The sequence below is a fragment of the Python bivittatus genome, unplaced genomic scaffold (genome assembly GCF_059951505.1).
Source record: "Python bivittatus isolate LINGU-HERP-01145 unplaced genomic scaffold, Pbiv_v1 ctg000700_np1212, whole genome shotgun sequence".
In the NCBI taxonomy this organism is placed as follows: Eukaryota; Metazoa; Chordata; class Lepidosauria; order Squamata; family Pythonidae; genus Python; species Python bivittatus.
This window is the reverse complement of record NW_028277098.1, coordinates 67,522,433-67,594,521: the sequence shown is the minus strand read 5'-3', so window position 1 is coordinate 67,594,521 and position 72,089 is coordinate 67,522,433. Positions and strand designations below refer to the sequence as shown.

General features: G+C 37.8%; 1 protein-coding gene across 3 annotated transcripts; it reads right to left on the bottom strand.

Annotated features, from left to right (window-relative positions):
• Positions 1-33,475: 33,475 nt before the first annotated feature.
• CTTNBP2NL (CTTNBP2 N-terminal like) lies at positions 33,476-60,391 on the bottom strand. Of its 3 annotated transcripts, none has more exons than XM_007431898.3 (5): positions 60,269-60,391; positions 53,395-53,502; positions 37,856-38,086; positions 36,711-36,818; positions 33,476-36,121 (listed from the first exon to the last, which is right to left on the bottom strand). In XM_007431898.3, exons 2-5 carry the CDS (start codon positions 53,491-53,493, stop codon positions 34,664-34,666), a joined length of 1,896 nt encoding a protein of 631 aa, XP_007431960.1. In that variant the 5' UTR covers positions 53,494-53,502; positions 60,269-60,391; the 3' UTR covers positions 33,476-34,663. The 3 variants fall into 3 exon arrangements, with proteins under 3 accessions (XP_007431960.1, XP_088009860.1, XP_088009861.1); XM_088153734.1 differs by lacking the exon at positions 60,269-60,391 and adding an exon at positions 59,986-60,079; XM_088153735.1 differs by lacking the exons at positions 53,395-53,502; positions 60,269-60,391 and adding an exon at positions 38,878-38,996.
• Positions 60,392-72,089: the final 11,698 nt, after the last annotated feature.

Below are 72,089 nucleotides of genomic sequence, written 5' to 3'. Positions count from 1 at the left end.
AACAGGGTAAATCAAACCAAACATGTCACCTTATGGCTTAGGGGAAAGCGTGAACTCAACCCTGTGTCATTGCTGGATAGTTTATGGTCCCTGCTTCTCTGACTGGTCTATTAGTATCAGGACTTTCACAGGAGAATGCTGAAGGGAATTTGAAATAAAGGGCTTTTAAAAAGACACTAAAACCAAAGCCAAACCAAAAAAAAAAAAGGAAAAAGAAGAAAAAAAAGGAGGAGGAAGAGGAGGAGCAGCAGCAGCAGCAGCAGCAGCAGCAGCAGCAGCAGCAGAAAATGGAAATAAGCTGTTACAAGTCAGCCAAGTCACTGGGGCCCTGAGAAAACACAATCCCACAAATGCCTCCTCGCCCCAATGGCAGTACAAATTAAATAATCCTAAATTAAATAGCTAACAGTTTGTTGCCTGTGGAGGCATTCCAAACCATCTATCTGCCTTATACTCTGCCTGAAGGTAGAGCAGGCCCTGGATAAGGAACAAGTGCCAAGAAATTGCTGGCCAGCTGTTGTATTATACATGTTGTTATCAGCTAAGAGGCACTGCAGAATGAAGAGGCAAGAAAGAAGCCCCTTTGAGAGCCCCCTCCTGTCAGCTGAACATCCCAAACCAAAAACCAAACAAAAATTTCACCGCCAGAGAGCTCTTTTCATCATGCAGAGGCACTTAGGAATATTCTAAACATTTGTGTCAGTTTATAAGGCTTGAGAGAGACGCTGAAGGCTCCCACCCTTTTCCTGAACAAAGTTTATTCTTCCCACCAGCCTGTTCTGAGAGACGGGATTTTGGCAATATGGAATAGCAGCATTTCATCAGAGCAATTTCACTGCACAGTGGGCTGTTCTTGTGTCATGACCAGATTGTGGAGTAATGGAACCTTGGAAGATTTTGTTCGGCTCTGTGAGTCACTTCAGAAAATTAAAAATCATATGGATAATTAGTTGTTTCCAGCAAGTTCAACCACTTGGCAACACAGTTTTAATCTGTTGGCTTGAGCTGAGCACCCACCATTGCCCTGCTTATTGAAAGCCAGTGTAACGTACTGAACAATAGAAGAGAATATATACAGCTCAGGGTTAAACTGTGGAGTCCTTGGTGCTCTCTGAGTGTGGTTGTTTGTTTACAGACATTTCATTACCCAACTAGGTAACATCATCAGTGCTTGTGAGTGTGGGGTTTGCTCCCTGTTTATATACAGTAGCTTGCCCTGCCAATGTTGGTGGGGGTGTGGTTTTCTCCTTGGTAGTTCCTTGATTGTTTTCTGCTTGATTGTTTTTCTGGGATTAATCCCTGCTTGTTTGGGTGTTGGTTGCTGGAGAATATGTGTTCTGATCTTGTTGTTTCCTTCTTAGCTTTTTTATTGTCTCTTTTGAATGATGTGTAAATGTGGTTTATCTCTATGTGTCTATTGATGGCTGATGTGTCTGAGTGCCAAACTTCCAGGAATTCTGTAGTGTTTTTGGATTTAGCTTGGTCTAGGATGCTCACAGTTTCCCAGTTGAAACTATGGTTGAGTCTGTCCTTGTGCTGTGAGACTAAGGAGTTTTCATCTTGTCTTCTGACTGTTAGTTGGTGTTCATGGATGTACTCTGCTAGTCTTCTGCCTGTCTGTCCTACATAGTGGCTATCTGAGTCCTTACACTGTATGTTGTAGATGGCTTCTGTTTTTTCTGGAGTCAACCAGAATGCATTGCAGCAACCCAGAACACCAGAAAAGGAAACATTCTGTCTATACAACATCTTCCAACAAAATGGATACCCACACAACTTTATCAAAAAGTGCCTGACCACTCAACCCACTACAGTACAACCAACACAAGCTACAAAAAGGGTAACACTCTCATACATCAAAAACATCTCAGAACCAGCCAACGGACTATTACAAGCACATGGCATCACTATAGCACACAAACCAACTAAAGCTCTCCAAAACAAATTAAGTAAACCAAAAGACCCAGTAGCCCAAGAAGAAAAAACAGGAGTTTTTTTAGTATCAAAGAGACAAATTAAAAGAAAAAAAAAACGGTTTTAAAAATCTGCCTACTCTGTTATGCAGCAGGGTCCATACAAATTAGGCAGCCACCGCAGCATTAGACTTGGGACAAAGGTGAAATTCTGATCCAGCGCTAATGTTTATTGTCAGACCTTTGGTCCGTAACTACATCAGCTGTATGGCAAGGAGGCACATTTTTTTTCAGCTTGATGGCTGCACCACACCTTGGGTGGAGTGTCAAAGGCCATTATATTACAAAATGGAGTAAGTCCACTACCCGTTTGGGAAGAGGATTCAGATGTTTTAAGAGAAAAAAATGGGTACAAGATAGGATGTAGATGTGATAATTCTGTTTTGTCAGATGTCTCATGTTCTGCTCAGCTGAAGGGAACGACTGCATCTCAGTGATTGAGAGGAATGGGAGGTCTGCCATCTAATCCAGCATTTCTCAACCTCAGCAACTTTAAGAGATGTGGACTTCAGCTCCCAGAATTCCCCAGCCAGCATGCTGGCTGGGGGAATTCTGGGAGTTGAAGTCCACACCTCTTAAAGTTGCTGAGGTTGAGAAACACTGATCTAATCCATTACATCTGATTAGCCTCTGCAAGCAGTCTCCAGCAGGGTTGCACAGCTTTGGGGCCCAGGGCCACTCACCTCTCCACTTGATTAGCATGTCAGGTAGTGGAGTCCCACAAAATATGTTAATATGGGAAAATGAAAATTAAACTAAATTGATTAAAGATTAATATTATTAGTTTTAATTAATGAACAGTTCCATTGCAACACATGCACATTTAATAAGCACACAAGGGAGATCCTCATTCCTTCAGATCTCAGCTGCTTCCCAGTCTAAAATGGTAAGAGATATGGTCAGCCAAAAATAAAGAAATCTTACAATTCTCTCAGATGAATACTCTTCTATTAAAGCACTCGTGCACATATACACAACTCTCATATAAAAGAGGAAACAGGACAAGGCAGAGAGAAGTAGCGGAAGGAACACTGAATATGATGAGGGTGGCAACAGAAACTAAAGGGAAGTAAGGGGTTGCCCTGGACCCCCAGGTGGACCATATGTGGTTCCTGAGCCACAGTTGTGCAGTTGTGATTTACACTCTGAATGAGAGAGGAGATGCTCCCTGACACTTTTGGCTGAGGATACCAAGGATTGAATTTGGGATATTGTATCTGCAATACAAGTATGCTGTGAATGAACTATGTCCCCTCCCCCATCAATAACCTTTACTATCAGAGTTGATGAGCGAGGTGGAAGCATAATCTCATCTAGTTCAAGGCACCTTGTCTTTTTATGCTCTTTCTTTCTGAGGATCCTATCAACTTCCTCCAGATACTTCTTGGTTTTCCCCTTCCTCTCAACCTATTCAGTCTTTCTTCCTATATTTGTTCATCACTGATTGAAAACAAATACAGTAATATCAGAAGGACAAATAGCATTGATGATCACCAGCTTTCAGGAGAAGCTGACACTGACAAAAGAGCAGAGGTCCAGCCTTCATTTTCATATACAGTAAGAGAGTGGGCAAATACACACTCTTATACACAGCCATTTTTACTTCTTTCAATAAACATTCAGTCCTTGCAGTGGACCACATGCTCCATACTATCTTTCTGCTGTCATTTGTACTTCTTAATTTTTTTCCATCCATTTTCCTATATTGAGTAAAGATTCTGCCAAAGCATAAGTCTGGGTGGTATGCAGCATAAGTTTAAAACAATAAAATACAAATTAAAACAATTAGAAATATGTATGTATAACTTGCAGTTGTTCAGTCCTGTGTGTGTGTGTGTGTGTGTGTGCACGTGCATGTGTGAGACACAACTATTTTGGTCTCTGATATATTATCTTTCAGATCTGTGTTTCTCACTGGATCGTCAATCTAGCATATGCTATAAATAATTTGGTTTCTTAGCCCAAAATACAGCATTTTCTTCAAACTAAAACACATGTTCATTTATGTCCCCAACTAACACACTTCTAATGTCACCACATACATTTCTGATACATTCATATATAAATACATTAAAAAAATCAAGGGAACATCATATATCCTTGCCTTACTTCTTGTGCAGTGTTGAACTAATCACTATATATAATATTTATTTTCACATATGCTTTATTTCCATTATATATCACTGTTATTGCATTCAGCAACCAACCTTCAACTTCAGAATTATACAAAACCTCATAAATCAAGCTATTTGCTTTTTTCATACCCTTTCTCTAAATCAAGAAACATGCAATAAACTTTTAACCTCACATTTGTACACTATATTGGCTGGCAAGATACTGTCTAGATTAGAGATCCTAGCTTGTATAGAATAGCATGAGCACACTTAGGGTAGAAACAGGCTTTGACTGGCCAAAATGTGCCAAAATGTATCTATATTGCCCTTTTTATTAGTAAAGCACAAGCATGACTATGGTTGATAAACTGGTCGAGACCTTCTTAATCTTACTAAAAAGCATTCTGCAATATAGAAAACTGGGAATTCCAAAAATAAGCCCCCAAATATGTTATTGTAAGGGAAATAACTGCCAACATTGCATCAAAAATTCATATGCCAGCAGAAATACTAATAAAAATGTGGCATGAATTTTTGCTTGAACTTAAAGAAAGCAGATGAGGTAAAACCAAGCTGGAATGTCAGAAATTGAGCAAACTATTTTGTTCATTCCTATGAAAATTATTTCTTCCTGAGAGGTAGTCTTGCTTCTGCCCTCAATCTAACTCATGCAAGATATACCCAGGTGAGTACTAAGTTAAAATAGCTGGGATATTTTTGTCTTCAGGACAAGCCAAAAGTGATGGAAGTACAAACTGATTAGGGAGTCTTTGTGTGTGAATGCCTTTCTTTTTAATTTTTCATTATCAAGAAGCAATACAGTATGACTTTCTTAATTTTGGGTCATCACCCCCATTTTTAAAGAAGATGCCTGAAAGTTCCTGGTCCTTTCATTTGCAGCTTTTGGCCTTCAAAAAGGACCGTTAAACATACAGAGAATTCTGGAAGTACAATATCATTGGGCTGGAGCATCATGACCGATAGGCCACCTGTGACACTCCCTTCATTTTCTGTTTCCTAGAGTGCCTCCAGATTTATAAACCACAGTACGTGACTGACAGCCCAAGGTTTCCCGCAGAGTGCATGGCCTGGGAATCAGCATATTTGGAACTGATTCAAGGAATTTGCAGCCTATCTTGTAGGAGCAGGTTTGAAAGGAGATGTTGCCAAATTTCATTAATCCGTAAAATTGTTCCTTGAGGGGAAAAAAAAGTTTGGGTGAGATGGTCTATCCACAGGTATTGGATCTTACTCAGATATTTATAACATTCATATGTTCAGGGTTGAAAACAGAGACATTTTTGCAAGTCCCTAAAATGGAGAGGGGAATTTCAAGTAAGAAAAGGAAAAAAAAAAAGAGTGGTGACCTTGAACAATTGAAAGCGATAAAAATGATCATTCCGTTGCTTTAAGATTTCCATAATTCATTGTGTTTAAGCACATAAAAATGTAGGCATTTGGCAATAAAATTTAGATCATTTGGACAATAGATCAAAATGCAGATGCTTTAAAAAAGTTATTTTTAAATAGTTCTGAAAAAAAAAAAAAGATGGAAATGCATTTTTTCTTGGTTTTTGTGACCAGAAAAATACTGGACTGGAAATCTCCAAAGTTTCTTTGTAATCCTCAGCATCTGTGTCCAACCCATTCACTCCTGCAGTTTGTCTTCCTTATTTATTTTTCTGTATGTTTACTTGGAAGTGCAGACTTTTCCCAATATACACATTTAACATTTCCTGCTGGGCAAAGGAGTGACTGAAAGTAGAAAATGCTGCCGAAGTCTCTGTTGGATTTCCATACAGAAAGAAGAAATATACACAGCCGTGTTCTACATTGATGACAGCTGCCAGTGCACATTTGCTCTTATTTAATTTTTCAAAGTGCCATGGCAGAAAATTGTGTAAAACTGCTATGAATATTTCATTGATTTTGATGGCTGGGGATGAAATCTTGATTGTCTCATGCAGAATGGAAACTCAGCAAAAAAAATAATTAGGACAAGAGTACCTTACACAAATAAATCTGCTTTATGTTAATTTCCACATTGACCCTAAAATCTCCTCCAGTTTGGAAGTAAGGGCTGTTCACACAATGCAGAGAAATGTTTGATCGAATTATTCAGAGTTCAAGCTAAACTTGCCTCTGTGACAGATGTATATGTGTGATACACTTGAACGATGCAGTTGTTTTCAAATATATATTTGCTTTGGGATTTTTATACCTACTGTCTCCTTTTCTTTCTCATCTTTGTCCATCCAGTGTGAATATGCGTCTCTGTCACTGTGTATTTTCCTGCTCCATCTCGCAGTATTGGCTGGAGGGTAGTGACAGTGAGATGCATAGCAACATGGTATTTCTTTGCTTGTCTGAGCATTCTTTGACTTTCTCTTGGCTCCTGGAGCAGTTTACAAAGATCAGATTAAGACAATATCTGCCCTCAGGTTTACAGTCTAGAAAGCATAACCCAAAATGAAAAAGGACTGGGAGGTAAGCGGAAAACAATTTTCTTTTTCAATAGCCAACTGGAATAGAAGCAGCTCCAGGAGAGGGTGATCTAAAAGTTGCTGACTTCTCAACTTTGCTGACAGAGTGGGCTTCCTTCTAGTTTCACCCTTAAATAATACGGTGGCTGTCGTCAGGTGATGAAGGCAGACATTTGATGCTTCTCAAGAAACCCGATGCTACCCCTTCTCCCTTCCCACTATAGCCTGATGAGATGTTGTTTTAAACATCAGGGAGTTCAGGCATTCTAGCCATCTCATGAGTTGACTTTTGTTGGCGGGGCAAGCTGACCCTAACTTTCAACTCAATTGTCCTTCCACATGGTGGAAGTGAAGAACCTGCTATATCTGTGTAGGCTGTGCACAATCTTAAAATTCGATACAATAAATATTTAAATGGTGACTTGGAGCCATGCAGACCATTCCTGTCCAATATCTGCAAGACACAGGCTGGAGCCAGTAAGTGTATTCCCATGTTCCCTTCCTCAGATGATGGTTTAACAGGCAAGGACTCTTTCAAAGAACAGAAAAGAATAGCAAGGAAGCCCAATGTATATATTACTGATACATACAGTAGGTTGCTCCCTGGGAAAAGCATGATTCCTGCTTGCCAACAATATTGCCTGTATGATGAGTGCAGTGGTATGAATTTACTAATGTGGGTGGATGGTGTCAAGGGTAGAGCAACATGGGCAATCTTGTACCTACTTCCCACAGAGTTGCCCTAAATACAAGAGTAGATAGAAATCTTCTGTTTCATTGAAATTCCACTTTGGGGTGTGTGTCTGTGTGTCTGTGTGTATGCATGCCAAGTCTGTGTAGTTCCCTGTGTACAGGTGGTCCCTGAGTTAAGAACGTCCAGTTTACAGATGACCCATAGTTAAGAACGTAGCCTATTGTAGCAAAATTTGAGTTAACTACACAATGGTTTGAGTTAATTACACAGTACTACTTATACAGTATTATACAATAATACTGTTCAGGCTTACATACAAATTCGGCTTAAGGATTGATCTTGGGAACAGAACTCATTCTTAAACTGGGGACTACCTGTATGTATATGTGTATGTGTGTATAAATGAATAAATAAATAAATATGCCTTTGAGTCAGTCTTGACTCCTGGGGACTGCTGGGACAAGTCCTTGCAGATTTTGGAAGTGGTTTGCCATTGCCTGCTTCCTAGGGCTGAGAGAGAGTGACTGGCCCAAGTTGGTTTTGCACTGAAGACAGGACTAGAACTCACAGTCTCTCTCTCTCTCTCTCTCTCTCTCTCTTTCTTTCTTTCCAATCAGAGTACATGAAATCTCATGGATTTCAGTGGAAACTATATTCTCTTTGGATTTTAACATTAGGAATATACACAGACATAAGCCTACCAATTTCTGATAAAGATTATTTTAATACTGACTTTTTCAATCTGGTTCCACTCAGATATGATGGGCCACAACTCTTATCATTTCCAGCATGTGCCATAAAGGCTGTGGTTGATGGGATTTGCAGTGACATATCTGAAAGGTGATGGTTTGGGGAAGGCTGTTTCATGAGTATCCCCATTAAAACACAGAATGGCCATTGTCAAGATATTAAAAGCATTTCTTGCATCTTCCATCATCCTGCAAATCTGCAAGGCCATATTTTGCAAACTGGATGGTGACTGCTCTTCATTTTTCTCTTCTTAGGAACAAGGCATAAGATTAAACTACACAAGGAAGAAGTACTGTATAAGTTCAAACGGCATATATTTTCCTTGATCAGCGACAGGACTGTTTCTTAGGTTACAGTAATGTAACTAAACCAAGCTTTGATGAACGTGAATTATCTATTTTACTGGATCTCAAATCATGTTTTTGAGGGTACCTAATCTTACAGATGATGAAGTTCCAGTTTACACAGCAAGAAACTTTGAAGATAACTTTACGATATATAGTTTTTTTAAAAAAAATACCTGTTTACCAAATTCACTCTTTATATTTTAAAAGTGTGTCTAAAATACAAGATGGAAAGCAGCCAAATCATGTGTGTGGAAAAAACAAAGATGACCAAAGTCCTTCCCCTTTTTCAACATGTGTTGCATGTGCAGTGATCGTTAAAAGGGAGGACCTCCATATGCCCCTGCCATGGTCACCTATTCTACTAACAAAATGCACCCATCATCACCACACACGGTCTACTCTGAGTAGAACCAGTTTCTGAAATCTGTACAAACTGAGTGCATTATTTAAATGAGGAGATGTTTATACAGATACTCCCCATGCCTTTACATTTTCCTACCGATCGAACTCAACATAAAAACCACTTGGGAGACAGTGGGGGAACTTTTCCACAACACTAGCAGTCATGATTACCTGAAATACCCTGGAGATTTGCTTGCAGTTGTGACTTGTGCTGATCTAAACACGTTGTAATGCAGAAACACACAGCTTTTTAACATGTTGAACTGATGCTTTTAAGAGTCCCTCATTCTTATTAGAAGACTTCTGGTGTAACTAGGGCACCAAACAAAAGCAATTGTAATGCTGTTGCTATGCTGCAACATTTTGTTGCAGGTCTATCATGTATAACTTGGCAGGGCTACAGAAGAAAACAAAAGGAGGCAACTGTCATACAAACACATGAATGCACAAATCTTGCTTTGCTTTTGGATTAACAGCCACCTGCTCATGTTATTTGCCTAACCTCTGAATAAAGCCCAGCAGCATAGTACAAGCAGTTTCATGTTTGCTGTCAAAACAATTACAATTGTACAAACAATGTCTCTGACCCATAGATACAGGTGAAATCCCACAATGATGTATCATACCCTGTAACTGCTCACACTGGAAAAGCAATTATGAGAGTCTTCTCTGTTTTGGATGTTAGAAACTTTGCCGGGATTGTGAAGGCAAGGATCCACGCCCAGGCTTTAACCACAGAGCTGAGAGAGATGAACTTCCCTAAGTACGCTTCAGCCATAGTTTGGTTTAACTCATTTCTTAAAGGGACCAGCAGAGACAGACTTGGTACGCTGCTGTTATCTGCTGTGATGTCCCATCTTGCTAGAAACATCTTGGGAGACATTTTTCTTTGGAAGTTCAGTTCATACCTTTAACTTTTTGACAATCCTCAGGGCTCTTCCTCATGGCCATGTTAAAGTATTCTCCTCTGTCCTTGTGGTGGCAGAAATGTATGTCAGCGTACTTAGTCCTGTCCTCACTGCTGAGCCCCTAGGAACAAGGCTGATGAGTGGGGCTGTCATCGCAGTTTATTGTGGGATAAATTAAGGAAGATGACTGGTGAATTCCCCTGACTTTCTTTGTCTCCTGCCAGCACCACTAGCTGGCAGAAAAAATATCCACCAATCACTCTCCTTAATACATGGGAAAGGGGCAAGGGAAGAGGTGTGTTTTGCAGATGGCTAGGCCAATGGGTTTAGTGATATCAGCTGAAGGTTAGGCTTCTTTTGGACATAGGTTTAGCACTATGAAAAAGGAAGGTCAAATGGGAAAAAGCTCTTCCACTTTACCCTGACCTCCCCAAATTCTCCTTCCCCCTTCAGGTCAGTGCCAGGCTTGCAGTGGTCCCGCAGCATAGTGAAGCCAACAGCTCCTGCACCCCGTCAGATTAGCTGAAGAGCCTGTTCTAGGGATCACTCCAGACCACCCACACATCAGGAGCTGACTGGTGGGGTGGAATGGAAACTGTATCATACCATGAATCACCTCTAAGATCAGTACCTGATCTGTGGGGTGGGGCCCTTCCTGGTAAAGCAGGAACAGCTCACTGCTGATTCCTTGGCTGTGTCATGGAACATGGGCTGGGGGGAAGGTTGCACAGAGAAGGATGGAGCCTGTCCTATGTGGCCCTCCCTCATCCCACAAATAGTCTTGCCAGTCCTCCCAGCAGGCTGCCAGGGCGGGGAAGGATGGCAGAAAAGAAAGGTACCTACCAGCAAGCCTGAAAACCAGCTGACAGGCACTGTTGGGGTAATGTGATGAAGTGGGAGAGACTGGTCCTTGTAGTGCTTGTTAAGTCTTTTTCAGGCTATTTTTTAAATACAAGTTCAGTGCTCTTACAGAAGAGTCCTAACATGAGTTTAAGAATTGTTCTAAAAAGAGCTTATAATAGGGAAAGTGCAGTTGTGTGATACAGTGGGAGAGCTCCTTCCCTCTCAATTGCCCACCCTGGTCTCCACTATTGTCAGAACAACTTTCCTTTCCTCTTCACTGTGCCAGAAGCAGAATGGCTACTGGCTGGAGGGAAGGGGGGGGGGTGCCCCCAGCAATATAACATGGCACGTGGAGGTTGGGCAGATCTCAGTCATTGACTGCATCATAAACTACATCATCAGTGAGGTGTTGTGGATGATTCATACAGAAAGGTTTGTTTCCGGAGAAGAGGAAGTACACCACTTTAACAATGGAACTGCAAATTACAAATATAAGCTGCTTCTATGGTGAGCTGGAGGGAAGACAAAGGGAACATCATGAGGACTGGTCTTTTAAAAACTAGTGGGACATATTCATGCCATACTTAGCAATTTGCGAAAATCACTTTTCCTTCCTTCCTTCCTTCCTTCCTTCCTTCCTTCCTTCCTTCCTTCCTTCCTTCCTTCCTTCCTTCCTTCCTTCCTTCCTTCCTTCCTTCCTTCCTCATTAATTTCATTAACCTCTACCTTTGGGCTGATCTATTACAACCATAGTCTTAGCTAGTATATTTCAGCTTCCTCAAATTTATTGTCTTCTCAAAGTGTTGAAACTACAACAATTAGAATGTCAAGATTATTCTGTATTTTAAGAAATTTTATGGAATTCAAAGTAAACATTTTTAAAGGTATGATGAAAATTATACTGCAAGCAAAGGAGAAAGGAAAAAAGTGCTTGTATAATACTGGAAAATGATAGTTCTATATCAGATAGCTGACATTATTAAGAGCTAGTCCTGTATTCCATATCACACATTGACCAACCAGATACATCTAAGAAGCTCACAAGCAGAACATAAAACAAATCACCTCTTTTACAGTTGTGTCCATGGCCATACTGGCTGGAGATGAAGGATCCTACAGTTCAACAACATCTGGATTAATTGTTTAAATGTATCTTCCTACATTTTTCGGACCCTATCCTCCAGGTCTTTTAAGCTCAGGGCTCATATTGTTTCAATTCCATTTGCTAATGGTAACTGCTGGGCTGATAGAAACAAAACAGAGCATACAATGGCTATTGTTGTAATTGCTGAGACAGACCACCTTAGGTGCTAATTGTTTAAAAGGTCATACATAAAATCACAGGTGTGGGTAAGTATGTGCAATAAACAAGACAAGTTCTCAACCCTGTCAGAATAATTGAGGCATGTAACAGGATGGAAGAAGGTTGGAAGCTGAAGGAATTCATATTTAGCTTTATTTTAATCTGTACTCATTTCAGTGTGCTGTCAGATATGATATGCTAAAGAGCTTTGGAACACTGGAAGAAACACTTTAGCTTAACAAATGCTTACCATCTTTGATGAACTTGCACACGTTTTCCTATCAGATACTCCAGAAATGTCTGCATCTGGTCAAGCAAGGACAAACATATACATATAAACATACATGCATAGATACATGCGCACACACACACATATATAATCTCATACACAGCTGTACTTACACACAAACACACACACACACACACACACACACCCCTTTTACATTTTCCAGAGCACAACCTGATCAGTAGAACTCTGTAACTGTGTTTACTATTTCAGATTCCAAAGTCTCTTCTGTCTTTAAGATGTATTTCCTCATGTGCTATTTTATTTCTTGGCAGGCAGGTCTTTTTAGGAGAGTCTGGCATATGTCAAAGTGGGAATAAAGTTCTGGTCTGGGGGGGGGGGATCTTGTTAAAATTCTCACACATAGACTCTTGACATAGACCTTTGGTTTGTGAATGCGAAAAGGACACACTGACGTGCATGTGGCAGCCATGAATATTACATAATATTTACATATGAAATGTTCTAGATAGAGTTGCAAATTTAGAAATAGTGCCTATTTCTTAAATGGGACGATAATGCATCTCACCATAGTCAGTGAAGTATATGATCTGGATGTCTCTTGTCCTGGTAATACCTGACAATAGATAATTTCAGGATAATTTCTCATATGGTTCATCATTATCTTGAAACCAGACTTTAACTGATCTTCCCTCCAGATATATATTCAGGTAGAGAACATGACCAATTTACATACTCTTGCAGCCCAAGAATAGTTTGTCAGAAGTGTCTGTCTATCATCTGTCTGTCTGTCTGTCTGTCTGTCTGTCTGTCTGTCTGTCTGTCTGTCTGTCTATCTATCTATCTATCTATCTATCTATCTATCTATCTATCTATCTAATTTTTGTCTTTGTAGTCAGTATCTTACTGATATACAAATATGAATGAATATGAATGAATCAATTGAAAGTACCTATCCCCACACACAGAACTGCTCTTCTGGTTAGCCTCTAAGTATAGATGCCATTGATTTGTTAACAAGGAGGACCAATAATCACATCAATTCTCCAAAGGACCAAGTGCCAAAAATGAGCTGGTTGCAGAACAAATAAGCTTCTGTGAGCTAGGAACATAAATGGGTCTCATAGTCTAAAAAGTGCAATTAAAAATATGGTATGTTCTCTTCTATATTCTAGTGAAAAATCCCACAGGAAACAAATTTTTGAATAGATACTTAATTATACATTATTAAATAGATATATACATTATTAAAAATATCAAAGAAAGTCACACCACAAGCTTTAAGTATTTTTGGAACTGCATTGAGATGACAATAAAAGACCTTTTGACTGGTAAATGGAAAACTAGACTGCCAGGAAGAGAGGGAACAGAATTCATGAATTCAAAATTTTGAAATCCTTTCCAGGATATTCTCCAAACAATCTTCAGGAATGTAAATGTGCAGCTTGGTAACCCTGAAATGTGAAATTGTCACACAGAGTTGCACTGCCATTTCTAACTGTGTGCTGCTTGGAGGCTTTGCTGTAAAGGTGCTTAAAAATGTAACAAAAACATGCACATTTTGTTTCCTAGCCTGTAGATATTCTGAGATTAATACTAACAATAGTAGCCATTTGAATAATTCTAACTAAGCATACTAATAATACTGGCACCAATATTGGTTCTACTAAATTTCTGTGAGATACAGGGTTGTGGTCAAAAAAGTCAAGATGGTGGCCACAATAGTGGAATCAAAACTCCACCCTTTTTTTTTTTTTTTTAATGTGCATTGTACGTGACACACACAAAAATGAGTGGAGCTTCAATTACACCACTGAGATCTTCATCTATACTTTTTTGACCCAACTCTATGGATACCCCTGGTGGGATAGGCTCACCTAGAGGCCCGTTGACTGGGTCTCAACAGGCTGGATGTGTAGCATTTCTGGATTTGCACAATATATTGAATAATAAATTTACCAAAATGGGCTGGGGTCACCCAACACAGTAAGCCACCCAAGACCCTCCAACAAAAAAAGTACATGTGCAAATGAATCTACTAAGTAATTAATGGATTTATTGAAATATGTTGCAGTAATCCATCCATTTATCAAGCCTGCTGAATAATCTACCATTATTCCCTTATTTCACACAATGAAAACAGTTTGTACAGTGGCCTTCTGGCAATGCTGAATACAAATTCTGGGAGCTGAAATCCAGCACATTTGGAAGGCATTGGGCTGGGAAAGATGGTGCTATAGAAGTTAGCTATATTATTCAGAAGTCAGCAAAGTATTGATTTCAGATTATTCCCAGTGTATTTCCCCAAAAATGGAACTCTGAGAAGCTTGAAAAATGTGGTTTTCCAGATTTATTTAATTATAATCTACATTTACCCTCTCCCCCAAACCAAACCAAACCAAACCAAACCAAACCAAACCAAACCAAACCAAACCAAACCAAACCAAACCAAACCAAACCAAACCAAACCATTCTTAATTGTTGCTTAAATGTTCCCAGTTATGGAAATATATAGGATTTATTTACCTGGATGTGGGGAGTGCATAAAGACATGTTGAGCATGGAGATCTAAAGGGGTTTCGAAATGCTCATCCTCACATCCTTCTAACTGTGGCATGAATGTGCCCCTGGAACTGGATGTTCATGTCACGTTGCCTTAATCTCAACCCCAGGCCACCACTGAGGCAGCTTAAGTTCATCTGTAATGTACCTATTTTAAAGTAGCATTTTCCATCTTTTTTTTCTAACACAACTTTTGCCATGGACATGTGCCACCTCACTGATAATGTAGTTGCTGATGGGGTCCGAGGTATGATCTACCCAGCTAATGTTGGCCACATTAGGTTGCCATGGGTAAATCATCATCATCATCATCATCATCTGGCTTCCTCAGAGGCAACTGACCACATAATGCCTGACCGGTTCATCCAAAGTGCTTGTCAGGTCTTACACAGGCTCTTTATAAGGATGAGTTTAGCATGCTTTAGAAAGAGCATTAGACTAATTTTTTAAACATGGGTTTAGTGTTTTCGTGAAAACTAAAGAAAGTGCTAGTCTTGTGCTGCATCACAATTAGGAAAGAGAACTAGCTTTGGCTCACAGCAAGTGGTTGCTTCTGTCACCACTGGGTGTATTACAGGTCTTCCACTGTTTCTGCCAATAAGATATTTTGTGTGGCTGAATGTTTTACTATTTTTATTCCTTGGGGTGAGCGGGGGGGGGGGGGGGGGAGGCTAATTCCAGTTGCTGCTGCTCATGGGACAGAAGCAAACTCATTGCTAGCACTGCTATTTCATTGCAAGAATTATTGAGGACAGGGCTTGCTTGTTATTGATTCACCCTGACCCCCTCCTCTGCACTGCAACCTGTCAGCCAGACCACTTTTGGACACAGGTCTAGCACTATTTCAGAAGAGTAGCAGTCCTGTGTTCAGAAACACCCAACTGATAAGCCACAGGTGTTGAAGCACCTCTGTGCCAGTCAGACATTAGGCAACTTGACTAGTGGCTAAACATGCCATTCTATGTCCCTGCCTATACCTGTCTAATACCTCCTCGTTCCATGACAGGTGCTCGCTTTCCTGCTGGCAGGCAATGCTTGGTGAGGGAGGAAATGAAGATGGGAGAATTCACCAATTGCTTACCTGAACTTTATTATGTTTGCTTTATTATAATGTTTCAGATTCAAAGATAGAGTAGCCTAAACAAGGTAACTGAAAGAAAATTGTCTCCCATACCTTATTTCAACATTGTGGTTAGAGAGAGAAAGCCAAATTCAAATTACAGCTAATTAAACTGGCTTGTTTTCACTAACTATAATTAAGATTATTCATGTCTGAGGCTTTAGATGACACACTAAATAAGGAGCAGAGAATCTCTGGCTGTCCAGACGGCATTGAATTACATATTGAGCAATGTCAACTATCAGGATCCATGTTAAGGGGATCTGGAGGATATGGATTCTCCACTTCTGCACTAAATTGAGTTTATCTAAAACAGAAGTTTGTAATGTCTTCCTAGCAGCCATACCAGAGGGGAGGAAAGTATCTCCAGGAAGTGTTCATGTTTTATGTAGGAGGTAATCATAGTACTATGGATTTCCCCAGATAGTTGATTGTATTTCATAGTGTACATGCTAGGAAACCTTAACTAAGCAAGTTGATTGGTGTGTGAATTCTTGCATTCACACTGACATTGCTCCTTCCATTCAATGAATGAATTAGCCCTTATGCAGTCTTCATATGTGCATATGAATTTACCAATAGTGTAAATTGGCAAATATGTATAGCTCAGGGTTGAACTGGGGAGTCCTTGGGGTTCTCTAAGCTTGGTTCTTTTCTTGCAAACATTTCATTACCCGGCTAGGTAACATCTTCAGTGCTAGAATGGGATGGAGTTTGCTCTCTATTTATATACTGTGGCATGCCCTGCCTGAGTTGGTGGGGGTGGGGGTTTTGTTTTGTTCCTCTGGTGATTCCTTGTTTAGGGTATTGTTTACTGATTGACTGTGTGCCTGGTGGTAACCTTTGCTTATCTGGGTGATGATTGCTGGTGAGGAGATGTTCTGGTTTTTTGTTTTCTTTTCTATTGTCTCTTTTGAATAGTGTGTAGATGCTGTTTATGTCTATGTGTCTGTTGATGGCTGCCTTGTCTGAATACCAAGCTTCCAAGAATTCCCTTGCATTTTTGGATTTAGCTTGGTCTAAATGCTGATAGTTTCCCAGTCACACTTAACTATGGTTAAGTAAGTCCATCTCACTTGTTGTGAGATTAAGGAGTTTTCATCATGTCTTCTGACTGCTAGTTGGTGTTCATGGATGTTCTCTGCCAGACTTCTGCCTGTCTGTCCTACATAGTGTTTGTTACAGTCCTTGCATTGTATATTGTAGATGACTCCTGTTTTTTCTTCTTGTGCTACTGGGTCTTTTGGTTTACTTAAGATATTTTGGAGGGCTTTAGTTGGTTTGTGTGCTACGGAGATGCCATGTGGTTGTAATAGTCCATTGGTGGTTTCTGAGATGTTTCTGATATATGGCAGTGTGATCCTTTTCATAGCTTGTGTTGGTTGTGTTGTAGTAGGTTGAGTGGTCAGGCACTTTTTGATAAAGTTGTGTGGATATCCATTTTGTTGGAAGATGTTGTATAGGTGGTCTTTTTCCTTTTTCTGCTGTTGTGGGTTGCTGCAATTGTTCGTGCTTGCTTGAATAATGTTCTTACACAGCTCCTTTTGTGGGAGGTTGGGTTGTTACTTTGGTAATGGAGTACTTGATTAGTGTGGGTTGTCTTCTGATAAACTTGGGTTTCTAATTTACTGTTGTTTCCTCTGCTAATGTGGATATCTAGGAAGGGTAGCGTGTTGTTGTTTTCTTCCTCTCTGGTGAATTTTATTCCTTTGAAGATGTTGTTGATGGTTTCATGTGTCTTCTCTAGTTGTTCCTTTTTTATTATAACAAAGGCGTCATCTACATACCGGATCCATACTTTAGGGATCAAAACCACCCCCACCCCCACCAATTCTGGCAGGGAATGCCACAGTATATAAACAGAGAGCAAACCCCATCCCATTCTAGCACTGAAGATGTTACCTACCCAGGTAATGAAATGTTTGCAAGAAAACAACCAAGCTCAGAGAACCCCAAGGACTCCGCATATGAATTTAAAGAAGGCTTTGGACCAGGTTGAACAATGCAGCCAACATCCATTAAATATATTATGAACTTCTATCATGGACTGAAAATAAAAAATGGCTTTGTAACTGCACAAATATTTCTTTACATATCCCAAAACATAACCATAAATTGTCATAGTATTTAGTTAATACACCATCTTGTGGTAAAATGTGCAGGTGTTTTTAGTTTGTTTTTTTAAACAAAGTTCTTTCACTTTTCCAATATACATTCAGAGCTGAAAATTATAAAATGCTTGCAATGTTTTGCATTTTATAGTCTTATCTGTTTAACTTCAATGATACAGATATTGCTAAAACATTTTCCAATCCCAAATCCAATAACTTCTGTGCAGCTAGCTACCCACATGAGAGATGTAATGTATCTTCCTTTTATGGCTGGAGTTAGTGTATTCAGAGTACGAGCATTTATATAGAGTTACTGAGATAATGGTGAGAAGAGACAATCAAACTCATATATATTGACGGTTTGCTTCTCTCTAGCCACCAAATTCCACTTAGCAATTCCTGCATGAAACAGGATTTTCAGAGAGAGGCATAATAATGTGATGAACACGATCAGGGAAAATGTTGTCCATTCTTGTAGTGGAATGTACTTTCTCCAGCACTTATATAGTGGTGGGGGTTTTAAATCTCGTTAATATAGTTGATTCAAACCATTACCATCACCCACAAAAGTTCTGTTTTTGATATACCGGAGTACTAATTTTGATAGGGTTCTTTGTGCAAGCAAATGACCTTTTAGGGTGCTGACCTATATTTATTTATAGCCTGCATTTATAATTAATTGCACATTAATCACGCATGTGGGAAAAGCCTGTAAGAGCTGAACTTCATTATCAATTTTTCCATACTGTCAAGCCATCAGAGATGTTTGTGTGTGTGTATATACATACATACATACATACATACACAGATGCTTTGCAAAAACATCATCAAACATAATCTACAATGTAGCTTCATTTTTTCCTCATAGTAAGAGGCTAGGTTGCCTGGGCTTTGAGGCCAGGGAAAGTATCATTCCCATCCTATAATGGTGCAGCATACTTGTTTTTATAAGTAGAGCCATAAATCTAACTCAAAAGGATTTTAGATCCTATGGTCCACTTCATTAAAAACTCCATCCATGAGACAAAATTAATTTCATTCCACAAATTTAAGTGAAGCCATTAGTGTATTCTCTTGCTGCTTAGACAGCATCAAAGCATTCCCCGAGCTAAATCGTTAGCTTCTTTGCAAGGCAATTATGTAACATATTGTATCAATTAATACTGCCTTCAACTGCATGCATTTATCTGTTGGATCTAATCTGTATGATTACAGAAGATTTGCCAACAGGTTTGATTCAACAACTCTTTGTAATTCCCCCCAGCCCCACCATTAGTCTTTTCTACTATGTAGCATAGTTCTTTATGTTTTACTTTAGTAGGATGATGACTGTAGCCATAAAATAAAGAGATGTCCATTATTTGGGAGAAAGATTGTGATAGACAAAATATTAAAGTGCAAAGATTTCACATTGACAACAAAGGTATGTATTGTCAAGGTCAGTTTTCCCAGTTGCAACACATGGCTGTGAAAACTGGATCATCAGCAATGCTGAATGAAACAAAATGGTTGCTTTTGAAACGTGGTGCTGGAGAAAATGGTTGAGAATACCTTGGGCTGTAAGAAAAACAAAGATTTCAATACTGGATAAGATAAGACCAGACTGCTCACTAATAAGAGCACTAATAATTACTTAAGGCTTAGATATTTTGCACACATAATGGAAAGACAAGAATCACTGAAGACTGATCACTGATAGATTTCCTGATGCTAGGAAAAAGCAAATCAAAGAGACACCAACAGAAGACAAGGTGCCTAGATATTATCATTGATGACCTAAGTATAATATGATTGCTGTATTTCTCTTTTTTTAAAAAAAATAATTTTATTGAAGATTATATAAAACAGATAAAAGTAATACAAAAACCAAGTACAAAAATAGATAAAAAAATAATATAAGACAGTGCAAAGAAAAATGATTGTTGTATTTCTCTTGGCTGGTATGTATTTTAATTTTTGTAATTGTTATTTTTATTGTTATATTTTTATTGTTGATATAGTTCACTTCCCAGAGTCACTTGTTGAGATGGGTGGCTATATAAATTAAATGAATCAATGAATGAATAATGAATAAGCTTGCAAATGCTCAAAGAAGCAGTTAGTGCCAGACATGATGAAATATCGATTGGACCCATATCCAGAGTCAGAGTTAATTGAATGGCTGAACAACAATAATAGGAACAGATAGCATTAGGAAGATGTTTCATTATTCAAATCTTTAAGAAGACTTAAACTATTGTTAACTACCACATCTCCAGCAGATAGTATTATCTGGCTAACTTTGGCTGATCTCACAAACCTAAGAATGGTCTGTAAGCTGAACCAAACCAAACCAAACCTGGAGGAAGGCAACGGCAGACCATTTCCATACTATTGTCAAGAAAACTACATGGACCTGTCCATGAAGTCACAAGGAGTCCCATTTTTTCATTTTGCTCCTTAACTTGGGATGTTGTCATCTCCACTGTATAAAATGTCAGTATGCTCCTTCCAACTTTGTTTGATCTTCTTTAAATCACTTATTCTCTGTCCATTGGCATCCTTTAGCATACCAACATGAGATTGGAACCTCCTGAGTTTGGAGATCTTTTGGAAGATTTTCCTTGTTTTTCCATGTATGTTTCCACATTCAGTGTCTTTACAGATGTTGTTCAAATGCTGCTTCTTGTCTCTTCCAGTAGCTCTCTCTACATTAAATTCTTTCTGAAGATCTTTGTTTTCTTGGTTTTGGCTTGTCTTCTCTTTTTGACAATTTCCACCATTTGTTTGGACAGTCAGCTTGCTTTCTTATGTTTCTTGGTCTCTGGCAATCTCTTTTCACATTCATCCTTAGCAGCTTCTTTGATTTAATTTCAAAGTTCCTCTGGTTTCCTATCAATGAGGTTCAGGACTTCAAAATAATTTCTGATGTTCTCCTTAAAAATGTTGGGTATATGGTTAAGATAATAGAATGGAAACTGGTAGGCTTTCTTCTTCTGTGCTTTTTCATTAGGAGATATAGAGGAGAGTAAATTTAAAAAAATATATAATTCACTAAAGTTCAATTGCTAGTGATTGAAAACATCATTTAACCACCTGTCAAGTTTGAAATTTTCAGCAGGTATTGTCCACATACACCTGGGCATGTTTTTCACATTACAAAGACTAGAACCTTGTTCTTCGGAAGCAATTTTGTGCTTCCTTTGCAGTGCATGTACATTCAGCCTTACACACCATTTCAAAATACAGATAAGTTAGCTGTATCCTTAAAAACACAGGGTGCAAAACTTCATTTCTCTAGAGCAGTGCTTTTCAGACTTGGCAACTTTAAGATGTGTGGACTTCAACTCCCAGAATTCCCTAGCCAGCATGCTGGCTGGGGAATTCTGGGAGTTGAAGTCCACACATCTTAAAATTGCCAAGTCTGAAAAACACTGCTGTATAGGAACGAATAGCAACTGAATATCAAATAACACAGACATATTTAGGGGCTATCATTTGAATGTTACATATTTATTTCCCATTGGAGCTGTACATTGTTTTTCCCCATACAGATTTTACAATTATGGGTTTAAAAGATATTCTTGATGTGAGTTTCAGAATGTTCCAAAGTTTTGTCGGTCTATGTAATACTTTTAATTCCATGTGGCAGCTCTGACATTACATGGTTGTATTTACATTTTGTGTTTACATGTCTGCAATTGCAGCTCTATATGTGTGCACGTGTGTGTGTGTGTGTGTGTATGTGTGTGTGTGTAGGACTATCTCTCTGTTTCCCCCTGAAATAAACACCTCTTCAGTAACAGGCCTATGTGCTGAGCTGTGAATTTTCATCTCTCAGCTCATCAACTCGCCTTCCAGTCCAAACTTGTCAAGCATTTTATCCCCAGGCTGGCCGCCTTCTCTTCAGCCTCCTAGTGACAGCAGACATTCCCCTTGCACCCCCCTTCTCTTATATAGGCAGCCCTCCACAAACAAACCTCCCGCCATGGTGACCCTTCCCCGTCAAACACATCTGACCCCGGATCCTCACACTTGGCCTGCCTCAGTGGCTCTGAGCCGGGCAGCCTTTACCATAACATTTGTGCTGCTCTGTGCATCTGACAGTCGGACTATCCCCAGTCACAGTTAGTAAAAAGGAAATGTTTACCAGGCGGCACTGTCTAGGTTGGGGGTTTATTAATTGCTGCCTTAGCCAATTATTCAAGTGCGAGAGATTAATCATCTGGCAACACACACGCACACACACGGCCTGTGAGACAGACGAGAGACAGCTGTGTGGAGAAGAACTTGGTCTGCTGAAGCAAAAGAGCTGACCTGGGAAGAGCTTGTAGGAGAGAGAGAACAAGAAGAATTGGAATGCAGTAAAACAGGGACCTTCCATTCACAAATCCTACTTGAATGTTTTTGCCAAGGCAGTAAAAACTCATTCACCTATTTTTCTTGTCCTTATTGGAAGTGTGTTGGCAATGGACATTAAGCCCTTCAAAATATGGGGCTCACGGTTTTTTTTTGTCCAGTGCTTATGGATTCAACACTTTGCATGGATTTGGGTTTTTTCCCCAGATCAGCAAAAACCAAACTATGGAAAATGATGCTGTAATTAGATTCATTGACTTAATTTTCACAATCCATTTTATAGAATTATTTCCAATACCCAGTTGCAAATTATTTCTGGGAAAGAAAAAAACTGACAGAATCCACTCACTTTTAATTCTGGTCCTATTGGACTCATCAACTCATAAGGTAACTTTGGGTAACAAATGCTGCTCTTTAATTGGGGTGTTAAAATAACAGGCTGTGAGAGAGTCCCAAAATGACTTAATGGGGAAAGGAAGAAGACAGAGAGTAATGGAAACGAATGTTGATCTTGCTGTATCAATTCACTGGATGAAACCTTTTAAAAATACAAATCCCTGTTTGGAAAGCTAACTGGTTGACAATGTTTTAGAGTATCACCTAAATCAGTGAAATTACATAACATACTTTTGTATGATGCAATTAAATCATTACAGCAGGGAGGAATAACTGGCACCTCCAGTGCCACATATACCCCTTAAGTCTTTGGTGCAGCACCCCACCCCAAGTGTCTCCAACAGTTTCTGCCAAACTGATTTGTTATGCAACAGAAGGAAAACAGTTATTAAATGCATCGTAGTAACATTTAATTTAACTAACATAAATTTTGTTTTGGTTGTGATTTTCCCACTTGTGTCTCCTGACACATCTAAGGCCAAATGTAGTCCCAGCCCCACAACAAAGTTGCATGCTCCTGCATTATACAGACAGATGCCAAGGGAGGAACTCAAGGTTTGCACTGGGCAAGGTGATGATGGAAAAGTACAGAGCCAGGAGTTTGGTTCGATTTTTCCTGAGTTTGGAGGAGGCTTTTGAAGTTTCCCTTTCTTTGCTTTTAAGCCTATTGTAGGGATCACACTACTGTTTTCTTGCTTCCAGCTTTCAAGTAGCAGACAATTACTTCACCAATTTTCAGCACTCATGGTCAAAGGAATCTTGGAGAATTCAAAAAGTATACCTGATCAATGGCAATTGATCACATTTCTGTTCCACTTTTAAAGGATCTCCAAGCAGGTATTATTTAAACCAACAGCAAAATCTAGACAGGAAACAAAAAGGTGCAGCATTCTTTGCATTCATTCCATTGTCCACCACATGGGTTACCTTACAGAAGGGCCAGGCTTGGGAGTTCAATGTGCAGGCAATTCCCAGGAGATGAATGGCCAGTGTTGATGATTCCGACTGGTGCTGTTGCTGTCACTCATGGGATGGGATTGGGCTACAATCCCATCCCATCCCATCCCATCCCTGTGGTCTTATCTGTGGGTGCTGGAGCATCTCCTATGAATGGCCGAACAACTGTGGCTTGCACTTGGCAGCTAACATTATCAATAACCCATAATGTATTATTTCAGAACAACTGAATAGGAAGCATGCTGGTGCCACTGAATAAAGTTGTGGGGGCCGAGAGGGAAATGGCTGGCAGCGTTGAAGCCTTGATCATGCAATATGGGTGGATGGGAAGGAGAGGGTAGGCTTTAGTTACGATAGAATTGCTGGGATTTATAAACTCAGGCAGTTGAAACCTGACTCTAAACAACTCGAAAAACATTCTCACTTTGCTTTTAACTATCAATGACAGCCAACTAACTGTGCAGGTTTTCTAGTTCACTTCAACTTTTCATCCTCAGTTCAGTGCAAGTCTTTGCCCACTAGGTTTGGTGAAGCTTTACTTCTAAGCAGGCAAAGCCATCCCCCAAACTGAGCTTTCTACGCAAAGGGCAAATTTCATTTCTCCCAGGTCTAAGTACAGTTGCTAACTGGACTGACTGCTACTTCTAACCTGGCAATAGGACAACATAATGAGGGCAGGAGGGCATTTTAGTACCGTGGACTGAGGACAACCATCCTCTTCCAAGATTTTGCTCCTTAGTGTGTCATCCAAATGCAATGGCCACCACTCAGCATCTACCAAAGAAGAGGACCAGCTATGCAAACAAGTATGTTTAAGAAAACAGCCTGAGACGCACAAAACTTACCTATCTTTGGGACATTGTGGGAAACTTGATCACAGCCTAATTCTTACCACTTAGTTACTTTCTGCCACAATGGTACGCCACGGCTTATATATATATCTTTTTCACTGACTTTTCTCACCCCCTCCCCCAAATACTCCAATATGTGTTTATATTTTAGAATAGAACAAATCAGTGTCACAAATGTTAATGAGATTTATTCAGGATGCAGAGTAGAGAGAATTTTAGGCCAGAATTTTAATTCCTTCTTGGCAATACTCCAGACCTCCTGCTCTTCTTCCAAACTTCAGCTTGAAGAATCTGTACTGCCAGCACATCAAAGTCTATTGGAAAGCTCCACTTGGGGAAAAAATATCCCCTCCCCCCCCATGTTGCTTTTCTACCATCTTTAACACTCATTGTTCATGATAACACTGAAGATGAGAGGTATAAAAACCAGCTGGACATTTTTATCCTTGGCCTGAACTAATAAAATATATCCATACCGTACTTGAAAGTGGATGCAATTTCTGGATAGTTTAATAAAAACGCTTGTTATCTTTTCCTATACCAATAAGATAGTGTTTTTGGAATGATGATCCAGAATTGGGGAAAATGCCTGCCATGGGCCTTGGCATTTGGTAGAAGTCACAGTGACACAATGTGTGTCATCATATCATTGTACAAATCATGGGAATTGTGTAATTGGTTTGAGTTGCACCATGATACAAATAATGTTTATTATATAATTTGTATCATTTGTGTATGATGTCATGATACACATGATATCACTTTCCCAGGCAGATTCCCATGACTGTGGGGAAAGAAGGCTGTTGACTGATAAAACGGATGCCCTAATGGGTATGGCCAATCATAAAATTTACATTTACCAGAAGATAAACTGATACAATTGCTCCCCAGGATCCCCTCTAGCCATATGTAGATACGCTTTACTAGCCCCAACTTACTTGACTTTTTTCTTGGCATGTTTTACAGCAAAATGATGGGCTTCAGCTTTCTACTGTTTTTATTTCCTAAGAATTCCTATGGGGTTAACAGTGTGAGAGATGGATAAAATATGTTATTATTGACAAAGAAATAGTAGCTTGAGCATGCTAAGAGTGCAGCTGTGTGAGAGATAAGGAAGTAGTGTTAAGTGTTATGGTTATCAAATAGTGGCAGATGGAGAGGAAGTTGTCTCCTTGTGTGGGGCAATGTAAATACAGATTAATTTGGAGCAATCTTTATCAGTATAATGCAATTAGCTGAAACCTTGAGCAATTACCATAGATGAGGTGGGAGGGACCAGAAAGAAATCCTAGAGTGGCCGGAAAGACTGTACACCCAGAGTACCTTAGCCAATGGGGAAAAGGGGAAGGACTTGCGATTGGGAAGGTATATAATTAGGCCGGAGTGTGTACGTGGGTGTGGCTTCTTATTTGCAATGAAGCCCACCAGCCTTTGCAAATGCTTCCAATAAAACTTTACTTCTGACTAACCCAGAGAGATTTGTGCTGCTTGTTTCACACAACAGCATTATTTGAAATAAAAGCAGTCCTGGAGGGCCAAGTTTTGCAGCATGCCAATTCCCTGCTTAACTTTTTTTTTTTTTTAATTAAAAGAACCTTTTAAAGTTGAGTAATTTGACAAGTACATAGGGAACTGACATAGGTAGCATTGGCATCTGCAGATAATACAGTGGGACTCCCATTTCTAAAATAAAGTAGATTTGAAATCATCTATGCCCATCCTCCTATAATCAGTTTTTTCCCCCGAACTGCTTACTCTCAGCCCTTTACCAGGACAGGAAGGGGGTTAGGTACTGGGCCTTATTTGAAGAATATGTATTTCTACATTACACAGTAGGGTGAAGAACTCCACCACAGCCCACTGCTTATTGATATATCATGCAATGGGCATTATGAATTGGAACAGTTACCACCTAACATCTGTTGTCTCTTCCCATCTGGTATAATCCAGCAGGATGGGTGCACTGCAGGTTTCATTAATTAGAGTATGTGGGACCCAGGTAGTGCACCTACCATGTTGTAGTTCCTGCCCTCTGGAATGATCTCTCCCCAGAGATCAGTGTGGACCCATCCTTATGTTGTCCAGGAAACTATTGAAAACCTGGCTGTTCTCTCTGGCCTTGGGGACAGGGTGGCTGTGGGCCACCTTTTCATTCATTCATTCATTCATTCATTCATTCATTCATTCATTCATTCATTCATTCATTCATTCATTCATTCATTCATTCATTTTCTATGGCTGCCCATCTCAAACAAGTGACTCTGGGCAGCGAACAATCATAAAATCAATTAAAACTAAGTACAAACACAACACAAAAAAACCCATATTTATAGCAGCCAAGAAAACTCTTAACCATAAATATTAATATAACCAGGAAACAGGACCCTTAGCACATTCAGGGCCCTAGGCCTGGGCACATAACTAGGTCTTTTTTCCTTTTCCCTGTTTTGTTTTATTTTGTTATGATTTGCTTTGGTCTTGTTTTACATACTTTCTTCTGGTCAATCGTTTCTTTTATATGCTTTTATATATCTGTTGGTTCTTAGTTGTAAGCCGTCCAGAATAATTTTGGAGTTGGGCAGCCTATACATACATAAATAAATGCTATATGGATACATTTCTGTACAAATATTTTTGGTGAAAGATAAGGCTTTCAGCAGTAACCCTGAGAAACTGTAAGCTTGTGCTCTCATCAATTAGAGATTTAAAGTTAACGAGACAGATTATAACCATCATTTTGTTTCTCTGCTCAGATTTGAGAACAGAATGCTATACTGTGCTTCCTCTTGTGGGAAGATAAAAATTAACAACATCCAACTGACAAGCCTGCCATCTACTGGTCACTATATGTTTAGGCAGTCATACTTTCTCTTTACGTCAGGAAGAATGGGGCATGTAGAACTGCATCTGAAACAGAGCTGGACTAGATAACAGGCTAGAATAAGGCTAACATGGGGTTGGGTAATTTGTGGCTCAACATGTGGCATGAATTCAACCATTACATTATGTCATTGTAAGATTTGTATGTTTTTTCAGACACATTATGCGAAGACCTAGCTCTCTGAAGAAGGCTTTAATGCTGGGAAAGGTGGAAGGAAAGAGAAGAAGACAACTAGCAGCAAAGTGGGTGGACTCAGTTACAGTGGTGATGGGTGCATTGTTGGAAGACCTGAAAGTCCAGGTTAGGGACAGATCATCATGGAGAGAACCTATCTATGTGGTTGCTAGGATTCAAAAACAACTTTTCTATTTGTCTTATTAAGGCTGGTTGTATCTGCAAAAAAAATAAAAAAAAAAAATAAAAAGTAATCACCTTGAAGTCTTAAATTCAGGGATGAGGGCAAAAATTCAACATGGCAGACTCAGATGGACCTGCCATCTTGTATTTTTGCCTCTCTCTGGAGATTCCCCTGCTTGAATTCCCATGGGAATACCAAGTCCAAGAGAAAAGATGATTGCAATAACCTGGAAGTTAGATCATGACAGGGGGTAAAGTTCATCCTGGAGGACAGAGATGCTGGTGGAGAGCTACTGTACCATTTGCCTTCTAATAAAGGGGTGTTTTGTGTCTGGCTACATCAGATCTAGCAGCTATTTTGGGAGGATGACCAGAAACATGCTTTGAAAATTCCTAACAAGTCCACTGACCCCACAGAGACTGGGGAATCCTGCATTAAGTCTTTATCCAGCCTTAGAGGTAATGTAACCCCTGAATGAAACTTAGAGCCTGAAATCCATAATATCCCAATCTATATGGGCTTTGGGCATGCTGGATATGGGTTATGAAAATTGAAGCCTGGCACATCTGGAAGACACCAGGTTGCGACGGTTATCTTAAAAGCTCACTTACGCAAAAAGTATTGCTAGATCATAAAAGTAAATAAAATTTATGGATAGGTTGCTCCCTAGTGGATCTATCGTGTAAATGTTACCAGAAAAAAAATAACATTGGAGAACTAATTTGTAATATTCCTGTTCTAGTCTTCACGTATCTCTGTTAATATACTGACAAGGTGATCTAGGTCACAATGGCCCATGAAATCTCCAGCAGGGAGATGTGAATGGCAAGGACTTCCAAGAAATAACATTCTATTGTTTTAGTTTAAAGATAAAAATTCCTTCAAGTCAAACTCAATTCCTGGTGGTTCCATAGACAATGTATGTGGTTTTCTTGGCAATAGAAACATGGACATGGTTTGCCATTGCCTAATTCTGGATGTTTGACTTCCAAGCCAAGCTTACAGTTCTAGGATTTCCTGATAGTCTCCAAGCCAAGTATTAATCCGATCCAACCCAGTGTAGCTTTTTTTGAGATCAGTTATGGTCACTAGCTGCTGCCACCTATTGTGACTGATTCTGGTTTATAGTATAATATGCAAAATGAGTATAAAATTTGGTTAGTCAGGTTCCTAATCCATTCAAGAGAATCATCTGTCTCAAAGCCACAAGGTTCTTAGCTCTCTGTATTTTCACTTTTCCCTTGTCACCTTTCTAGGGTCTGCTGAACTTTCAGTTCATTCCTGGCCTGATTCTAATTCTTTAACTGGATCTCCACTCTGAACCAAAAGTTCTAGTATATCAGAATCAGGCAACCATTTCTACACTTTTATAACAAGGAATGCAGGAAATGGGTCTAGTGGAAAGACTGGGAGATGGTGGTATTGGGAATATATTCCCTATATTTTCCTCCTGCTAAAAATAGTAGAAAAGCACCTGTTTCTCAGCTGCAAAAATTAAGTACACAATTTATAGAGGTTGCATGCATTCCATTAATGATGGACTGCTTATTCTTGGTGTAGACTAAACTTCCTTATGCATATCCTATAGGCATTCCAGAGTATATGCTAATGTGTTTTAACGTTTTCTCTTCACATTTGCCCCCCTTCATGTAAATTTAAGCATGGAAAGGCAATGCCTCTGTTCTAGCACGCACTGAAAGACTTGCTTAGTTCTAGTCCATTTTTTGAATTGAACTGCTTAGGGACCCTCAGCAGTTCATGATCCAGGCATGGTTGACAGGTTTTGGACAAGCCTTTCCTAGTGTGCAGTATTCCATCAGTACTGGAACCCTGGAGTTGCCTGTGGCTGTTAAGTATGGTGGTCAGACAGTCTGTGAATTCCAGTCCAAATATATCTGAAGATCACCAGACTGAGAAAGGGTAGCTTAACCAGGTTTTAAAATGCCTTCAAGCCATTCTTGACTCCTGACGACTACCTGGACTAGTCCCTGAAATGTTCTTGGCAACATTTTTGGAAGTGGTTTGCCGTTGCCTTCTTCCTAGGGCTGAGACAGTGTGACTTTCTCAAGATCATCCAGTTGGCTTCGTGCCTAAGGTGGGACTAAAACTCACAGTCCCCTGATTTCCAGCCTGGTGCCTTAACCATTACACCAAACTAGCTCTCAGTTTAATCTTCTACTTGCCAAAAAAAAAAAAAAAAAAAGCAACGTACCTTAAGTAACTGATAATCTACATTGATAAAACTATAGTTGGTAACATCCTTCCTCAACTGGCCATGAATCTGGTAGTTTAAAAAATTATCAGTAGCATGCCGACCTTTAGAGCAATAATGAATTGGCCTCTATTCATATTTAAATGAATATTTAAACCACTCCCATGTTTTAAAAACTGCATTTTCTGACATTTAAATTGCTATCCCAATCTCGAATTCAGAGAAAACCCTATTGTCCGTAGCACTTTTAGAAAAACAGACAGCAGATGTAACTGGTTAAAGCATGAGGGTTCAAGCCTGGGAGGAAGCAGGGATGGGCTCCAGTCTTCCCTTTTCATCCTTCTCAGGTGTACTGACATTGCTAGAGGAAGCAAACAAGGTTTTGTGTGTATGACCATATGTGCAGCTCCCCAGCCAGCACTGTCTGGCCTCTGATGCTTAAAAGGTTATCCACCCATTCTAGCACACTGCATCTCTTTTTCTTCCTTTAAAAGGAATCACAGGAAAAAGCCAGTACAAGGCATGGATTTAATTACTGTTTCAAGGGTGGGAAGAGAATTGCTGCTACAAAAAAGGGGGCTGATGGGAAAAGGACTAAATCTATAGCTTGCACTACAATAGTGCTTTTGAGTCAGTCCAAATTCTATATTATTCTCATAATATTAATACCAAGAGGAGGTAACTTTTATTTTAAAGCATGTTTGATATTCTGTTGCCTACCTCCAACTACTGAGAATTGAACAACAGTGTGCATGTGCGTGTGTAATTTTAGCTGTTTTTGAAAACCACCATATTACCCTTGATATTTGCCCCTTGGCCCTTGTGTCTATTGTCTTCATTCAAGAATAAGAATGTCTATGCAACTGATCTCCACCTTGGTTACCTCCTGCTGAGCAAAATCATTAATTGCAGGAATCGTGCAGTGGCTTCCACACTAATGGGTTTTCACCGGAGAAGAGGGAAAGGGTTGGCCCTAAGTGGAAATTCTACTAATTAAAAAGCAAAACACAACTATAACTGTGTAGATGGTATATGGAAAAGGAAGTTCAAATACCATAGCTTCAATGTAAGAACATTTTTTATACTTTCTTTTTAACAGTCAAGTCACAGAAGTGTAACTTCAAACCTAAGATGGCACTAGTTATTTTCTACATTCTCGGAATGGGAAATTGCAATTGTGATGAATAAGAACTCAATCAAGTGGAGTAAAATACTATTTCTCTGCTTCTCTTTCTGCAGATGTAAACCAGATTACAGAACTATTCTCTGGGCTATCATGAATCAGAGCCCTAGAAAAGGAGTAGACTGAGCAGACTGGCGCCATTGAGATTATCTTCTCTGACTTGAGCACAGGATGTAGAAAGTAGTGGGTGGAATTTTAATAGGCTTTTGATGTTGTTAAATACATTTTGCAGCATTCCAGACCAGGGTGAGGGCTTTGCATAAGAGAACTCTATTTCCATGCCAACAAAGGGGTAAAAACAAATAAACCAAGGGAATTATAGAACCATGATACACAAGAGATGGCCAAATGTCCATCATTTAGATTTACTGTACCTATAACCTGGTATATGTAATGGAGTTGCATGCCATGTTTGGTTTCATGTTGCTTGCCCAGATATATCCAAGTTGAAGATAAATCACATTGACTAAAGACACACCTAAGAAACACACCCCTACTAATGAATAAATATTTCCCATCCAAGAAAAATAACCAGCACGAAGGAAACTACTTATGTTGTATGAGGCAAGCTTGTATTAATCAGAAAATGAAGTAAAAGTGATTGTGATCTCAATCCAAAAGCATCAAGAGAGATGTCATAGTAACGGTTACCATAATATTATGTTCTGTAATAAAGATTGATACACATGTAGGTCATTCGGCCCTAGGACAGTGGACCATCAATAAAGCCCTTAAAAATAATTTTTAAAATAGTGAATATTCTCAGTATCACTACACCATCAGCACCACTAACACTTTAGCTCCTATTTTGCTTTTAAAAGCATTGCCTTTATAATGCCAACTAATGGATGCATTTGTTTTTTCCTGGGTTAATAATTTTATACACAACCAGTAATGCCCACTTGACTTTTAAAGTATATTCTAGCACATAACATCCACATAAAAATAAAACCCTTTATTGATAGTACGAACATTTAACATGTTTAATGCTGCCATCTATAAAAATGATAAAAAGACTTCTGTTTCATACATTTGACTTTACAAATATACAGATGTTAATGAACAATTAATACTAGGTTATACAGTTTGAACTTCATTAAAATCTAGTTAGTCCATTACACCTCTCAATACACAATCAAAAGAAAATTAAACATTTCATTTCCATATTTCAACTCTGCAGAAAACTGAAATACTAACCCTAGAAATCTTAGGGGATTAGCTGGAATCACTTTCATAGTTGTGCTTAATCTCAGAATATTGGCTATTAGCAACAAAATACATTTCCTTCTACATTCTCCCCATCTTTCATGTAGAATATAGTACTCAGTGCATTTCCTAATGAAATTCATTGCTGTGTATAAATCTCTATAGTGTCATGTTATAAAGAAAGGATACAGGTTAGTGTCAACATACGGAAATATTTCAAGGGCTGCTACAATAACCTCTCTTTTAAAGTAAGACACAATACCATCAAAACATTTACTCAAGTTCAGTTATACAGTTTTTCCAGTATGGTTGTACTATAAAACTGAATTGTTTATGTGCTTATCACGGTTGTTTCCTATGCATCTACATCCAATCACCTAGGAAATACTTTATATAGACCAAAATCTGAGAAGAACAGTATTAGGATTTTATGATTTCCTATGTCAATATATTGTGGAATATAATGCAACCTCAGAAATACTTGACACTTTGTTAAAATGCAATAATCTAGCAATCCCATACAAAAGAAAAAAAAAAGAGGGAGAGACCAATGGCTAGACCATATGTAGTTGCATTCTGAAGCACTGCTTTAAAAAAATATTTGTAATGGTATTAAAAAACTTTGGTCTAATGCAGGAATGGGCATTTTTTGTGGTGGCAACTGGATGTGCAGCATTGATATTGCTGGAATGAGGCAAGAAGATTTTTTTTTTTTGGCTTTTGGTTTTTAAAGGCAAAACATATATGACAATGACTAGCAAAGAAGTATGCACCAATTTCAGCCCTTATTTACTTTAAAAACACTGAAAAAAACTGCACTGTCTAAACCCAGATATTTGCTCCTAAATTTGACAAAGAAATTCTGGGGAGTCCAGGACCACAACACCACCCAAAGCCCAAGGGTATCCCAGCCCTGGTCACTGAATGTCAAAGCAGCAAGTTGTTATAACTTCAAAAGATCATGTTGTGATTCTTATTATTTGTGCAGACTGAGCTGGTGAGGCATTCACATGTTTTTATTCAAGGTCAAATGATAACCCAGCTTATCATTAACCTTGATCTTGATTACCCCAGTAATATCAGATACTCTTGAAACAATTTCAAACATGAACAGCTATATAAATATAGCACCATATTGGCCCCACTGACATGATCAAGGCATAAACTTTTGCCCTAAAGTTTGCATTATTGGAAGTTTCATTACAAAGGAAAATGCTTTAGTTGAGCCCTATAGAGGTCCCAGTTTACTGACTGTTTTTCTTAGGAAAATGGGTTATCTGAAATACATAAAGCCTTAAAAGTAATTAAGTGAAGTGAGGTATAAATAATGTCAGTGTGAACAATGTAAGACTAAAAGTGTTGTGTCTAGCTAGGTATGTATAACATCTCTACATATAAGCTGCATCTTTGAAAGCTTAACATTTTGGCTTCCACAGGGCTACCAAGTGGGCAGTTCTCTTCTCTAAGACAATACAACTTATTTAGCAAGACCTATGCCTGCTTGACTTACAGCGTTATTACATATTAAGCAATTCTTTAATTATTGCTTTGGATCTTCTAGTACTGATCCTACCATTTTAATGCAAAAATCCAAAAATCCTGATTAGCCATTTCTAATTTCAAGCAGTATTTAAATCTTTCTCAAGGAACAGCAAAGGTCCTACTTTCAGAAGTTCTACACACAACAGTAGAACGCTAATTAAAATTTTACATTTCACTTATTTTACTCTATGGAGAGAAACTTGTAAGGAATGGACAATATTTTGTGAAGACTGGTAACCTGGTTGCTTAAAGCTAACAACTATTTTCAAAGCTTGTATCATAGGAAAAGATTGGGTTGCATAAAATTAATAGGGCCAAAGTGCACCTGATAACAGCTACATTAACTTTTTGTTCATAGCAGAGAAAACCAGTCTAGTGTTCACCTTTGGGACATTTCCTATTCTTAGCACACTATTGATAAAAATATTGGAAAGGATTAAGAACCATGCTGATTTCAAACATTCATGATTCAGAAATTATTTTCTACATTTGGATGATGCCTTCTGGTATTACAGAGAATCACATTAATATCTGCAGGCTTTAGCTCAGGCACTTCTTAGAAAAAGAATAGAAGTTTGCATGGAGTGTTTTTCTGCATAATTTAAAAATGAGTATTCTGTTGTCATAGTCCATAGGTCAGCTCCCAGAACACAACAACTGCTTCTCTTTTTGTTTGATTTCCCTGTTGTCATAAAATACCTTGAGGCTCTGAATGTTCAAAAAATTGTACAAGTTGTATTATTTTCTACATTATATAAAACAAAGGAACAAATGTGTTATACAAGAAGATTCTGTTACTACTCAAATAAATAACACGGAGTGGATAAGACCATGTTTCAGCTCTAGGAATTGCAAACACTTGGAATGTTACTCTCTTTGAGACTAGCTATTGGTTGGCAATAAAATCTCAATTTCTTTCCCATTGGCTACAACAGCATTGCTTGAACAACTACTTGCCATGTCCATAGGAGAACCAAGGGATGCTTGATTTGAAGTTTTCACTGGTGGCGTGGTAGTTGCTGGAGAGGGAGCCAGACCAGGTTTCTTTGGAGGAATTGGTGGAGGATTTCCTCTTTCTGCTCTGGGTATGGTAGGTGATTTAATTCCAGGTGAAAGGGGACTTAAAGGGCTAGAGACCTTACCTGGGCTAGTTTCACTTTTGGGGCTCATGGCATTGGCAAGATTTCGGTAGTCTGTGCCAAAAGGTGAACTGTTAGGGGAGACTGGTTTGATAGGACCCTGCTGACTGGTGAATCTGGAGAGAACCTGAGTGACTGTATTGCGGGCAAGCTGTTTTGCTGCAGAATTATCAGCAAAAGTAGGTGACAAATCTCTGGATGGAGGACTTTGGAGGCCACTTGATTGATGATCTTGATCAGCCTGAGACTGGAATTTGTGGCGAGCAGCATGGAAGCGCTGATTGATTCCCACTTGGTAGGAAGATTGGTAGCTAGGGTTGCTGGTTGATGCTCCAAGCAGACGCTTAGTCATGACTGGGGAGGAGCATGGTGAAGATGTCAGAGAAGAAGCAGCTGTGTTGCTGGGAGACAAGGAAATCCCATTGGAAGGGAGTGGTGAAACTGAAGCAGAAAGAGACTCTGTTCTTACTGGGGAGATGCTGTTTTCTAGAGTATTCTCAGCAGCTGGCCCAACAGACTTGCCCTTCTGTAGATTCTCTATCACAGGCTGAGTTGGCTCAACACCTGTTAGTGTATCAGCATCACAATGTCCATTTGCCTTGGCATAAGGATTGAGAGCTGTGGCCAGTGGTAACGTGTGCACCAATTTGACAGTAGGTTCCTGGTTCATGTTATCCGTCAAGTGATTACTAGTCTGACATGCCACTGACCTACCTAAGGAGACTTCTGTAATAGTTGCTATGGACACCATTGAGACATTTGGGGGTGAGCTCTCAACTTTGCTGCTGCCAGCTTTCAAAGAAGCTTCTAGCTCTTTTAATGTTTTCTTTAGATCCTCTACTTCTTCTTTCAGGACTTTGGTACGATTCTCTTCCCGGTTAAGTTTGGCTTTCAACTGCTCTCGTTCAATGTCAAACTCAGATAACTGCTTTTCTACTTGTGCCTCCATCTGTAAGCCTCTTTTCTTCTTCACTGCTAGCTCCTCCTCCAGCTGATTTACTTTGCTTCGTTCCTTTTCCAACTTCATATTTAACTCCCCAAGCTTTTGCCCTTCCTCTGTAGCTTTAGCTGTGGCTTTCTTACATTCCAACACAAGCATGGAAGAAAGTTGCTTGTGATGTGCACGCTCCTCCTCCAGTTGGCTAGACAACTTTTTCTGTTCTCTCTCAAACTTCTTCACCTGAGATTTCTCAAATTCCAACTACAACAAAATTATATTTAGAATTGTTAAAGCTTTAACATCCAAACACGTACAAATCAATAAAGTAGAGTAAATTAATATGAGAGAACAGATATAAAGATTAACAGAGAGAAAAATCTGAAGTTTTTAATAGCCTGTATTTGCGTCCAAATAAGTGAAAGGGTACAGAATTCACAGAGTAATAAATTATAAAGTAAATATAACATGACTGACATGAGTAATCCCAGCTGCTTATAATGTCTACACAAGGGAGATAAGATATTTTCTTACTGTTAACATGTACACTGCAGGTCACAAGGTGTATCCATTACGTTTTGAAACGTTTTGTTACGCCTCAAAGATCTGATGTTTCTTTCACCAACCCAACTGACATATATCTATAAAGACTGAATTCTATTGTCTGCTAAATGAAATGTATAGATTTGAATAATATCCCCCTCTTAGAAGTCTAATTTTCTGCTTGAGGGAGAGAGTAAACACTCAGAATTTAGAGACCAACATAAGCTCCCCCACCCATTGAAGGCATGTTCTCTGTGTTAAACATTAATTAATCATTTCCCTCTGACTGCTACTTGGGAAGAAGACATACCTGTTGTGTGAGCCGTTCTCGTTCTTTTTCCAGCATGTAAGTGACATCATCGCCTTCAGCAGTATCTTGGGCGTGTCGCTGCCTTTCTTCTTCAAGATCCAAAATTACCTTTCAACCCGAAAGGAACATTATCAATCCCATTTAGAGAAATAATTACTAGTATATCCAAAAGTAAAGAAAGTAGATTCCTTTCTGCCCAAAGCAAAATTTTACGCAAAATATTCAGACCCAGATACTCCTTAACTTTTGCTCATGAAGAGATCTTTTTGAAAGGATCCAGTGCAATGTTAAAAAAGACATCTGCTACTTCCAATATACTTTTTAATATTCTTCAAAGTTTATCCTCATTATTTTATGATGGAGAAGAAAGGAAGAGATACCAAACAGACCCCCACCCCACCCAAAGAACATAGGAACCACATCATTGATACAGTCTGCGATATAACTTTAAAAACCTTATCTCCTGCTTATATGATTTTTGAGATTAGCAGCATCTCAAAATTTTGAAATAAATTTTGAACAATATGGGTAACTATGATGTAGCTTTAAACTTAAATTTTACTTAATGTAACAGTATCATATAATTAAATAACAACATAGCAAAAACAAAATTTAAATACTGCTATTAGAAAAATACATATGCAGTACATGCGCACAATATATGCTACCTTATTCTACCATTAAGTTTCAACAATTGTAACATATAAGAAAGGCATGACTTTGACATAGAAATAACTTTGAACTTATGAACAAAATATACTAAAGATTTATAAATATAAATAAGTACTAGGTAACTGAATAAAGGAAAAATATACATGTGGTTGTAAGTCCTTTATTTATACAAATTTAAAATGATGGTATCTTTAATTTACTGTTTGGTTGATTTCAATTTTAATATTTTTATTTTGTTTTAGAAAAATGTTAAAATACTTAAATTTTGCACTAATTTACAAAAATGATCACACAATTTTAATTAGCCAAAGCAATTCTTTGAAGGCTGAAAAAATTATATAGTTGTGCATATGTAAATAATAAATAAAATTTAAAAATAGCTAATTAGATAATACTATTATATTCTGTGATATGAATTTGTAAATAAGAGCAATTATTGCTTTCATCAAGCTTCCAAAGACCTGGAAACCCACCTTTCTGTGCCTGCTCTCTGCAGCAGCCAGTTGAGACAACATTTTTTCTTGCATATTCTTGCAATGTTTCATCACTACCTTCAGGATGGATAAAGGGTTGGTACAAACAGGTTGCTTTTCACCATAATTTTCTTCCTTCAGTGCTTCAAAATCTCTCTGAAGAGCCATCAATGGATCACTAATGTTGTATTTTCCATAACGTTCTTCAATAAAAGCATCTCTGTGTTGGGCCTGAAATTATGAAGTATTTCTTATTAGCAACTACCAAAGAAAAAGAAGTCAAGTTAAAATCTTGTAACTTCATTGAAATAAAATATATGAAAGACTGAACAGATGAGCAAATCCCAATGCAGCTGCTGCCTAATTACACAGATAATGCAATTTTTCTACAGCCCTATGGAATAATTGAGAAATTGGGAACAGCCTCAGTTTAACAACAAGAACAGATATGCTTATTTTAGGGCTTTAAAAACAAGAACAACATTAATACTTCTATAGGAACTGATTGAACAGTGCCAAAAGGAAGAGAGGAAGAAGTCAAGATGAAAAAAATTACTAAGCAGGGAAATATTAAGAAAAAAGCAGAGCCTAAACATGTATTAGTAACTTCAATGGAAAGCATTGAAGAAAGGTGCAATAAGAAAGGAAAGGAATAGGAACATGGGCAGGTGTAGGGAAGGGAAGCAGAACTTAGCCCTATAGCCACTCTTTACAACTGCAATGTCACATACAGTTCCACTACTTGTCAATTAAATAAAAGGATGCATGCTTCTTTTCCACTTCTCTGTATGGAACTATCACCCATCAGATATAACCAGATAGGCAAAGGGATCTGAAGCTGGGATTTTACACCATATATTTACTTGCTGTGAAATTCCTGGGGCAGCTAAGTATATTTCCAGCAGACCACAATATATTTAGGTACATGTGGCAACTGAATAAATATTATATTATACTAGAATTAATACCTTACTTCCAACCACAAAGCACACCCACAGACCGACACATATTTTTTCTCTCACCATGATCTCCAAAATCATTATCTGAAGCTTTCAATTTGTGTCCTCACTTTTCCCAACAGGAAACCATATGCAGGAAAAGGAAGTTCAGGTTCAAAATGCAGAGCTCTGTGATATTTTAAGGGTCATTAAAGAAGGTACTCCAAGATCAACATAAAAGAAACTAAATAGAAAAACTAAAGGGCATCTCTACTTTCCTAATCCTTATCCCTGGTTATAAGCACTGAGGAATACATTAAGGTTAGAAAGTGGAGGTTTTCAGTCTACTTCCTTTTCCATTGTCTCCCAGACTGGTCTACAGATACTTAACATACAAATACAAGGGCACATACTTGTGCATCATGTGGATACACAGGACTACATAAAAATACAATATAGTAAGATAGATGGGTTATATCATAAATGACCCTAGAATTTGCTTTAATCTAATATACAAATTTGGAAAAGTATTTCCTCATGAAGGAGAGTTTTCTCAGTGTATACTCAGGAAATGGATCAGTTAAACTGAATATAAAATTAAAGCACATGATCTTTTTACATAGTAATTTACTAGCTTTCTAAACGTCAAAGTACAGGCTTAGTTTTGTTACTCCTATGATATTATATTTAAGAGGAAAAAAAACATATCTGACAAGCGAGGGATCTAACAATTTGATGAATAGTCACAGAAATTCTTCTGGAGGGTCCCTTCTGCACCCCATTACTCACAAATCACTCCTAAGAATGTCAGGAAGCAGTTAAGTTACCTGGGTGGACAACATACTGGAAGTAAGGGAAAAAAAGAAAAAAAGAAAGGAGGAGAAAGAACCTCTGTACAAGGAGTAGATGTACATTTCGGGTTGATTGACACAGTATATGAAAAACAACAGAACTATCTAAATCCTGATCAATGTATGATGATCAAAATGATCTGAGCCTTGGAAGAATTAATACAAACAGCTTCTGCGATAAAGGATTTTACCTCACTTTTTTTTTAAAACTGGTATGTAAGCCAGCAATATATTTCTTTCAGTTAAAGCAATTTCTGTTTATGGGAGGGAAGGGAAGCAGTTTCCTCTCTTAGTTCCTTAATCTGGAGCAAATTTTGAAGAAATACAGGGACTGCTGGAGAACATAATCCTGTGGTTGCAAAATTTACCACAGTGAGTTAAATGCCTTCCCATAAATTGCCAAATACTTTTAGGTATCTAAAATGTGTTTGTGTGTGTGTGTGTGTGTGTGTGAAACTACAAAGAAATAGTATTCAAAAAATCAAACCCATCTGGTTATTTTTCAGATTACTCTGCTAAATAATATCCTCCCTTCCGGAAATGCTACAAAATTGGTGGTGATTCTGCTACCTTGAATTTTTGCTATCCATACTCTTGAGAAGACTGCTTTGACACTTCTTTGTCCCTGAATTCTGCAACTACAACATATAATACAGTCCAATAACAGTATCCTAAATGGTGGTGAGAACACCAATATATGGCTAACTGCAGTATAACATGAAGCTATGGTATACCCAATCCTGCTACTGATATCCATTAACAGCTCAGTGCAATTACAGAAATTGCCTTTTCAAACAAAATTGCATTGACCTCAAGACATATTTGACAGCTGAATATGTGCATTCCTCCTTCCCTTCATTTCAAATTCAGAGTAAGTATCAGATGACATTAATAATTTATCTCTTTAGTCTAAGATCAGTGGGTTCTTCAAAAATTGTATACCAAATACATGTTGCAAATAGTTTTACTTCTGGCATTCCTGTGATATTGAGTTTATAATGTTTTTGCTAAACAGTAACTGTGAAGAACCACTGAGGCTGGAAGCTCCTGGAAATGCTTTGCTTTGTGAATCTATTTTGGAAATTTTCACCATACTGGTCCTACAAAGGCTCTACATATACACTTAACAAGAGTCAATTTATCAGTGGAATCACATGTTTTGAATTACAGACAACTCTTTCCCGTTCTAGGATGAGAACACTGATTCTCATTCAGAATTACTCAGTACTGAATTAGGCAATTTATGAATGGCAACTGAAAAACAATTTCTCTGTACTTGTAGAGGAAAAAATATCCCAGGAAACTGAAGAAGCAGAATGGGGCTTGCTTAATCTCAATCCACACAAATATTAAAATGAAAAAGCAGTGAATTACTGTTCAGTAATTTAATCTCAATGTAGATATTGAGATTCCTGATGCACTATGTTTTCACTTTTGTGAAGTATGCAGGAACATTAATCCTACACAGAGGTTCTCCAATTAGTTTTCATAAAAGCAGAATAATTATCTCATGTTAATGTTTGTCTTTTCAGAACCCATCCCTTACCAGCTGAAGAACAGTGTTGGTTCAATAGGAGCAGTTTCCACTCAGATGAGGATATAATGTTTCAAATATACCTAATTTAATTAGGTTTTCTTACAATACATTTAACACAATAGCTGGCAGCACCCCAAAATTTAAATCAAGTCAAAGCAGATTAGGACTTGACTGGGAGACCACTGGGAAATTTCAGAGCTGTAGCCAGACTGAAAGTTGAAAAACAAAACAAACAAAGAAAAAGCTAGAAATTGAACTGGAGATCCTTGATTATAGTTCTCCTTTCAAGGCACAAATTGTAATTGACTTTCAGTATTGTGTGGTGATGGTGGTGGTAGTTATCTTTTCCCCATACCAATTCCCTAGTACTAATGTTTCTGTCCTGTCCTTACTAAGCTGTTATAACCAGCATCCATGGAGCTTCAGCTCTAAGTGTAGAGGGACTACTGACTGTATGTCACATTGATAAATTACTTTGGGAACTATGAGTGGGCAGCATAAACAAACAAATAGAAGAATTCAGAAAGTCTTTTCGTTAGTTAAATTAAAATTTATGGTCACACCAAACCTGTTCATTCCTGAAGACTTCTATATGCCATCAAACATAATGCATAGTAATCTTTATAACTGATAAACACACAGAGTTATAACCAACATTGTTATCATATTTCCACTCACACAATGCATCTAGCCTTAACTATTACTCTCTCCTAAGCATGGAGACAATAAGGAAGAATCTGTCTATAAACAGTATTTGGTACAAAGAAGGTTTTAAGCAAAGAAATATATTTTTGGAAATGATAATATTTTTCCTTTTGCATAATACAATTACAAACAATCAAAAGAAAACTGGAAAAAGACTGGTAAGCAGCACAACAATATATACAAACACTTAAACTTGCATATACTAAGGCAACCAGAGAATAATACTTAGTTAGCTTAGAAAGAGCTCAGACTGAAAAGCATCAGGAATTTTAGTGTTTCTATAATGCAAGTTTGAAGGGCAAATACTTAGAATCCTGATAATTATGAACACAATTCAAGTGTTATTTAAAGTGAAGTGCTCACACTTTGTCAACATTCTAGTTAGCTCTACCCTTGGACATTATTCAAATGATACTGGCTTCCGTGCAACATTTGCATATTCAACACAAATGTCTGCAGGAAGAGAGACACAGCACATTACAGGTAGTCCTTGACTTAGGACCATTTGTTTTGCTTCGTGCAAAAAAAAAAAAAAAAAAGCCAAAAGCCAAAAGCCAAAAGCCAAAGGCCCAGCCCAGCCCAGCCCAGCCCACCCTGGGAGTGTGGCACAAAGGGGTGTTTTGGCTGGGTGCCCTCAGGGGCTGCTTTTGGCTCCCCCCACCACAGCGTGAAGCAAAAGCCCCGCTCCGCCCAGGAATATGGTGCAAAGTGGCATTTTGGTGCACCACACTCTAGGAGCTTTTTTCCCTCGCAGCTGAAGCCCAGCCCAGCCCGGCCCAGTAGCCAGGCTGGGCATGCCTCGTCAGGAGTGGGAGCAAGAAGATGGTGAAGGTTAGCTGGGGCGGTGGAGTGCAGGGCAGCAGGGGTCTCAGAGTGTAGAATGGTGAGGGTGACTGGCTGGGAATGGGCTGGGGTGGGTGCGGCTTCCCGGGGCATGACAAGCAGCTCCAGATCTGTGTGGTTCTGGGGCTGCTTGCTGCCCCACAGGGCAGCCAGAAGGGCAGAAATGGGGAGGAGAGGTGGGTGGGGGAAGTTGGAGGCAGTCCCTTACCTTACTGAGGCTCGGGGCTGGGAGGGACCAAGCCTGCAATGGCTTGAATTGGGATGGGTACTCACTTAACAACCCGTGATTCTCAGTTAATGACAGCAACCGGGACTGCCAGGATTGTGGTTGCTAAGCGATGTGGTTATGTGACATCTTGCTTTACGACTGCATTACTTAGCGATAGAAATTGAGGTCCCAATTGTGGTTGTAAGTTGAGGACTACCTGTAGCTTTAACTAGCTATCACAGCTTCTCTCCTGCACATATTCACACTGAATGTGCAAAAACATGTAGTGGGAAGCTGACATTACAAAGCAATATTGGTGGGGGTTTCCATAACACTCATGTGATTAGCATTCCAGATAAATAATACTTTCCTAAGAATGTGTACTTGTTTTTTTTATCCTTTCTAGGCAGACATTCACAAAAACCAAAATAGTTTCTACAGTAATTTTGTCGTATTATCCCTAAAGAAGGAGATAGGAGACACAAGATAAGTTCTTTCATCTTATTTTATACAAGAGCAGCTCCTTTAAGCAAAAACTATTCATGCATTACAATGTTTGGGAGCTTATAGGAAGAGAATCAGTGAAAAATGAGTTCTTCTGATAGAGCAATCTTGTCTCCTGCAAGACTAGCAATGTAATTGTATTAACTGTTTGCCTGCTTGCATGTGTGGTTCACATCTGGGAAGCTTTATGAACACAAACACATGTTTAAGCCATACTAAGTTAAATACAGTAGGCCTTTCAGCATCAATAAAAACTTTAATTTTAAACAGTAGCTCTATAAAGCACTAGTTTGAGTGATCCTGTTAAACAACATACAGCTGTCAAAACTACCGGAAAAGCAAGCTAACAATTTGTATTATAGAAGGAAATAACATCCTCAGTACAATATGTAATGCATTGTTCTAGGAGTTATTTCACTTGCTAAAAAAAGCAGGAGCTGGGAGGTACTACAGAATGAGTCACTCTTTGCCAAAGTGGTTCAAAGGTAGCAACGTTTTTATAATAAATATTTTCCCAAAGTAGACCAAAAGGAGCATATATGTTTTCATTTAACTTTTTGAAGCAATCTCTGTCACTAAGCCACAAAAACAGATTTTGTGAAGAGCCACTCTCCTTCTACAGTATGGAATAGAAATTCTTATGAGTGAGTAGGGGAAGAAAGACTAGATGTGTTTAATTTACTTTTTGCGTTTAGGAATGGAAAACTATAAATGTTGATTCATTGGTTGCCACTATGTTTGCTTTGATTTGTTTAAAAAGACAGGAAATCCTACAAGACCGAGAAATCATTACCTTCCTGTGTTTCTAAAATACTGCACAATACCAACAACATTAGAGCATTTTTAAAGGAATTATTTTGTGTGAACTGCCCAGAGTCCCCCATTGGGGAGAGATGGGTGGGGAGAAATTTAATAAATAAATAATAAAAAATAAATATATAAAAATTAGAATCAGTTTGGTCTAGTGGTTAAGATGCTGGCCTAGGACGCACGAGACTGAATTCTATTCCAGCCTTAGGCATGAAGACTGGCTGGGTGACTTTGGGCCAGTCACTCTCTCTCAGTCCAACTCACCTTACAGGGTTGTTGTTGTGGGGAAAGTAGGAGGATGAAAGAGTATTGGGTATATTCACCGCCTTGAGTTGTTTATAAAAATAATAAATAAAAATAATAAAAGCAGGATTAAAAAAAACCTTTAAAAATGCATATCATAACCATCTTGAAGGCCTATATACCTTTCCTCTACTTAAATCTTTAGTCCCCTCCAGTGTCTAGTTTTTGAAATCATGAAATTCTTTACCTATGCTATGTCTTATAAAAATCAAAACAGGATTTATTTCCTACAAGAAGCTGTTTATAATTAATTCCAAAATCTTATTGTAAAAGTTTCAATATTCCAATTTTATCTGGACCCTTAGTCCATTTATAACTTTCTAGGATCAAAATCTTATTTATTTTTTTGCTGTTTATTTCAGATTCTTTAAATTCTTAAGCTTATGATTAAATTTTTCTTTCATTCAGGATTAAAGGCAGACTTACCTGGTGTTTTTAAACTTGTCATTCCAAAGGTCTCTAATAGCTTAGAAATAGCAATTTACAAAAGTGATTAGAAAGTGAGGTTTGCGAATTTAGTATCCTTTAAAAGTCTCTGTCGCCGTTGAGAGCAAGATGGCTAATCCCATCATCTCCTGGCACTCACCCATGGAAAACTGCTGTTCTACAGTCTCCTCATGAGGAGCAGCCATCCAGAGCACATGTGGGCATTCTCCTGTCCTCTCTTTATCTGGAGAGGTTCCAGGTCCACAAACAGACAACCCTTTTTCTAACCAAATGCTTACAACCAAACATTCTTGGGTCCCCTAATGGCCCAATCCCCCTTTTTGTACTCTTTTGTCTTGTTCCCACCCTCCCATTCATGTAACCTAAAAAAAAAAAATCTTGTGTCAGTCATTCAGAAAGTAATACATCCCCCTGCCCCCCACAATTCTTCTCTGCTTATTTTAGTATCAACAATCACTGGAACATAACATGAAACTATCAACAACCTCTGAGGTCCTACTCTTATAAATTGCATAGGGCCCAGTGATCACTAGAAGCTTGACAGATATTGGACCTAGTCATGGCTTTGGTCAATTGAGGTGTTCACATAATAACTTTTAATAAGACAAGGAAAGAGTAGGGTAAATTATCAGCCTTAGCTGTACCCACTGCCACAAGCAACACTCCCTATTAACAAAAGTAGACTATGTTGGGCAGTTTTGGCATCAAGATGCCAAAAGCATGATCCAGACCCAGTTTTTTTTCCAAGCACACTCACATTATTCTGCACAAACTAGGCTCTCTAACCTAGAGAATACTTTGTGCACTGACATACTGTTGCCAATATGCCACAAGCTCAGAAGTACATGCGATATACTGAGATATATTTTCATCTCAGAACAGAAAATTGACTTATAATAAGTTATCTTAAAAAAGTAAGTATCTGCTATTATGGTATAAAGCTGATATTTTAATATCCAGTGATACATTAACCAAAGTTTTCTTAATTTGTGTGACAAAGGAAGTTGTGATTAATCCAAAATGAAATTGAAATCCTCTGTCCTTCAAATTGGGCTAAAAGATGGAAGACAAATGTAGAAGCCAAAAGCTCAGTGCAGCTAGTTCTGGTAACATTATGTTATGGATAATTTCTAGAACTTAGGTTACTTATATTCTGCAGACCAGCTTGATTTAATCCATACTAAGGAAAATCTATTTCTTTTTTGTTTTCTGTAGTTGCATTTTCGTTGACCAAGAAGTTGATTTAATTCTGTCCTTACTATTAATTTAATAGTAACATGCAACTTCCCTTTATTGTTTCTGTTTTTGAAATGTTTCATTTCATTTTATGAGTCGGAACAGTAAAACAACTTCCATAACTACTCAGTAAAACCAATATATTAAATTTATGGGGCATTCTGGCTTCCTTTGGAAAAAAAAGTTTTTCACCCTTATTTCTAATATACTTTCTTCAATTATTTTGAAAAGAGTAATGTGAATCAATTATCATTAAGTTAGCACAAAATCATTAACTCTTTGTGTATCAAAATTAATCTATAACTAGCTCTGGAGGAGATATCCAGATATAAATCTATCTGTTATATCAGAACTGGCATAAGGGGTATGTTATGGGTCCCACCTACAAAGGAGTTTCATCTGACAGGACCCAGGAGGACAGACTTTTCAGCTTGGCACCTCTGGAACATCATTCCCTGGAGGTTAGATTGGTCCTGACCTTGCTAATCTTTAGGAAGTCCCTGAAGACATGGCTGTGTCATGAAGCCTGCAGATCCCATGGAAGTGGGGAGCCTGCAAGATGGCTGTATTGTTTGAGAGCTGTAGGTTGGCACTCTCCCATGCTTTTTATGTTCCTGGTTAACTGTTTCAACTGTTTTAATTATTTTTAATTTTATTTATATGAGTTTGCTAACTTGTGAGCAACCCAGAGTCATGTCTGTGAGATAGGCAGCTATGTAAATTGAAACAAGCAAACAAAACAATAAATAAAACAGTTAACTATATGAATAGAATTGTTGGTAGAGATGAGATTCAATATATAACTGGAGACTTGCCAAGAAAATTTAATACTGTTATTTTTATCTGTAAAAGACAATATTTCTAAAAAGGGAAATAGTAGTAAAAGGAAGCTTTGCTACTACAAGGGGAAAAAAAATAGAGACTCCAGTGTTTCCACAACCTTTAGAAGTTATTTGAAACTGTAATAATAGACATGCCGTAAGAATGTGTACCACAGTCCAGGAAAAAAAAATCAAGTCTAAGGGGTTAACATGCCAAGATGGTTGACTTCAGTTTGTACATTTGTTTTTCTGAAGTAAAAGATGGCAGCAATAAATGTTAGACTTTAAAAGAAAAAATATAACTCTTGGACAATTTAGTTAAGTTCCATAATCACACCGAGTATAGTAACTGTGGTGTGATTGCCTGTCCAGACAGGTCAAGGAAACCACCTGAAAAAACATATACTTTGGAAAAAGAAATGCCAACAGAAATAAGTGATGCAAAAAATAATTTGAAGTGTCTATCACTAACATCATTATAACCAATACTCTATGTAACTACACTAGAAGCAGGAAACCTAATAAGTATCAAGAAGAGTGGATTACTGAACAGAAAGAAAATTTTAAGAGGTACTAAAAGTGGATAAGATCTGTGGTGATTACAACACGACCAATAGCTAGCAAACACAATATATCCTGCCCCTATTGTCATTTTCCAATTGTGCATTACCAATGAGAAAATGAAGTCAACCCAGAAACAAGTGTTGTACTTCATTTTTCCTTTCTCCAGAAACCTCTCTAAATCTATTTGTCTACCATGCTATTGCTATTCAAAATCTTCCTTTCTGAGATCAGGCATGTCAAGTTCTGCTTTTCAGTTCTCCTAATGGCTTTCCAGTTTTATGAGATGTACCACATTTCTGTGGTTCCAGTTTTTTTTTTCTTTCTATAATCACTGCTGTTAGGAAAATTTTGTTGATCTAGTTCTGTGGAAATTGATACAAAAGAGAAGAATTCCAAATCAGTATAAAACTAATAGCAAAATGCTTATTCCTAAACTATTTTAACATGGAACTAATTTTTCCCTTTTATTGAAGTATACATAAAATAGAAATTATGTTGTTTTTGAATTACACTTTTGCAAAACAACTCTTTATTCTGGTAGCCACAGGATAAGAATTCAGGTCTTTTATGGTTTGCTAACTGATTAAAAAAACAGAACAAGAGTAAAGGTGTAGCTTTCACAATTGAAGCAATGCAAGGTTCCCCCAAATTATATTAAAATTGGTGTTTCTACATTTGTTTAAAAACATGTAGATTTATAGTTGAATCAGAAAGTGACCTCCTAGATAGTTTTCATCAAATCAGTTAGGCGACATTTGTTATCAGCTTGAAGAGTGATAAAACAGAACATGGATACTAAAGACTGAAGCTTTTGCAAATATGAAATTAAGAGATGTTTAGCTTGTAAAGCAAACTATTCTAAGCTTTGAAGAAACAACAGAGCAGTGTTTCTCAACCTTGGCAGCTTGAAGATGTGTGGACTTCAGTTCCCAGAATTCCCTAGCCAGCCTGCTGGCTAGGGAATTCTGGGAGTTGAAATCCACACATCTTCAAGTTGCCAAGGTTGAGAAACACTGCAATAGAGATTTCTTCCTCCCTCCCCCCGCACTGAGGTAAAAAAAGAGTTAAAGGAATGTTTCCTTTTAATATGCAATGCATCTCCTACACCAGTTGAAAAATAAAAACTTGAATATGAACCAAAGTAGAGTTCTACAACTATTATGTTTATTTTCCCAGTCAGACTTCATATAAACAAGCTACTGTGGGTTTCAAAGTTCTTTTATATTCTATGGTTCTCAAGCAGTTTTGTAGAAAAGTTCCTCTTCTAGAACACAATCTCTTTTAAATAGCTTGCTTTGTAATCTTGAACTTCCTTATTCCTAGTTTTCCCTAGAGACAGATGTTTGAAAATAAATACAGGCTGTGGTCATAACAAGAGGGTAGTGAGAAAACAAAAGTTTGCTTACTGGCTGGTTAGATTAAATTTAAAAAAAACCCAAGAGACTGAACCACTTATATCTGGACCACAGATAATCCAGATCCAAATAATTATCTGTATTATAAAGGGAAAAAAAGTGAAAAAAAAGAAGAAATCACTGATATTTTAAAAGAGAACAAAGATATCTAAAATGTATCTGGTTAACTGTATATCAATCTTAGTCAACTGCATAAAACCTGAACTAGCAGTATGATAGGCAAGAACTGGCAGAGCATCTTACCACTTCTGTATGACAAAACTTTATAATAAATTGAATTTTTAACAGTGGAAAAAACATTAGTTTCAAACTTCCAGGACACCATTAGATTTGGAAGGCACAAAATCTTGAACCTCTCCCATGTCACCACTTTTAATCCCATTTCACCACTGGCTACTTTGCTACTCTAGTCAAGCTTACCAAATAAAGTATTGGAAATGCTCCCTTGTTCTATTAAAAAAAAAAAAAAGAGTTGAATCTGAACATCTGGCTACATTGCTTAGCAAAGCAGGATAACAGTGAAGTGCTTTGGATTTGATCTCCAAATTTTTTTTTTGGAGCTCATGGGAGTGCAGGAAAAAGACATAATTGCTTTAAGAAGCTACAGACAGGTGCAATATTTGTGTTCCTCATGTTCTGAAGCATCTTTTGGAGATCAAATCAGAAGCACTGCACAGCCCTTTAAAGCAGTTACAATATCTTCATATCAAAGCACTTCTTCATTTTCTGAAGTCCTGTCATAAAAGTACCATTCTATATAATTACCAGTGTTATTACTTTTGATATTGTCTGAATATTGGCTTGAGAACTATTCCTACATAAATTCTGAGATTATTTCTTCTTTCTCTTTCTGCAGCACCTCATAAAAAGATCATTATAACTACTGAAGCAGCTTTTATAAAGGGGGATACTTAAATCTCAATTTTCTCTTGTTGAAGAAGACAGTAATGTAAGAGCATTAAAAATTTAAGTATTTAAACTGCTTGTGAAGTTCAGCTTTATTAATAAATGAAACAATATCTGAACTTACATTAAAGCAATGATTAAAACCAACCTGTAGCATTATACTATTTTGCAGAATATCAACAATGGAAGCTTCCCTTCCCTTGAAACAGAAGCTGCAGAGAGCTTTGGTAGATACTATAGAATAAAAATTAACTCCTGCCCAAAGATGTTTAGATTTCTCCAGGCTGCTATTTCTATATTAAATTGTATTCAACAATTAATCTCCTATCTAACTGATCTTCATAGTGCTAAGCAGAAGCAAAGCAAAATAAAATAGCAGCAAGACAGACTCATGTAACACCTTTTTCTTTGTCTTCCTTGAAGTTAAGACGACTTCATTTTGGAATTCTGTATGTGCACACTCTTAAGATTCAGTGATTAGAAGCAATTCATGGTAAGCCAGATAATACTGCTGGATATGGTAAGACCAAATCTATAGTGCTACAGCCAATCCCTTGGCATTATTTCAGTTTTCTCGGTATTTTTCTATTGCTTTCAAAGACTGCCAAATTAAAATCAAATAGCATTTCTTGCTGGATAAAGCCATTTCCTTCTATCATCATTTGCTGTTTACATTCCATTTAACTTCCAGCAGTTTCAAACTGTCACCCCTCATTGGTGACATTGAGGATAGAAAATACTTTTAAGAATATAATTCCATTTTTAAATGTTTAGGTTTCCCCTCCCTTTATTCTTTGTATTGTTTAACAGTTGTTTCTGCTTTGCTGTTTATTTTTTGTAATCTTATTATAAAATATAATAAAATGTGAAAACAAACAAACAAGAATATACTTCTAGTATTACATTCATCCATGTTTTTGGAAGAAAAATAGCTGGATGATGTATGGTCTTTATTAATATATTCCTTTTAAACAAATAACTTTCAGAGCATTAGTTACAACTGAAATGACAATAATATATCACTCCCTTTCCCATCATCATCACCACTACCACCATCCTGCCTCTATTTAATTGCTGGCAAAATTGTTCAAATATAAGTAGCTCGAATGCTTTCCAATGACCGCTCATTTTACTATTTATTCATTTGCTGGGTTTTTTATGCTGCTCTAATCTTTGTTGACTGAGCGGCTTGTATACCCTATCCTGTAAATAAACTTAGAAATATACACAGCAACAACAAACTTTATTTCTCCACCAGGGAACAATTTATGAACTCCATTTAAATAAAATCCCAATCTGCAAGTGGAAATAAAATTCATAACATATTTATATCCAACAACCTGCTGGAAAAACCTAGATTTTAATAGCTTCTTGGAGCAGGAAGTAATGGGAAGCTTTTTATTATCTAAAAAGTCTGACCATATTATTATTAGCCTAGATCCCAAACTTGGGTACCCTCAGTTTTGAGTACTGGATACTCCTTCTATTTATTTTGGGCATCCTAAACAGATTAACATCTTAGCTATGCCTAGAATATGTCCTCAGACAAGTAGATCCAGTCATATATCAATTATGACATCTTTCCGTAAGATACAAAAAGGCAATTCAAATGCTCGGTCTATAAAAACCACAGCATGGCACTTATGTCTATCACAAATTTTATCATTATCATACACAAATATTTATTTTGTTCTCTCAAATGAAGGTTGCCCATAAATAGATATATTCATTGTAAAAAACCAACAAGAAAACATATCCTTAAAATTGTGAAAGGTAACTTATTTTTAATTCTGTAGCTTGGGACAAGATTCAGAATTCTTACTTTGTTTAGACTTCTAATGGTTATCCACAGTTCCAGGAATAACATACAGAAACATTTTGAGAGGATCAACATATCATAATACTTCCAATTCATGTTAAAATGACCCTAGAAAAAAGCCAGCATGCATTGGGGAATATTAACTTCAGGATGAATCATTCAAAGGGAATGAGCAGGAAAATGTTGTTAATCACCCAGAAAGGAACAGGACAATAATAATAAAAGAAAATACAGGAAAATAGCCAATTGAAAAGACAGAAGATTATAGGTGAAAATGCCAGGCAAGAGGCACCAGGAGAGACAACATATAATCTCCTCAACACCTACGATAGAAACTTTATAGTTAAAATGACTCAGGATGTTGCTCCTCTGTAAGTCAAAAAGTGCATAGCTTTAAAAAAAACCCCAAACCTGAAATCTTAAAAGGGGCAGCTTTTGAGAGATAAAGTAGTGATAAGTATCAGTCCACAAATGCAATAAAAGCACTAAGAGTGTGCTACAGGCCCTAAAATGCTATGGCTGATCTTAACATGAAAAATGAAATTAGGAAAGCATCCAAAGCAGCAGCATAAAAATTATACGAGACTTCAAATTACCATTTTCAACTGGATAAATCCATGTATTGTATTATACCATAAACAACTGTGCTATCAAACAGCTGATCACCATACTAAACACAAGACAAGCTCTTCTACCGATTCCACTGTCACTTTTTCTAATAAACCATATGCACATGTAAATGGAAAATGGCAAAGGAAATTCAGTGCACAGACATCTATTTCGGAAAAAAAAACCTTATAAAAAATGAGGAAACTGATATAAAAGAACACAGCTACCAGATCTGAGCTGCAAAATTTCTTGATTACTAGATGGCAGCTAAGAGGCAGATGTTCTGTACGTCTCAGTTGCCACCAAGTGATTGTCCAGTTTGCTGAAACCCAGATCTAGTAGTCCTAAAATAGAGAGTAAACAGCACTGAAATGCAGTCATTAGCGATCAAAGTCTTCACCACAGTAACATGAGAAAGAGAGAATGTGTGCACACACACAAGCTGGATGAATATCCATTAAAGATTCATCCATGTTTAAAGCAAATAATTAAAATTTAAAAATAAAGTCCAGCAAAAACCAATTCATACCATTATGTAGACTAATCACATATTTCAATATTTGGCATTAAACTCAATTGAATTGCAGAGATATTCTTAAAAGAAGATAAACAGAAACCATTTTCTTAATGGAAGTAGAAGAGGAATCTATATTATTATTCCTGCCTGTTGAGACTACACTGTTGGTCTTTACCAATAATTTCTTTAACAAAAACATGTTGATACACAGCACTGAGAACAAGACGTTCCAAGTCTCACTATTCTAGTATGATGAGGGGAGAATATCTTTAATTAAAATATGACGTCCTTATTTTTCATAATCATCAAGGTGCTCATCCATTACACTATTTGCTTTTGCTGTCAACCAAATGCCAAGCTACAGACTATTACCACAGGATTTGTTACCTAATATTTTTAACAATACCCGAACTATTAATCATTACAATCAATCTTTGGGCAAAAAATGAAGACAGCATGCATAGCAGCACTGTTGTATTTCATCTCTCCTAATATGTACAGGTTACCTTTAAAGCTTCTATGACAAGATCTCTGGCTTCTAGTTCACCTTCAAGGATACTAAAAAGTGTCAGTAGTTCAGCTTTGTTGAGTTTTTCGAGATTCATCTTGAATACCTGGAAAAAATATTGGAGGTTTAGCCAGATACTGTTTTTGAACAGTCCCTAGTCAAGCCTATTTTAAGAATGCAACAAAATACCCATAATAGCAACAATGAAGTTTTAACATTTTCAAAGTACTGCTCCTTTTCCATGACTACCGTAACTACGTAATCATTCACATTTTCTCATGTGCTCACAAGGAAATATATGCATAGATGGTCTGGATAGAACACATACACTCACATGGTAGTCAACATCTATTTTTAAGATCTATATCACAGTGGACTGGGAATCCATATTTACATGAATAATTTAAAATATTTAAAGGGATGGAAGGCAACCGCTAGACAGAACAACTGATTCACATACTACCTCAGGGTTTCTAAAATATTTATTTTTTGTGTTAAAAAAACAGTCTTTGCTGGGACACATTATCTCAGAAAGAGTTTATGGCATTCAAACTGCTCCACAGTCACCATCACCTTTTTGCAAATATTTGTATTATTCCATACAGACCCTGACAAAATGAAGGTGCAGTTGTGTTTGCATAATAGTTTTCTAGTTGCAAAATATGTTTAAAAGCACTGAGTATATAAAAATATTAACAGTACGGTTTTATTGATTTTCCACTGAATTAATTGGATTAGCATACCAGAAGTTGCAGTAAAATATTAAAATCTTAATTCAAATTTCAAACTCTGAAGGGCAGGGAGAGTAAGAGAATAAACATTGGCCTCATCAGAGATTCTTCTTCAAATGAATCACAACTATGATTCTTTTCACTATTGTGCCTATGTAAAATCCACTGTAACAGCACAACTGTCATCATATCAAATATGTTAATGAACAAATTGATTGTCTAGGGATAGTTGGAACTCAATTCTTCTATGAAACCCTTTGTTAATAGACTTTTTTTTTTAAGTTGTTACTGTATTTCAAACAGATGCAACAATGAAATCATTTCTCTATAAAGTAAATAGCAATACAAACTGTACCTATTTTTTTTTTAACTGTAGCACTTTTACTGCTGAAGAATAAGAGTGAATTTTTTGAGTTTTTACAAACTATGTTCCAGGAATTTTAGAATTCCTTAAAAAAAAGAGGATATGACCTTAAAAAAAAAAGAATACTGCTACAGAAAGTTTTGGAAATTAGTAGAAAACAGTTAAAAATAAGAATCTACCTTATTTTGCTCATAGCAGTAAACTGCCAAGTTTAAATCTACAAATCTATGTATTTTTACAGTTAGTTTCATTCTGGGAAAAACTCTTAAAAACAGTAAATATTCAAGGATCTCAAAATACTGGGTGATTTCTTTTCAGAATGATAGCATTTGCATCTTGTGCTGGAACTGTATCAATACTGGGTCTTGCAGATAACAGATTCCACACACACAGCAAAACAAAATACCTTTTCTACGCAGGAAGTACAAAAATACAAATTCTGTATCAGAAGCAGAAAAAAAAAATCCAATTCTCAAGGGATGTTACAAAAATGAAATATTAACTCCAGGACATATCTGAAAATACTTGATTAAGTGATGCTTCATAAAATTAAAATAAATAATATCAAAGATTTGTGTGTTAAATATCATATAAACATATACATTACAGGACAAAATTTTCAAATTACAATACTCTAGGAGATGTGTTAACAAGCCACAGAAGTCACAAACAGCTAATACAAAACTACAGTAACTACAATCTTTCTACGTACAACTGGACACCTTTACTGGGAATATAATACCCAACTGGAATTTAACTGGATCTGTCCTGCTAATGAAACAAGGCTGCTCTGTACACAAACTCTGTTAAAATCCATTATATCTAAATAACAGTGAAATTTTCAGCATGACAAAAACTTGCTTGTATGGTATGACATTCACGTGATACTGAATATATAGGTCATAACAACATCTCTAAGTTTGTAAATGTAGCTCTTTCATCCTAATGAAAGATCCCCCAATCTAATGAAATACTTTAGAAATAAGCTTTGCAATCTGAAGACTTAAAATACTGGTTGCATTTACTTCGATGCTAGTAGTCTCATTCATGTAGAATTTCTATTTGTAATAACATTGTAAATAGCATAAACATCTCAAAGACAGTCCTATTGTGTTAAATGGATTACTTGGTATCAAGTTGCATTTTAAACTGTTCATTTAGGATGCAATCCAATATCAATTTACCTAAGATGTAGTCCCACTGAATTCATATTTCAATTTATTTTCAACATCTGGAATTTTATTTTTTTCTCTCATTTTGTACAGAAAAATATAATTTTCCCATAATTTCCATATAATACAAAGAACATACTTATACAAGAAAGTATATACCATATATACTTGTGGATAAGCCATATGTGGATAAGCCGACCCTCAAATTTTTAACCAAAATGCCATGAATTAAGCCTTCACTTGCAGATAAGCCAACCTGCATTTTCCATAGTATTTTGGTTAAAAATTTGAGGATCGGCTTATCCATGCATCAGCTTATCAACGAGGATATAGAGGAAATACGACTACTTTAAAAAGGTATTATCATATATACCCACGGATAAGCCGATTTTTTGGGTGCATTTTGGCACCTAAAATTTTTGGCTTATCCACAAGTATATACAGTATGCTTATGCTAAACAAATTAGACTAGGTAGTCTTTGAATTTTCCATAATTTTTTCCATATATTTATTTAGATTTTTTTAAAATCAAGCCTTTATTATTTTTATATAAGTCAAGGCAGTGAACATAACTAATACTCCTTCCTCCTATTTCCCCCACAATAACAACTCTGTGAGGTGAGCTGGGCTGAGAGAGAGGGACTGGCCCAAAGTCACCCAGCCGGCTTTCATGCCTAAGGCGGGACTAGAACTCATAGTCTCCTGGTTTCCAGCCTGGTTCTGACAATCTCTGACAACAGAATTCACATTCTTCACATGAAGAATTAAAAATATATATATTTACACAGACATTTATATTTCCTCAGTCCCATGTAGAAAATTTTTAAACACACAGGAAGCAGTAGCATTTAACAATTGTTAAGTTAATATAAAGTCACAGATAAAGTCTCCTTTGAACTGAGCTCAACTCCTGGTTGTTTCATGGATATGATGATGATGTCTTCTTGGATACAATATGGAAGTGGGTTGACACTACCTTCCTCTGGGATTATTTTTTTAAACTTCTTAGTCTAATCTAGAGTCTTGAGGCTTCTTGGTGGTCTCAAAAACAATGAAGTTGGGCTAAAGTTGTCAAGAGATCAGCCAAGGCCAGGGGCCCCAACATATATACATGTTTTGTTTATAGATACATTTTTTTTGTATTTCTTCATTTGCACACACTATTTAATAGCTTTTATACTACTTGAAGTTTTCCCTGAAAGTTTCAAAGACAATCATTACATGCACTGTTTCTCATAGCTTATGTTTATAATTAAGAACTCTAAAACTAAGTAAGATGCTTGATAAACATTCTAGCCACAATCAGATAAATTTCTGGTCTTTCCTTTCTTCTGTCTCTCATTCTCTAGCATTTGTTCTTTTTTTGTCCTACTGTGAATTCTCAGCTCTGTTTTGAGAATCAGCTAGCAATGATGCCAAGTGATAAATCTAAGCCAGTACTCTGCCCATTGGAGACAGGGATTGCACATCTATAGAGCTTTTGAATTAGTGGCTGTTCTCAAAGAAACCAAACACTAATTCATGAATACTCTGAACACAGGCTAAATGGTGCAATTTAGAAATAGCTAAACATTCCCCAAATAGCAAGTTGATGTTGAAATGAAGAACTGCTTGAATTTTCAGACAAACCAGTCCTGGTTCATAGTTTCAGATTACTTTTTATTTTTATCTGTTTATTTTTATCTGTTTATATTAACTATGGAAGCTGGACAGAAAAGAATTAGAAGAACCTAAGGATTCTGAATTGTTAGATTTAAACATAATACCACATGAAGTAGTATGTTAGTACAGGATAGGACCTGTTATTAAATACAAACCTGAGTTTCAGACATTAATGAAATTATATATATAGATAGATTTTTAATGAGTGCTTTCTATGTGCCAAAAAGATGCAACATAAATTGAGAGAATGAAGCTGCAGAGATTTGGTGGAATGCCCTACTAAACTTCTGTTTTATCTACAAATAATACCTAGTTATACACATTCCTTAGAAATCTGTGCTATTTGTTGCTGTCTTACCCTTCTTCCTCACAGAAGTTCCACATGTTTCATGGCAGCAACAAGATAGAATTTTTTCAAGGATTAATAAGCAGGAGCAAGCTTGGTTACGTTTTTTCCCATCTAGTGGCTAACATACTATCTTTATGGAAATCTTATCACTCTAGTTTACTACCTAATATCAGTGGATACCAACTGTATATACACCTATATAATGTACTGTTATGTACAATAAATAATGCTAGTTTAATCATTCCTTTCAATCTGGATTAATTTCACCTCTCACAAGCCATCCCCCCAAATCAAAAACCTTGATAACTTTTTAAGGTTCTTATTATATTAAGAATTAAGAATTCTAACTAGACAGTTATTTCACATACATACCCTTTAACATTACATCTGAAAAACTGTTACTAAATCTCCATCTGACATAAACTAACTTGCTCCTTTGGAAATCCCCTTCACAGCCAGTATGAGGCAAGCCACATAGAAACAACAACAACAACAAAAGCTGGAAGAGGTATGAAGAAAGGACAAATAGTCATTATTATTTAGTTACGATCTTAAGATAATACTAAAAATAATATTATTCTATTAAGGTATCACTAAATAGTTTCTTGAATTAAAAATTCCCAAACATGTCTTGCATAAAACAAATCACTATATCTATTTGAAGTCCCTACACATGCTTATGGATGCAGGTGAATAATTGTAAGTTCATTTAACATTTCAGAAATTATTTGCCAGTGCTAAAGACCAGACATTACAGAGGAAACCCCCATCCCCCCAATATCTACAAAATATATGATTAAATAAAGTATTGGATGGGATGGATTTCAGGCATTCAAGACTCTATCAAAACTAATATTAAATAATGGAGGTGAATATGTGTAGCTCAGGGTTGAACTGTGGAGTCCTTGGGGTTCTCTGAGCTTCATTTTTTTCTTGCAAAGGTTTCATTAGCCGGCTAATATTAAACACTTTATCAGAACATGGACTACATGTTTAAAATATATATTTTCTAATCTAGCTAAATACTTCCTTACCAGCACTTAATTTTATTATCTCAAATTAAAAACATTCAATATACTTTATTGCAGTAACATCTTGATTTACAGGCATTTAGAAAAAACACATCAATTTTCTGATTTTTATCTTCTGTGCTTCTCTGGTTACTCAGCACTTTCAACAACTACTAAGATAATATATCAGTACATGCAGAGATACTGGGCTTGGTGATAAACTGAAAGCTAATCAGAATGGTTTAATGACTGCAAATAGCATTCTTGTATTTAATATATGACTGAAATTTTGCTTTACTGTAACCACAAGAATACAGCTTTCAGCTTTGACACATATTTTTAAGCAAACTCATTTCTTTCTCTAAAGAAAACACATAACACACCCATTTATATACCACTATGATGGTACATGGCTATTTGCACAGCAAAGGATTAAATATGATTTTGGTATACTATAAAACAGTATGAGCCTAATACAGAAATAACAACATTTCTCAAATCATGAACAGACATTGGTCATACAGTCCAAAGAGCATGGAAAGCCAAAGCAGTCCTCTCATAAAATAGTCAAAAATGCAAAAAAAAAAAAGAAAAAAAAAAGGCCAGATTTTGTTTTCCAAAACAAAACCTAATAGTTGTATAAACAATACTCCCCCCACCTATGAATCCTTCTAATCAGTACTGTGATGTTTTTCACTCTTATCTATTGATCCTCCACTTTTTCATTGTTACCACACCATCATACATCACCCTTAATAACTAAATATACTTCGCCATTTCCAGAGGCATCTTAAAAACTTGCCCAGCCACAGAATAATACCTCCTGATCAAGGGCAAAGTATTTTGCGCTGCAGCATCCCCAGGTCTTACAGTGTATACCAGGAATAAACAGGTTTAGCAGCATTTCCCTATTTAATTCCCAGAATAAAATGTGAAAGCAGCCAAGCCAAGCCTAAGAAATTAATCTACTCAATCCCCGCCCTTATCTCCCAAGTATTAGATTCACACGGCCACTTCACATCTTATACAGCTGGATATCAGTCTACCTCCCGGTACGTTAAACGCTCGGATGCTTATTCTAGCGTAAGATTTCGTAGCCCCGTATCTATACGACAGCGGTGGTCATTTTTTTCAATTACATCAACGGATTTCACTTGCCGGCGTGTGCGAACCTTACAGCACGCGCACAGGTCCCCGGTCCAGCCTCCCTGAACCCCCTTAGTCACCTCCTCGGACAAGTCCCTGACGTCCTCTCCACCCGCCCAGGGCCCGGAGCCCCGTCGCATCCACCCGTAACGCACCAGCCTTCCTGACAAACTCCACTCCCAGAACCGCGACGGCGGCCACCGCGACAATGGCCCCGCGGTCCTCTCGGGTCTGGAGCACAGCGGCTGTCCCTCCCCCACGCCCCACGGCGCTCAGGCAGACGCCCCCTCCCACGTCGCCACCCGGCGGGCCTCCAGGTAGCTCCCGCCTCTCCCCCTTGCCGGTTCCCAACGGCACACGCGCGGGGATGCCTCCGCGCGCCATTAGCCGCAACGGGCCAAGCACCGCCGGATAAGCTCTGATCTCGCGCCCACCTACCAGAAGCTCAGCCGAACGCCCGTAGCCGTCGTCCTCGCTGCCACCGCCTTCGTCGCAGCCAACGCCAACGTCCCCGCTCGGCCCCACTCTCCATCCAGACTTCTCAAGCAGCCCAAGATTGACGTCCTCCACCACCAACCGACGTCCACCTGAGGCCAGGCCCTTGGCCAATGGGCACATGAAGGGGCGGGGACGACAAAATAGCCAGGCCCTCCGACGTTTCTTCTAGCCAATCAGAAGCCGAGGCCGGTGGTTGCTGCGGAGGGTGTGTACGTGGGTTTTAAGCGAGCTTGAAAATCCCTTTTGTTCGCGGTGGTTGAAGTAGATAGAGCGGAGTTCTGATTGAGACGTCACTTCCGGAGAAAGATTTTCGCTCAGGCAAATTAACTGAACCGGGATTAGAGTGTTTCAGACGTTCGGACGGACGTTAGCTTTAGGGGTTTTTGAAGTTTTGCCTGTCGAGATAAATAGGTCAATGAAGCGGGATGTTGCCATGCTTCAGAGTATTGCAAGTTTTATCCCTGTTGTTAAAAGAGTTCTGGGCTTCTCGGTGAATGGCTGCTTGTCGAGCGGGTGTCCTAATAAAAGTGGTTCCAGCTTATTTTTGAGCAAGTTGTTTAAACGGTGGATTTTAAAAAAGCGGTTCTTTCTCATTTTATGTGTGTGTGTATATGTATCAGAGTATATCTAGTTTATATCCTATAAATGGTCTCACTTAGGATGCTCGTAGCTGAGGAAAAAATATTTGGAAGTGACAGTAACGATACATGTTAGCAGAAGATAACAGTACTTTTATAAACTAGAGCAGGGCTTGCTCCCCTCTTCAGTGCGTACTTGTGGGGATGGTTCATCGTCAGAAAGAAAGCATAAAGGCACAGGAGCAAACAATGGGTGTCTTTCCAGTGACCTCCAGAGTACCAGTTGCCCATGGTGCACGTGCCAGTATATTCCGTGTGTTCCCTTTTAATTCAAGGTGATGAATGGGAATCTGCTGCTATGGGCTCCCCTTTGACATACGTAGAATCTATGCACCCTTATTGCGCAGGTGGAATGCCTTTTCAAGCTGGTTTAAATGGTAAATCATCTTGTTCCTATGTAGATTGAATTGTAGTCTAGATCATCTTTTGAGGGTTTCGTACCTGTTAAAGTTAGATCTGTGCTATTGTGTCAAATGGGATTACTTTTTACTGAACAATATTAGAAAAATTGTAGCATTTTTGTGGGATGCAGATCATATGGATGATTGTCAGGACTTCTGTGTTTTGGACAGAACCTAGATTGACCTATATTCACCATTCCCATTAAACCATAATGTGGCTTCTTTGCTTTTGCTTAGCATGTTCTATAAGGCTAGCTACTGCAACTTGTAAACCATGGTTTATGGCTTAGTATTATTATAAATACATTTTAAATAATTTATAAATATTATTATAAGTAAATTCTTATGATGGCATGGAACTGGGTTACTTGAGGGACCACCTCTCCTCAGTTACATCTACCCATCCCATCAGGTCCAGCACAAGGGGCATGTTGTAGGTCCCATCAGCCAGGGAGTGTTGTCTGGTGAGACCCAGGAAGAGCGCCTTTTCTAATGTGGCACCTGCCCTGAGAACCTTATTCCCCTGGAGATCAGATTGACCCCAACCCTGCTGGCTTTTTGCAAGGCCCTGAAGACATGGTTTTGCCAACATGCACAGGGACCCAGGAATGTGGTGGAGATGGTGCAGTGGTTGTACTGATTGTTTTGATGAATGGCATTAACTTGGCTTTTTTATATGCTTTTATATTGGTTTCTTTTATTTTTAAATTGTTGTGCTTCTTTTTTGTTGCTTTTAGGTTTGTTTTAATAGTTTGTAAGCTGCCCAGAGTCATATATATGAGATAGGTGGCTATATACATTGAGGAAGGAAGGAAGGAAGGAAGGAAGGAAGGAAGGAAGGAAGGAAGGATCCAACTATAGTGTTTATTCAAGAAGCTGTGGTTAAAAAAACCATAACAATATGGAGTATGAATCTACTCATATATCATAGGGTGACAGGTCAAATATCTTTGTGATCTGGAAGCGTACATGTCTGCAGCAAACAGTTATTGCATCAGAATGAAAACACAATGTTGTCATAGTGATACCATGACACAAACTCCACCCTTAAGTATTTGTGTCCTGATACCTTGTGTAAATCATAGTTCTTGTTTTGTCACTTGCCACTGCTTTCCCATCCTGTGGACACCTATAATAATACGGTTTGCTAAGAGTGCAGGAGGATAGTTGAAGTGAGGTCTTTTTCAGGCACACCTGGAGCTGTCAGGAGCTTTGTAGTTTGTGAAACCCAGGACCTTGTACAACAGTGAGACTGGTGTATCCCGTTGGACAACACACAATATTCATATTCAGGCTTACTTGTATGTTTTTATCATTCCCCTGTCCTCTTGAATATTGAATTATGGGTGGAGATAACATTCTGTAAGACCAGTACTTACGTTTGATTAGCCAGCACTGTTTAGAATGTAATACCTGGCCGTGGGCTGTGGAAAGGTGTGCAACCTGACTTATATTCTTATTAAGGCTTCTGAGAAAGCAAACTTGTTAGCAGAATGCAGTTAACAATATTACTGCCTGTGCAGCTGAGATAGAAATGTTGGAGATTAGGCATTTAGCCCTGATAGCATGTACTCCTTCACCCACAGCAAATGGAGTTCTGAAATTAGAAGCCTTCCAGAATGTGTTTTCATATTCTGAAGTCACTACTGCTATCCAAATTATACATATAAAACAATATTTCATTTTCTTAAAATTATTACATATGAATATGTGGTTTCATGATTGCTAGTAATGTATTACTTCCATGGCCCTTTGACTTAATTTCTTTCAAGTGATGAAAACTTGTTTAAAAGCAAATATGTTATTGGGGTAAATATAAGTTTTAGTTGCCTTGTTAATAACGTTTGGAGATCCTTGATTTCTATAAAGATACTGGTTTGGGTTTGAGCTAAAAACAGTTCCAAGGCATTTTAGTTATGGATTAGAAATGTGTCCAGAAGAAATAACATTCTCTGAGTAGTGCATGATTATTTTTTTTAAAGTTCAGTCTTAAAATATACCCAACATTTATAGTAATTGTGCATCAGAAGTTCTTATTCTGTGTCTCCCTTCTTAGTCTTTTCTTAATTTTCAAAGTGGAATTGAAATAAACAACTGAACTGTGCAAAGCTTTGAAGGGAACATTTACTTTGTGAAGCAATGCATATAGTCATATGCCATACTTCTAATAGGAAAGTGATTGGGTTATTGTGTTTCAGAGCCTCATCTGCAGTTCCAGTAGGTGGACAAAGCTGTGCATGTGCAAAATCCCTTTCTGATAATTACAGTTAGGTACTATAAGTACCAAAACAGAAGCCTCTTGCAGTTATTGGAACTTCTGGGTCCAATGAACTTCTGGATCCACAAAGAAATGCAAAGCATCTCAACAAAGCAAATTGTGTCACCTCCATCCCTTGATAAGGCAAATCATGTTGTTTCTGTGGCATGAAGGGCCTTGTTGGAACTAAGTGCAGCCAACCTATTCACTCCCAATGAAGAGGCAAAAAGTGACTTCTTTCAGTTATGGAATTAGTCTCTTTTATAGCCCATGGAATCCCACAAGATTGTGCTGCTATAATTTGGTGTCTTCATTTCCCACTGAATCAATAGTTGCATTAACACTCTGAAAGGACTTATACATCTGTTGTCATTAAAAATATTTTTTTTTTTCAAACCACAAACATTGAAAAAAGGGCAGAAAATTTTGGTTCTCCATCCTCCCCCCACTGCCCATTAATAAAGGGTTGTCTTTGGTCACAAAAAATATTATTTGCCATTAAAAGACTCCACCATAGGGCAGAGGCCCAACCTTCCTCTATTTTCACTCAGTTGTACCATTTCAGAACTCTACACCTCATTCTGCTGAATGTATACATCAGCCCATTTATTCTTATACTTACTGGTGGGGATAAATAAGTACACAGTGGAGCAACTGCAATATGTTTGCGTCTTTATTTGAGCACGGACACAGTCTTCTGTCTTCAGTGCAATTTTAGGCAATGCAAACATTGTTTATAACTTAGGAGAACACATTTCCTAACTGAAACAAAACTATTCTATTTCCTAACCCAACTAAAACATTTGGCATATAAATGTCAATGAATGTCAGATTTTCATGTTTATTAGAAGAATACTTTTTTATTAACAATATTCCATTTACAATGATACTTCTCCAGGACAACAACTATCATCTTGTGATATACCATATCTCCTTAAGGCTTATTTCTTAAAACGTTAATGCCTGGGTAAATGAATGGCATTATCTTCAAGTTACTTGAGCATTGATAGTTAACTAGTGGGAGTAAGGAGAGAATATCCAAATTTCATTCACTCCAAATGTGATGGTAGTAGGAACTTGTGGAGGGCAGGCTTTGTGGGCAGCTGAGAATGTAGAGAAAGGATGTATTTGCGGCAGGCAGGAAAATAGGAAAAGGGGGAGGTTGGAAGAATTTAAAGTGGAGGAACAGCTGAACATGCAGTTATGTGAAGCAGGGGTCTTAATATTCTTTCCCACAGAAGAAAGATGGATGTTGAGAGACAGTGATTTTTGCATGTAGGTTTCCTATAGATAATATGTACAAGTTAAAGTACAAAAAGTTACCTTTTTGTAAAAAATTATCTTTGCCCAAAAATTAAAGTGTAAAAGGCGAAATCTGGGGGAGGAGGGACTTATGTATTCTTATTAAGGATGAGCTGTAATGGCAGGGTGAGCAATTACATAATGAGGATAATTTGTCTTATATGTTGGTTGTGCAATTCAGATAACAAAATTTTGAGCTTGTGTTGGTAAATGCTTATGTTCCACCAAATTCATCTTCTTATAATTCTGATTATTGGATATGTTTCAAAGTGGTGTTGCAAGAGATAAATACTTCACATATTCAAGCCATAATTATTTAACTTGGTGATTTTAATGCTAAATTACTCCACTCTAATCAGGCATGATTTTGCCTGATCTGGTGAATTCCCAGATGATTTTTTTTTTTAATAATCACCCTCATTGATATCAAGAGATACTAAAAGTAACATTGCTGATTTTTAAAAGTGATCTCCACATTTTGGGAGGCAAGGATAATAATTATGTATACCTATTTACCTTTTGCTCAGACCATTCTAGTATATTAGACCTTATTTATATATTGAAAAATAAAGCTGATCTCTTCTTTGAGGTCTTTGTCTATCTGAGAGGAGAAAGTTATCATCAGCCACTGGGTGTGAAATTCTTAGGCCATTCAGGTGAAAGTTTCATGGCTGATAGGTGAGTTACATCTAACTCAGAGGTGAGTCAGGACAGAAGGCTAATATGGTCTAAAGTAGACACCAGGGCAATACTGAGTTGTCTCAAACTGGAGAATGCTATCATCTGGGCTTTTACAGTTCTATCACCCACAGTTGATTGGCAGTCAGTGTTCAACACCTCGACAAATTTTTGTTATATGTTGAGGAAACACCTAATAACTAAATCCTCCTCTAAAATTTTTTCTACAGATGTATTTTCTTGGTTTGACAACAAACATCATTTGATGAAAAGGAAGTTGCATGAAGCTATGAGATTAGCACAGAGTATCCTTCTTTATGTATACAAGCTAACATGCTGTCTCTTAGAAGAGAATATAAGAAGCTTACTAAATAAAAAAAATTACATTGCTTCAGTTTAGTCAGGACTTGAGCTGTCAGCACGAAGCCATAATTTGGCTAAATGTTGGCACTCTGTGGCAAGAATCCTGAAAGAATGAAGATATGTATTCACTGTATCAATCTCACATGAGGATTGGGAAAATTATTATCATTTGTTTGCTCTCTTGGAACCTGTTGAGAAACAGTTATTAAATAGCATATATAGGTGTATTCCACCAGAAACAAGTTTTAGAAACAAAGATTACGTCTATTATAAAAAGTCTGAACAACAATAAAGGCTTTGGCAATGGATGATTTTCTACTGTCTGAGCTATTTAAAAGATATCCCGACTGGTGGGCCCCTCTCTTAGTGGGGTTATTCACACATATAAATAATACCTGCCATATCCCAGTTGGGGGAAAGGTGGCAGTTGTAGTTCCTATATATAAAAAAGGGTATAAAAAGGATCTTAGTAATTACAGGCCCATTAATCTAATAGATAGGACTAAATATATGCCAAGTTTCTCTTCAGCAAAATTGAGAGCTGGTTGAGTGAAATGTATATTCTAGCAGAAGAGCAATCTGGGTTTAAATAGCATAAGTCTACTATTGATAATTGCTTTGTCCTGAATCATGTAATTACTAAATATGTCAGCAAAGGGAGGCAATTGTTTGTTGCCTTTATAGATCTTGGTGCAGTGTTTGAAATAGTTAACAGAAATACTATGTAGGAAATTGACTATTCTCAATACTTGTACTGAGCAAAGTCCTTTACACAAATACCTGCTTGAGAGTGCAGTTTGGGGTCAGTGGAGCCATGACAAGTAGGATTAATATTTACAAAGGGGTAAGACAGGGGTGCATATTTGCTATTTAATCTATACATCAATGTCTTATCAGGATTGGTGAAGGATCCTGAAGTACATATGCCTAAGGAACTCAACACGTATTGTAATACTTTGCTACAGTATTTTTTTATTATTTACTTAGCAAGTTATGGCATAGAATTATTGGTGGAGAATTAATTCTATGGAAACTGATAGATTCCCAAAATTGTGTTTGATAGAAGAGACTAAATCTTAACTAGTGACCTCTTGGATTGTATAATTTACATATTATTTTAGGAGTTGTGACCTCCCTGTCTCTTGTTCAACTGTCTCTGGACAACAAGTGAAAAAGACTGCTGCACAAAGAATCTTGGATATAGAAGCTCAAAGAGATATAGCTATCCTCAGTAACACTGGCACAATGAAATGGATGAGCCATTATAAACACACCTTTCAAACTGAAAAATATCTAAATACAAAAATGTCCAAGTATCTCAGGAGGGTAGTTACTTGAATGAGATTTGAGCAGTTAAATACAATGGTTAAATATGGAAGGTTTAACCAAGTTCCCTATTGTGAATGTATACTGTATGTATTTGGGATGCTCCAGAGATTGAAGACATAGCACATATATTACTTGGAAGTCAGCTGTATAGTAAAGTGAGATCTTGAACCATACGTTAGATGAACAGCCTATTGGGATCCCTATATTAGAACAGCACATTTTATGTGTAGTGAGAATCCATTTATTATAAACAATATGCCCTTTTATCTGAGTAAAGAGAACAAGTGAGAGCTGCATATATGAATCTGATTGGGGTAAACTGTAGGAGTGATACAGAAATATTAATTGTATTTTCATCTAGGTTTGCCTTTTATTATATTTTGTTATGGTCCTTTAATTGTCTTGTATGTGTATTTTGATACGACCTCATGGATAATCGATAAGTATTATTACTGACTGATTATGTGCCATCAGATTGACTCTTAGTAACCACATGGATAGATTTCCTCCAGGATGAACTGTCCCTAATCTGGTCCCTCAGGTCTTCCAAGGATGCACCCATTGCCGTTGTAGCTGAGTCCATCCACATTGCTGCTGGTTGTCCTTTTCTCTTTCCTTTCACCTTTCCCAGCATCAAGAACCTTCTCCAGAGAGCTAGGTCTTCATATAATAGGTCTGAAGTATGATAATTTGAGCTTGATCATTTGTGGCTCGAGTGAGAGCGTTATTACAATGATGTAAATATTCTATTATTTGCAACAGACTAACAGTAGGCACACTATATCAGATCTAAATTAATTAAAAAGACAGTAACAGATAAGCAGCAGAAAGGGAAAAATAGGAATAATTTTTGTTTTTTTCCAGAGGGAGTAGAAGGAATAAGAGAAGAATAAAAGACAGCTGAAAAAGTTGATGAAGTGCAGACAGACAGGACAAAGAGAGTAATAGCTCGGACAAATATACCTTGAATTATAGAAGGATATGCATAAATATTGTAGCTATCGTTTTCTGGCCTCATTAGTATTTGGATGGGAGATTACCAGGAAATGTCAGAGCTGTAGGTTAAACTGGGATATTTGGAAAAACATCCCAGAAGATGGCAATGGCAAAAACATTGTACTGTAGCAAAGAAAGCTGCATTATTACTTTTATCCTGACATAAGTCAAGCTGGCAAACATACCTAATACTCCTGCCTATTTTCCCCACAACCACCATCCTGTCAAATGGGTTGGGCTGAGAGAGAGCGACCGGCTCAAAGTCACCCAGCCGGCTTTCATGTCAAAGGGAGGCCTAGAACTCACAATCTCCTGCTTTCCAGGCCAGCACTTTAACCACTACACCAAACTGATGTATCTATGAAATTCAAGTCAAGCTCAGTTTGAAGATTTTACTTTTATTTTTGAAACAAGAAAAAGCAAAGCAGTTTTAAAAAAGAGCAGCAGCATGTATCTTTCTTTCTCACTCTTTCTCTCATTCTTCCAAACTCTAGCAAAAGAGTAAGATGCAACTAGCAGAGTAGCATTTCCCCAAAACACTCTGATAAGAAAGGCTTGTGGAAGAACTGAAACGTCTTGGCTGCCTAATCATGAGAATATGAGACATTCCTTCACCTCCCACTCCAGCTTTAGAAAAAAAGCTGCAACAATTTTGAAACTGCAAAGCCAGAAAATTGAATGTATAAATCACCTTCAAATATTCAGTGTACATCCTGATTTTTTTTTTTTTTTACAAGAGTAGACATTTCAGAAGTTACTCTTTTATGATCAGCAATGGCAACTGGAAGCAAGCTGACATATTAGACCTTGCTGTCCCCTGCCTTTTGATTGTACAAGAAACAGGATGCTGAACAGGGATTCTTGTGCAGCTGAGTACTTGTCATCAAGAGCAGGACCAGTGGAACAGTCCCTTATTTTAAATAAATTCTCCTCATGTTGACAATATTATAAAGAGGTACACAGTTGGCTTTTTGAAATAATCCTGATTGTCTAACCCATTTAGCATCTCTCCCAATAGCTGTTATCCTTCAATGCTCCTTTAGTTGCAGAACCCTTTTGTTTACTAGAGTCTAAGTTTGTGAAGCCACCTGAACAATAACCAGAATAATAATTTACTGAGATGTAACTGGGAAAGAGAGAAGTAAACTGAATGTGATAAAGATTTTAGAAAGAGATCCTGTTCAAAGAAGTATTTGCTACATGACATAGTTATCCAAACTGAACATTCAGCTTTAAATCCGGAGATTTCTTTAAAAATAAAAACTCATGCAGATAATGACTGGTGTGGGTCTTCCGGGCTGTGTGGCCGTGTTCTGGAAGTTTTGTTTCCTAACGTTTCGCCAGCACCTGTGACCGGCATCTTCAGAGTGCAGGAGCAACCCAACCCCCCCACACACCCCCAATCCCCCCTTCCCCCCCCCCAGATCTCTATTAATACCCACAAAAGGGTCACATCACCCTGGGCACAGAGAGAACTGCTCCTGTCTGTGTTCCTGCACTCTGAAGATGCCGGTCACAGGTGTTGGCGAAACGTTAGGAAACAAAACTTCCAGAACACGGCCACAAAGCCCGGAAGACCCACATCAGCCATTGTATGCCGGCCGTGAAAGCCTTCGACAATACATCATGCAGATATTTTAGAAGAACACACAGTTATTAATAAACTCTGCCATTGATCAAATTACATATATGGAATAATAACATTACCTGTATGGGTGTATATATGTACATACACACCCTTTTCCAAACATGAACTGAAATTCAATTGTATGCTTTCATTAATAGAATGAAACTCCCTCATATATTGTCAACATTTGCTCTGAAATGGCCCTAAGCTTTCCAGCCAGCTTGGAGTCATAAATGAAGAAGAGGAGAAAATCACATTGTGTTAACAATATATAAATTACATGGTATGTGATGGGGTATAAAATGCATTCACTCCTTGCTAAATTAAACAAGGCTATAATGAGAGTCACAATTTTGTATCATCTAGAGTTAAATATAACCTCTGCTTAACACAAAGATGTATTTACATAATTAGAAATAGTATATACCCTGGTACCTTAGGAATTTTAAAATGTACTGAGCTGTTGAATGAACAGTCCAGCAACCAAACAGTTCCCCTCTTTTCCCTTCCATAATGCACTCACTCTAATTTGGTCTGTCAGTGTCTCGTGTTGCTGGCTGCTTGCTGATGGCCATGGATCTTCAGTGTGCTTTTTTCCTCTCCCCCTTGTTTGAGTAATTTTCTCCCCTTGGGTCAGATCTCCAAACTGCTTCTCAATTTTTCCTCACTGGTGAAAATGTAGCTCTTCACACCACTTTGACTCAGCTGCCAATCATTGCTCTGGAATTTATTTATTTATTTAATTTGTCCCCGCCCATCTCCCCGCAATGGGGGACTCTGGGTGGCTTACAACATACTAAAAAACATGAATACAGTTAAAAGTTATAAAACCAAACATTAAAAAATAAAAAAGCTAAGAAATCCAAGAGGCCGTTGGGGCCACAGCATACCTCTAAGGGGCCAGCCAACCCCAATTCTGATTTCTTCCCTCCCTGCCCCAGGCCAGATGGCAGATCCATGTCTTTAAGTCCCTCCGAAAGGCCTGGAGTGAGGGGGCCTGTCTCACCTCATGCCTTCTTTCCTTCACCTCTTGCTCATAAGTAATCTTTGTGTCAGGAGGTGGGGGGGGGGAGTTCCCTGTCCTGCTAATCAAATGAGCTTCCTTTCTTCTTTTGATCACCTTCATCTCCCCTTTCTATCCTTAAGCTGAAGTTATTTAATTAGTGTGTGTGTGCATGTACATGTGAGATGTCTGTCTATCTCAGAGGACTCAGAAAAGGAGATTGTACTTACAGAATGTCAGCCTCAGGATCTGAGAAGCAAACAGCCACCTGAGGCTGACTCAACTAGCAGTAATCCAGAGCAGGTGTAGGATAAGTCAGATGACAAAGGTCCCAATTCAGAATGACAGCCCAGTCCAAGGATACACTGAGAACTTTGAAGGGCTGAGCAGAGATGCTCTGCTGGGCTCCTTGAGAAACAAAAGTGGCAATGACCTTAACTGAGCCACACCCATGCTGGTCTATATTAGGAACAACCACTCCAATCTTGGCTCCATTGTTTTCATGTCCATGATTCCTGTGCACTTCCTGAACCTTGGCTCTTTGATCCCAGACTGGCTGAATATACTTCTCTGAGGTCTGAACCCTTAATTGTTTCTGGCCTGTCCTATTTCTGTGCTGGTTTGGCTTTGGACTAAACTTGCTCAGGTAAGACTTGGCTTTCCTGTAAGTATTGTTGGTGCATGTGGTTGTGCATGCATGCTGTTGATTTGGCTACCATTGCCTGTAACTGTTTGCAACTTGAAGTAAGCTACTAGTAACTCGACACTGCATGCATGCTTAGCCTGAAACAGAACAATAATCTCTAAACTGAATGAAAGGAAAAGGAGGAAGAAGTAGGAGTTGGCTGCCTTGCATCCTTTGTTATGAAACAGTCCTCTATTTGAAGGTTTGGCCAAGTCCAATTTATTGTTAAATAAATATAAGGAAGGAAAACAGAGGACTTGAAGCTGCCCGTCAACTTTTGGACCTGTTTGTTAATGGACTGACCAAGAGGCACACAGGAAAATCTTTCCTGTGAGAGATAATGGATATCTATTTAAATTACAGTTATTGTTTCTATGCTTTCATTTTATAAGTTAATACAGTTTTTTGCACCATCTTTTTTCTTTTTAAATGATACATCTACTGATTTTTGTGTAAGTGGATTGGCTGATTAAAGTAGGACA

What these genes read in the sequence shown, in the direction of transcription:
- CTTNBP2NL (XM_007431898.3), bottom strand. Translation starts at nt 53,493, where the DNA reads ATGAATCTCGAAAAACTCAACAAAGCTGAACTACTGACACTTTTTAGT. An exon ending in TTGTCATAGAAGCTTTAAAG is followed by an intron (nt 38,087 to 53,394) that starts GTAACCTGTACA and finishes TCATAATTTCAG; the next exon opens with GCCCAACACAGAGATGCTTT. An exon ending in CAGAGAGCAGGCACAGAAAG is followed by an intron (nt 36,819 to 37,855) that starts GTGGGTTTCCAG and finishes TCGGGTTGAAAG; the next exon opens with GTAATTTTGGATCTTGAAGA.